General features: G+C 35.8%; 7 protein-coding genes, 1 long non-coding RNA gene and 1 pseudogene across 9 annotated transcripts; 4 read left to right on the plus strand and 5 right to left on the minus strand.

Annotated features, from left to right (window-relative positions):
- Window positions 1-1,050: 1,050 nt before the first annotated feature.
- LOC121248824 (MYB-like transcription factor 4) lies at window positions 1,051-2,923 on the plus strand. 2 transcript variants are annotated; one of them, XR_005937518.1, is made up of 4 exons: window positions 1,051-1,479; window positions 1,672-1,801; window positions 1,980-2,570; window positions 2,644-2,923. XR_005937518.1 is itself a non-coding variant. In XM_041147412.1 (3 exons), exons 1-3 carry the CDS (start codon window positions 1,350-1,352, stop codon window positions 2,407-2,409), a joined length of 690 nt encoding a protein of 229 aa, XP_041003346.1. In that variant the 5' UTR covers window positions 1,051-1,349; the 3' UTR covers window positions 2,410-2,923. The 2 variants fall into 2 exon arrangements, 1 of the variants encoding a protein (XP_041003346.1); XM_041147412.1 differs by having other exon boundaries at window positions 1,980-2,923.
- Window positions 2,924-12,070: 9,147 nt separating this feature from the next.
- On the plus strand, window positions 12,071-15,711 carry LOC121248825 (uncharacterized protein At1g66480-like). The gene is made up of 2 exons (XM_041147414.1): window positions 12,071-12,939; window positions 15,511-15,711. Exons 1-2 carry the CDS (start codon window positions 12,334-12,336, stop codon window positions 15,571-15,573), a joined length of 669 nt encoding a protein of 222 aa, XP_041003348.1. The 5' UTR covers window positions 12,071-12,333; the 3' UTR covers window positions 15,574-15,711.
- A 4,247-nt stretch (window positions 15,712-19,958) lies between these two features.
- LOC121248826 lies at window positions 19,959-22,283 on the plus strand (annotated as a pseudogene).
- A 793-nt stretch (window positions 22,284-23,076) lies between these two features.
- LOC121248827 lies at window positions 23,077-23,734 on the minus strand. The gene has a single exon (XM_041147415.1). The coding sequence runs from the start codon at window positions 23,547-23,549 to the stop codon at window positions 23,319-23,321; it is 231 nt and encodes a 76-aa protein (XP_041003349.1). The 5' UTR covers window positions 23,550-23,734; the 3' UTR covers window positions 23,077-23,318.
- A 2,944-nt stretch (window positions 23,735-26,678) lies between these two features.
- On the plus strand, window positions 26,679-27,056 carry LOC121248097 (probable pathogenesis-related protein ARB_02861). The gene has a single exon (XM_041146453.1). The coding sequence runs from the start codon at window positions 26,679-26,681 to the stop codon at window positions 27,054-27,056; it is 378 nt and encodes a 125-aa protein (XP_041002387.1).
- Window positions 27,057-28,447: 1,391 nt separating this feature from the next.
- On the minus strand, window positions 28,448-56,708 carry LOC121248828 (protease Do-like 7). Its single transcript, XM_041147416.1, has 24 exons — window positions 56,176-56,708; window positions 55,859-55,929; window positions 53,642-53,776; window positions 52,661-52,719; window positions 51,926-51,962; window positions 50,731-50,856; window positions 50,299-50,388; window positions 46,781-46,846; window positions 46,633-46,689; window positions 46,424-46,489; window positions 45,726-45,833; window positions 44,155-44,235; window positions 36,562-36,611; window positions 35,519-35,684; window positions 34,786-35,295; window positions 33,662-33,844; window positions 33,124-33,226; window positions 32,659-32,829; window positions 32,496-32,575; window positions 32,189-32,416; window positions 30,651-30,866; window positions 30,291-30,448; window positions 29,821-29,932; window positions 28,448-29,044 (listed from the first exon to the last, which is right to left on the minus strand). Exons 1-24 carry the CDS (start codon window positions 56,465-56,467, stop codon window positions 28,868-28,870), a joined length of 3,342 nt encoding a protein of 1,113 aa, XP_041003350.1. The 5' UTR covers window positions 56,468-56,708; the 3' UTR covers window positions 28,448-28,867.
- LOC121248831 lies at window positions 38,201-41,223 on the minus strand. Its single transcript, XR_005937519.1, has 2 exons — window positions 40,148-41,223; window positions 38,201-40,117 (listed from the first exon to the last, which is right to left on the minus strand). It is a non-coding gene; the product is annotated as an uncharacterized LOC121248831 (long non-coding RNA).
- A 1,341-nt stretch (window positions 56,709-58,049) lies between the features above and the next one.
- On the minus strand, window positions 58,050-60,105 carry LOC121248830 (probable aquaporin NIP-type). Its single transcript, XM_041147418.1, has 5 exons — window positions 59,885-60,105; window positions 59,504-59,725; window positions 59,073-59,270; window positions 58,623-58,684; window positions 58,050-58,494 (listed from the first exon to the last, which is right to left on the minus strand). The coding sequence occupies exons 1-5, from the start codon at window positions 60,035-60,037 to the stop codon at window positions 58,287-58,289; spliced, it is 843 nt and encodes a 280-aa protein (XP_041003352.1). The 5' UTR covers window positions 60,038-60,105; the 3' UTR covers window positions 58,050-58,286.
- A 3,087-nt stretch (window positions 60,106-63,192) lies between these two features.
- LOC121248829 (U-box domain-containing protein 4) lies at window positions 63,193-66,515 on the minus strand. The gene is made up of 2 exons (XM_041147417.1): window positions 65,998-66,515; window positions 63,193-64,297 (listed from the first exon to the last, which is right to left on the minus strand). Exons 1-2 carry the CDS (start codon window positions 66,303-66,305, stop codon window positions 63,445-63,447), a joined length of 1,161 nt encoding a protein of 386 aa, XP_041003351.1. The 5' UTR covers window positions 66,306-66,515; the 3' UTR covers window positions 63,193-63,444.
- Window positions 66,516-71,612: the final 5,097 nt, after the last annotated feature.

The raw sequence follows: 71,612 nt of genomic DNA on the forward strand, positions 1-71,612 counted from the left end.
TCGTTTCATCTAATCATTATAATTTTTTTAAATTCTTTAATAAAATAGAATAAGCAATTCAATTTTTTCAAATTTCAAAATAAAAATAATATTATAATATTATTGTATTCAACTTTCAACTTTCATTTCATTTCATCTTAACTAGCTATCCAGACCTTCCATAAGATTAGGAAATTAGTACGATTTGCTATTCATGTCTTAAATCAAAGCATCTTCAAATTAATAATTAATTCTGATCATCTGAAATTATATATATATATACCGGAGAAAAAAGAGTTCTGCTACATACAGTCACTTTTACATATATCTTGTATACTTTACTGATGTGATTGGTTAAAACAATTATTTTATATTAAAAAAAATGATGTAACCAATCACATTAGTGAAGTGCGTAAAAAATACATAAAAATGATTGAATATAGAGTTTTGAAGAAGAAATGAGTGCAAATTTGTTGATATTCATGTGTATGACAGTACCTAGGTGCGTACGCACGCAGCATGAGGAGATGTCGAGGATATATACATGGGAATGGGAAATAATAAGAGTAATTTCGCCGGTGCTAGCTAGGAATTGGATTGCATGTTTGGGGAAAACTTTTCTGCACGGATATTACTGTATTGATAGTTTTATATATGGTCTTTCGAAATTACGTACGTACGTACGGGACTCGAATAGAAACTTGATCATCTAAAGATAAATGATAGATGGCATGAGCTTTTTTTTTTTTTTTTTTTCTGATGGAAATCGATGCATGGCATGACTTGATTTCAAAGAAAAGGGCAAATTATATATATTAATATTATTGTGATGAGTTTGATAGTAGTACTTAGAGGACAACATTCTCTTTGTTTCTTGGATTATGATCGTTACAGGATCGACCACCCGCATATGCAAATGTTGGCCTGGGCGGTCGATATTTTCTTAACGTCCTCATAATATATAAATATATATATATATTTTTTTTTCTAAGGCTTATCCTCAATTATTTTCTCCTATGAAAGATGGAAGATGATATAGATATAAAGAGGACTCGAACGAATATGCAAGCTGCAATATCTTGTAACAACGAAAATGACATATACTTAACGGTAAGCGCAGCAAGAGACCCAGAACAGAGCCTTATCCACTTAACCGCAGCTAGGACTGCATGACCCACCTAATTACAGCCAAAACCACCGGTCCAAGTCAACAACCTTCTCTCATCCTCACTTCCTCACGAGTATATCTACGCCCCATCCGCTGCTTTTGGATGGGGTCTCTATCTATTTCTCTCGATCTCTTTCTTTCTGCATTTTCTTTGAGTTTCTGAATAGAAGGAGATTGGAGACCAAATCATAGATCAGAACTAATGAGAAAACCTTGCTGTGATAAAGAAGGCACCAACAAGGGTGCTTGGTCCAAGCAAGAAGACCAAAAGCTCATCGACTACATCCGAATCCACGGCGAAGGCTGTTGGCGTTCCCTCCCCAAGGCTGCAGGTTTGTCGTCGGTGAAAAATATTATAACCTGTGTCTGTGTGCGCCGATGTTCATGATTTTTTTTTTTTTTTTTCTCTTTTTGTTCTTTTGGGTGGAAAGGAGGTTTACTATATTCCTAAATACTTTTTTGTTTTTGTTTTTCTTCCTTTTATTATTTAACATTACCTAATTTATTTTCTTCTCTTGGACTAGGATTGGATCGTTGCGGCAAAAGTTGCAGGCTTAGATGGATAAACTATCTCAGGCCAGACATCAAACGCGGTAACTTTGGTCAAGATGAAGAGGACCTCATCATCAAGCTCCATGCCCTCCTTGGCAATCGGTATATATCTTCTCTCAGCCTTTCTTTGACATGCATGTACGCATATATATATATATATATATATATATACGTACATATCTACGTCCTTTCAGTGTATATATAAATGTGCGTCCCTATGCATGTGCGGACACGTACGTGTAAGCGGTCATTTCCTAACAAATGGTTATGCGACTGTTAGGTGGTCACTCATAGCCGGAAGGCTACCAGGACGGACGGACAATGAGGTAAAGAACTATTGGAACTCTCACATCCGGAGAAAACTAATAAGCATGGGTATTGATCCAAATAACCATAGGCTAAACCAGATTCCTTCTCGGCCTCAACCTAAGTGCGACGTTTCTGCAGCTGCAACATCTTCTGAGTCAATGAATAATGAGCGTAAGCCGCTGAAATCCTTTGGCAAGATCGATAGGCCGGTTTCTGACGGTGCCAGTAGTAGTCTTGAAGATGAAATGCCTGGTTCTTTCGACTTGAATCTTGATCTCACAATTGCCTTTCCTAGTTCTCCTCCTGTTACCCTCGTCGAAGAGAAGCGGCAAAGTTCCAAGTCCATTGGGACAAGGGAATTATTGGAAAGTGAACCAGCTCCTACCCTCATCCTTTTTTAGATTTAAGATTATATGCTATTTTATATTTTATAGACAAATTGAATCATGTTCTAAATATTCCTGTCCTGGAATCGGAGATAGAAAGATTCACGAGGAGAAACTGTTTGGATGGAGAATTTTATTTTGGTGCCGGCAAACAGCAGCGGATTATATATAACGCGGTACGTCCAAATCCTGGATGGAATTACATGAATTATATATACGCGCGTGGCTAAATTGGTGATAATGTTTCAGTTGTAAAGTTCAGAACATGAAAGCTCAGAAGAATAGCATGTAAATTAAATGAGAGATGGATCGAGTAGTAGTTTAATAGTACTCCAATGATCAGAAATTGATGCATGGAAATTGGAAGGCACCATCTGTTCATGTATTCCAGAGCCCAAGATCACTAATGTAGGATGATGATGATCATGGGACTATGCTGTATATGTTATTGATCTGTAGAACTACTCATTAATTTTATATTTATTTAACTTCGTGATCATGATCAGAATTTGAATAATTAATTAGTGTCGACCTCATGTGTCTTATTTTTTCCCCTAGCATATATATATATATATATATATGTATGTATGTATGGTTTACTTAAGCAATTAAGCTAGATCTAGCACACAGTTCTGTTAATTAGTCATCTAAATGGAAAGAGCAAATTGAGTCTTTTTCACTAAATTAGATTGGGGGCCGGATACGTGATCAATGATCGATGCACGTGATTTCCTTCAGATGCACATGATTTCCTTCGTGTAAATCACGTAAAGTACACAAGTTGATCATCACCTTGTGGCTTGATCCCTCTTTTGTGCCAATGGCAATAGAAGCGTGGGGCTATAGCTGGGAGACTATGGCCTCTGGCCGGCATGGTAGCCGTACTAACACAAATGGCTGCAACAAAAACGTTATCCTACTTATGGCAAGATATTGTATATGTTCCCTTCTGGCTTTCCATGTCTCAGAAGAATTTTGAAAATAACTTCCATCTGTAATTATTAGTAAATAATACAGATTTTCTCAATAACGTCGAGAGTGGATTTTCTCAATAACTGGCTTTCATATAGCAAGTAGTACCATGCGAATTAGCTTGCTTGAGTACTGTGGCATAGTAAAAAGCTGGGGATTTTATCCGATAGTTTGCCATGAGGTCTTTCCTAGCTATGAACCTATGAACCTGAAGAGCTATGTTTAGATCTGTACTATTGAAAAACTGTACAGAATTATTTGAAAAAATAAAACACTTTCAGCGAGACGAGAGTTTTCATTGTTCCAAATTGAGCCAAGCTAGCTAAGACCTTGCAATATTGCATCAACTTAATTCAATAGATCACCGGTAAGCTGGAAGTAATTAAGCTGAAAAGCACAAATTTTCAGTTTTGTCAAAAAAATCGATGAGATTTTAATACTGTCTTTGTTCCAATAAATTAGAAAATCTATCTAAAGATTAATGTACTTAATTCGACCTTACTGTATCCTACTCGCACAAACCAGAAAATACCACATCATCAATATATATAATGAAGTTCATTTCTCTGTACACGTACCCATTGTCTTAAAACTAATATTATCATACAAAATTAAACTCACAAACTGATGTGATTTAATGCGGTACGTCAGATTATAAATTTACTTTTATTATAAAATAAATCTAAAAAATTTCATAAAATAAAATCATTTTGTAAGTTAATTTACATTATATAATCTCTTTATATATACGTAACAATTATCATTATCGTAACATTATATACATTGATGAATTCGTAGAGCAGTAATATTTACGTACTACAGATGATCAGGGCGGTAATTACTATTTATATGTTGATTGGAAAACCAAACATAGTAGCTCCTGCGGCAAAGGCCATGCTGCTATTTCTCATGCGTAAATTAATGCCAGCTAGCTTCATTAATGAAAGGAAAAATTAGGCTTCGTTTGCATCATCAATCTATCTCAATTCATTCCAATTCATCATTACAACTTTTTCAAATCTCAACATAAAATATAATAAACAAATCAATTTTTTAAATTTTAAAATAATAATAATATTAAAAAATAATATTCTAACAATATTTTATCATTTTAACTTAATTCAACTCAACTCACTTCAACATCCAAACACAACCCTAAGACTGTACCGAGCTGGCCTTCCTTGTGGAGAAAGAAAGTGCTTAATTGTCACATTAAATTAATGATATACACACAACGTTTTGTATAACACATTATACAATAATGTGTTAAATGAGAGATATTTTTATAAAAATATCTTATAAAAGTAGTATAATTTTATAAAAATACTCCTCATTTAATATATTATTATACAATATATTATACAACATATCGTGAATAAATCATTTTTCTTAAATTAGTTGGTCGGAGTGGGGTACTGTTGATCTTGTACTATAGCTAGCATCCTAATTAATAACAGATACGTGGAAAATGAAATACATTTTAATCACTAAGATATAGATTAAAAAATGAAATTACTGCATGCAAAATCTTCAACATAAATCCAGATTTTCATCTCCTGTACAGATCTAGCACTCGTAAACTTATTGATCATCTGTCAGCGTGTTGCATTGCATGCTCTCTTGAATGACACCTTGATCACCATGTCATAAAAGCCTTGAACACGTGTAACTACACAGACACGTGTAAACACGTGTAGGCTATAACACATTGCCACAAACATGATGCACTAATGTCTAGATAAGAAATTAAAAAGATCAAACGACAAGCTTGTTGGACTATCTACCATTCAACAGTGCTAGCTAGTATATGTATCTAGAGATGTAGTCGATCTAGTTTTGGATAAAATCTAGGACCAAACCGATATATATCGATTTTACATTTTTTAAAATTGATTACAGTTTGGTTACCCTCATAAACTGGTACCTCTGGTTTTACCGGTTTCCGGTCAGGTCCGATCCGATTTTCTGATTTTTTTAAAATATGAAAAATATATAATAAAGTGTTACTTCTTATGATAAAATGTTATTAATAATTTAATATATATATATTATGTTTAAAGCATATGATCAATTAAATTTTCATCTTTAAGATTAAACTTTTATTTTATAAATTATAATAACATTATCTTATATATAATTATATTAATAATATATGATCAAACAAATTACAAATGTTCATATTTAAAATTAACATTTTATGTTATAATTTATAAATTATAATATGAAATTATTTCATATGTGATATATAATTATATATATTATATATAAAAAATTAATATATAATTTAATATTATATATAAAACTTATATATATAAATATTTTGTATAATATATAAAATTAATTTATATATATATTTTCCAACCGGTCCGGTTCGGTCCGGTCTTGTCTCGGAAACTAAGGAACTGAAACCGGACTGGATCCGACCGGTTTTCATAATAAAGAAACCAGTTCCGGACCAACCGATCCGGTCCGGAACTGATTTTCTGGTTTAAATTTACACTTCTATCCGTATTGATCTTATCCCCGCGGTATATATATATATATATATATATATATATATATATATATGAAAGATATATTATGTATTTTAAAAAAATTATAAAAAATATATTTCTCCACATGTCAGTTATTGATATGTAAAAATTATGAAATTAAAAATTAAAAAAAATGACAAAATAAATGTTATGAATAAAAATATAAGTACATATAATACCACTATATATATATATATATATAACCAAAAAAATAAAAATATTACAGTGCCAGTAGATTTTATGCATAAAAGAAATCGGAGTGATTTTGAATGTATAAATTTAGAATGTGTTTATGATGGTATCTCAAAAAATGAATTTTCTGCGTGGCAGATATGGGCCATTAATGTTGTCAAAGCAACAAACGCATTGAGATTTGTGAGGACTTTATGACCGACACAAATTAAGGTTAAATGTCATACCACTTTCAGTCCAAGAGTCAGTCATCTTTATTTGTGAGGAAGATGAATTTAATATCTTAGAACCAACCCTATATATTGATCTTGCTGGGAACAAGGACAATATAGTACTTCTAATCGATCTATATTAGTTAGTTTCGAATCTTTCGATCGTCGGCAATATTGGAGAGGTTTTTGCAGTATTGAAGATCAAGAGCTCGATCGTTTGGAATTCGTACGAAGAAGGGGAAAAAAAAATATATATATATATATATATATAGAAAAGTTACGACGTTCAACTAATACGTACTGGTATGTATCAGGAGTACTGGCTATTTCATGGATTTAGCCCAACTCTCCGAGCGAGGCGGGTGTTTTGGGCAATGTACGTGATGTGGTTGGGGTTGAAAATTAAGCTCAAGATCAATCCTGGCGATCATATTCTCGATTCTACTCATGGGCCATTTTACCAGATAAGAAAGCTAAATAGAAAAAGCAAAAGAAATAAGGAAAAGAAAACCTAGTACCTAGCAAGCTAGCTAGCTACCTATATATACAGCACTTAAATATTTTTTCTTATAAAAAACAAAATTAATATTTATACCTTTTTGGATCTTTGAATAAGTTCAATTCATCTCAATTGAGTCTATTGTAGATTTATTCTAACATCTAAATACAACTCTCAGATCACTAAACATCACTCAACTTAAAATTTCTTTATACATAGAATTCACAACTTTTTTAACTCAACACTACTCTTTATATTTGGTACCCATAATCTTTTTTAACTTTTCATATATAAATATATTTAAATTTATTTTAAGTGAATTTCATAAAACTCACTCTACTATCTTAATTCACTACTATTTATAAAACTCAATTTAAATCAATTCAGCTCAACGTACCAACCGGAAGTATTTGGCTTTTTAGAGTCTTGGCTAATCTTTCAGCTAGCCCCACAATTATATATCTATAGTTGTAACTAACGCGTAGAAGATGGACGAACCGACGGATCAGGTACTGAAAGTCAATATATTTGAGATCCCAATTGGCATTCATGCCTAACAAAACAGTAGCTAGCTAGTTAGGGTCAATCTAAGCTGGTTCGGGCCAGTTTGATAGAAAATTATCAACTGTTCAAGTTCTGGTCAGTACGAGAAGTTTGCAATGGTTTCAAGAAAGATACTCATGTTAATTTATCTTTCAAAAGCTGGTTTAAACAGTAGGAAACCATTTCATTAAACATAGAATACATAGAATAAAAGTCCTACGTACGTTACCTCAAAAAAGAAGAAGAAATAATGCAGGTAGCTTTCGCTTTCTAACAGCTAGCTAGCTGAAGCTGTCCCTAGCTACAAGAAGCCTCGGACAAAAAAAATCTCTCTACCAAACGGTCCTTATATGGGGGCTATCATGCACCAACAAACTTATTAATCAAATTAGTTATGCACATTCATGCATGCAATGTCGTGGAAAGTTCGTTAGGTTTAGGAAAGTCAACACCCAGCTTCGATTCGTACCCGTTCCAACCGAAAAAAGAAAAAAGAAAAAAAAACCCCAAAAGAATAGGGATTAGTAAAACAAGTAAAATGAAGAGAAAGATAAATGTTTTGGGTTTTGAATTTGGATTTTGAATTTGTGTCTGGTTTTTTTTTTTTTATTTAGTGATTAAGAAAATATTTTTTAATAATATTGTAAATTTTTTTATTTTTTTTTAAAAATGTTTATGACGATTAGAAAAATACGTGAAGAAAAGAATTAGGTAAGATTTGGATTCAAAACTCATCTCAACTCATTTTATCTCATCATTACAACTTTTTCAAATTCTCATACAAAATATAATAAATAATTCAACTTTTTTAAATCTCAAAATAACTTTATTAAATTTTTACACAATATATAATAAATAATTTAATTTTTATTTTACTATTCACAAACTATCTCAATTTAACTTTAAATCTAAATTTCTACTAAAAAGTAAAAAACATATAATGAATAGATTTGATTTCCTTGATCTCTGTGGGCGGCGGGGCATATACCTCATGACAGTACTGATCTAGCGGCCTGCAGTAAGCTGGATGGTATATATAGTAGTACGGCCACATAACAACTCAAGATTACGTACGTGAACACTTTTGGAATGATCTATCTGATCGGGCCTAAATATTTGCTCCGACTTCATCATGATATCCCATATTTTTCTTTACAACGTCATTCTGATTAACTTATAATTACGTACCCACTGTATATATAATTAATAGACCATATGGAAATATATTATAACAAATTAAGAAGAGAAATTATTAGGTCTCGCCCGGTGGCTTCCGCCGCAAAGTAACAACTTCGAACCCAAACATATTAAGAACCAGGTCCAAGGCACGAGTCAAAGAACATGCGGTATCTATCTAATGCAAGACCCGTACGTTGATAACCTAATTAGGTTACTAGTACTAAGTACTTCTCTACAGGGGCGGAACTGTGTTGTAGATTAGGGGCGCCCAAAAGTTTTAAAAATTAGTCTTATATATTGTATAATTATAATTTTAAGTGTAAATATTCTTAAAATAGTTAAGATTACCTCCCAATATTCAAATATATATCACTCAAATATCCTTAAGTCCATTAATGTAATAGTCTTGATTTGACATCTCTATCTCTATTTATTTGTCTTTGGTGTGTACTATGCTGTTTGTTTAGTTTCATCTCAATAATATCATATAAGTTTTTATTATTTTTCTGAACTTACATAGTTACGTGATTTTTTATTTTTATTTTTTCATCTGGGTCATTCTCGACTTCATTGAGTTTCTTGCCTAGCTATCACCTGTACATTATTTTTCTTTACAACCTTTGAGATTGTTCTAACTACATATTAATCAGTTAACTAGTTAGAAATTTTAAGAGAGTTTATCTAATAGTTAAAACAAATCTGAAAGATTCTTGCATATAGGAGGCAACAAATTTATCTAGCTAGATGATTGATGAGACGTTTCTAGAGAGATAGAAAGAGTATGTGAAGAATTTATTTTCTTTTGTGAAGAGTTTATTAGTTATTCACATGTTTTTTTTTTTTTCATTTATTAACAGTAATACAATTATACAATAAAAATCTAACATCTTTTATATTATTAAATACTTTTTCAGGTTTATTCTTGATCTATAAATTTTTTTTTAAAATTTAGAAAAATATGAGTAAGTCGAGAATAATTATATAATTTTATAATGTATAATTATTTTTTTATATAATCACATACAAAAAATACATATTATTTATACTGACATATACCACCCACTTTAGCCCAAGACCAAATCCTAATTTCACCCCTATTTCTCCAATCCTTTGAGGGTTTTCAAAGAGGTATAAACTATAAAGCCCCAGTACTATTTGAACTCACTGGTGTATGCGCGTCATGTGTACGTGTAATTTATAGCACTGAGACATTAATGAAAGTAGCTAGCTAGATAGATTGGGACGGCCTTGATTAATGAATTTAGATTGAGCGGCCAGGTTTGAAGGGCCAGAGAGAATTAATTAATTAGTTAATTAATTAATTATAAGCACCTAATCAGAGACTAGCTAGCTAGGATATCTTACGAGTTATAATTAGTTTGGAATATGATATTTCATCGTAAAAATTGGAGTACTGGCCTGTAATCAAGGAAATTAATATTCCGGTCTTAGCGTGACAACTAGGGCCGCCACGGCCGGCCGGCCTTCACATTGTCTTGGTCTAAATTTGCAAACTATATATATATATATATATATGTATATTAGTTATAATATGTATGTATACTCATGATGTGGACGTACCATAGACTATACTAGAGTTGTATAAAGAGAGGAGCTCCAGGCCGGTCGGGTGCAAAGATTAATTTCACACCAACCAATTAGTAAGTATCACGTAGACATTTAAAAAAAAATTGAAATGAATACATCCGAAACCTCTCCTTCTCTTTCTTTTTCTTCCTCTCCCTCCCTCATCTGCACTCAAGACGCCGACTGTCCCTCTTCTTCTTCCTTTGAATCCTCTCCCTCTCCTTAATTTTCGTTATTTCGTGTGTTCATAGATAAACCTTAGGCGTAAGTATAATAATTTTTTTTAAGTTAAATCAGTTCATTACGATCATTTTTATAGAATATCGTTTACTTTTTTGAGTTCATTGATCTGGGTTCTTGCTCAAGAACCCTCTGACGATCTGGATTTTGCTTTTGGAAGTAATAGGCCATCTGGGTTTGCTTTTAGAAGTGATTGGTAATCGGACTTATGCTCAAAACCTAGCCAAACATGTTGGGTTTTGCAGTAGACGAGGTTTATGAGCTGAGAGTGGAGAGTGTGTGGCCTTTGGGGTCTGGTTGGTAAAAGTGAGCAGAGTAAAATCATGCACATTGGGAAAAAAATGAATCAACAAGAAAATGTTAAAGAAGAATATGGCAATGGAGGTAGAAATGTTTGATAGCCATATCTTGAGTGCAGATGGGGAGGGGGAGATCTAGAGAGAAAGGACGAGAGTGAGAGGATTTGTGTATGCGGGTCCGTTTTCATTTTTTTTTTTTTTTTGAAATGCCTACATGACATTTGCTGATTGGCCGATGTGAAATTAATCTTCACACCCGACCAGCCTCAACGTTTTTTCTTGTATAAAATGCATGATATCGAGGAAATAAAATATATATAAATGTACCCTTTTATCTAATTTGACAAGGAAATATCGAATATATGGCTAAAAAATTGTAAGAAAATTAATTGTGTCCCATGCATCTAATTAATTAATATTATATTAATATTTTCGTTGATCTTAACAGTCATGTGATCTTTATTGATTGTACATATATATACATTGTAAGAGTTTGATAGGTTAGAGTCGCAATTACCAATTTTGATAGTTTATATGCAAATTATAAAACCAATCGTATTTTGAAAATACAAAATATAAATTTTCCCAAAAGAAATTGAATATTATTTTGTTTTAATAGAGTCACAGAAATCACGAATTGGATTTCCATTTGTTATATTAATGGTCTGAGTTATTCCCTCGTTCATAAGTAGTTGGCCATTACAAGCATCTTTGGGGGCGTGATTTGTAAGCGAAATGCCAGGCCGTCCAATTGCATTGCATTCATTATGTTGCTTAGAGTTCAACCTAACCAGGCCTATTAATTGTATGTCTCAGCCCAGAATCAGGTTACTTAGAGCCCAACCTACGTCGGAAATATGAGACCGAAGGTTGCTTATATAGGGAAAGAGTAGGGTTTAAGGAAAGGGAGAGGCCCGTTTTCCATTGGAAAAGATGTAGATTAGCCCACATGATATAGCTTGCTAGTGCTGTCATGCTGATAATGAACATGATCATTAGTTAATTAACGATATCGTAGCACAAAATTATTGACTTCCCAATTGACAACATCACTTTGCAATCACGTGTATGACATTAAGGTTGCGTACAGGTAATCTGCAGATGAAAGCTGCTCAGCCCCTGATCTTCAACATTCCTCATCCATTTGAAAGGTTGCACGTGATGCAATCAACTTTGTCCCTAAAGAGACCTTAACTTTTATTACAAAAAGGTATGAAAAGAATCTAGGTAGCCCACTGCTTTTCTTATTGGGTGTTAAATCACAGCTCACAAGTTCAGCTTTATGTTACCAAAATATTACGAATATAGTTTATTTCAATTCTAATAATATTTTATTTTATTTTTTAATTTTAATCTTAACTCATTTCATTTCATTCCATCGTAAAAATACAAATCACTCTGAGTGTATTCATGTCATCAATGTTCAAATGGGTTTAGTTCCCACTACTATTTTACAAAGACAAAAAAGGAATCTTGAAAGAATTCCCACATTTCAGACCATTCATTCAGTTCACATGCATCATCGCTGATCTTTTCAACTTTCGACTGCTAATTGTATTCCCAGACAAAGCCCTATTAAATTAAGCCGAGTATATAAATCGTGTTCAAAAGTCCTGGCATACTCAGGTACGCTGGGTGGAAGAGATCCTTTCTAAGGGCCAAGGAGCTTAATCTAAAGAGAGATGGGGAACAGTCTAGGAGGAAGGAAAAAGGCTAAGGTGATGAAGATCAACGGGGAAACCTTCAAGTTCAAGACCCCCATGCGAGCATGGGACGTTGTTAAGGACCATCCTGGTCATGTCTTGTTGGAATCTGAGGCTGCAAAGCGTTATGGCATCCGAGCCAAGCCATTGGAACCCCAGCAAGAGCTCAAGCCCAAGAAAATTTACTTCTTAGTAGAACTACCCAAGTTTCCTGAGGACAAGGTGCCCAGAAGGTCTCAGTCCGCTGGCATACACATGAGTGCCAAGGATAGGCTCGAGTGCTTGATGCTATCTCGAAGAACGGTTTCTGACCTTTCCAATAGCAGACCATCGTCTAGTGTTGTGTCTGATCGTTCTGGGCCATTGAAGGTGAAGATAAGGTTGCCGAGTGCTCAAGTAGCCAGATTGGTGGCTGAAAGCAAAGACGGGGTGGAGGTGGCCGAGAAGATCTTAGATCTTTATATGGAACAAGCCGGAGAGGTTAACGGCGATGTGCCGGACGTAAAAGATGGCCTGTTGGAGCACAGGGAAACGCCATGGAAACCGGTTCTTGGGAGTATTGGGGAGAACAATAAGGCACATAAGGTGCGTCGTTTGCTTTTTTTGTTTTTTGAATTTGTCCCAAGCTACTTTCATGATTAATTTCTTCATGGTAATGCTTGAAATATGACTTGTTAGGATTGTGGAAGATTAAGCTATTGATATTGAACATATAATACGAGTTTTATCAATAATTGCTGATCATGATTATGTGCATAAGAATGTTGAAGGGCCCCTGGGTTTATTAGACGCTGTCGGCCGTTTGGACGGACATAAGAGACCATATTGCTTAAGAATGTCAAAAGCCATTTTAGGATAACTTTCGGTACGCGCCTTTACAATAAAATTGTTTATTTATGACTAATTATTTTTAGTAAAATTAATTATTTTATGTCAAAATGAGTGATTTATTTTTATCGTAAATAATCGTTATCGTTATAAATAACCTGTCACGAATATTTATTTTTATTGTACATATGTAGTATTATGAAAAAATAAATAAACAAATGGATGATTGGTAACCAAAAGAATAGGAAAGAATTTGTATTCGATTCTAATTAATTTTTCACTAAATATTATAATTGAAGATAAATTGGTAATTATATTAGGCGGTCGCGGACTTGCCACCCCAAACACGAAAAAAAGAAAAAAAGAACAGAAGAAGACGAAGAAGCTAATTTTGGAGTCAAAACGTTTAATTATAATTTATAGGGAACAAATGAAAACAAAGTCAAATTGGTAAAGACCAGCTGAAATGGTCATGTGAATGCGCGCTTTTCAAGTTAAATTCTTCCGAAGAGTTTGCTACGTGACGGCTGGGGAAGAGATAACCATCAACATTTACATGAGATATTAGAACCTGACATGTATACTTGCATTAACCCAAAATTGGAACAAGAAGAAATTAAGAATATCATGACACACTTCCTAACCTCTTAATTAAAGCACGTCTATTGAAAGTCATAATCCTTCTAGTTTCATGATAGCCCTAGCTTGTATAATAGGAAGAAGAGGACGAGTCGACCAAATCTGACTTTTAAGATCCTCACATGCATGTTAATGTACTATTAGGGATAACGTCTAAGGATGCATGCATATATCTTTAAGTCACAACTACTTCAAATTAAGGAGGCTAGCTACCTTACATACATACATATATATATATATGTATATATATATATATATATATTGCATGCCGGCTGCATATCAGGATGATCATAACAAGTACTACTTGACCCTTACATGATCATAAAATTTAGAACAGTTGATCGACGAAACATTAATCTAGCTAGCTCTTGCATGCAATCATGAGGGATCAAAAGGGTTTCGATCGAGAGGATGAAAAAATGCATCTGCGTGTCTATTATATATCAGAAATTGATCATGGCCAAACAATAACGGAAGCTTTCCCAATACCAAAATTGGGTCTGGGAAAATGGATCATACATGCAATGATGGAAAGATGAAGAAAATATATATGGTAGGTGGCTAGCTAGGAACCCGGCCAAAATAATAAAATAAAACAAATCTTAGCTAGGTACTTGACTTCGTATACGACTAATTCAGGGACCCTTTCAATTCGTCATGATGCTTGTTTCAGACTACTGCGATTGAATTAGTCGCCGAGTAATTCCAGGGACCCCTTCAATTAGTACTGATTTGGAGCTTGGCTTGGGCCACTTGCCGTTGTGCTTATCCAGTCCCAACCACTAAAATTTTAGAGTAATGTTATATACAGCTGTAGAATGCGTAAATGTCGTACAGTCATTTTAAAAAAGAGTAGAATCTATTATTAAAAAATTAATTTCTTTTCATATGAGTCTTATATTTATTTATTTTTTTTTCAAAATGACTGTATGACACTTACACATTTACGATTGCAAGTATTATTTGTCCAAATTTTAATAGCATCGGTAGGACGGCTAATTAGCTGCAGTCTCCATTTTTTTTTTTTTATGTGAAGATTAGCGCGCGTACGTTTTCCTTTCGAAAGCAACCGTTAGAAAACCATCAGAATGAATAGACAGCGATTTTCAGCATGCATGACCTCATTATTTTAAATTATATATTTTGTTTCCTAATTTATACAAAAATTGGACCCAGTATTGTTCTAAATCATCAATAGCTAGACTTGAACACCTATTCAGTTACCCACAAATTTGACTAAACCTGCATAATTAGTTTATATATGGAACTATTTCAAGTTTAGTTATGTGTACTTACCTTTTTTTAACAATTGATTATGTGCTTAATTACCATAGACTTTTAAATTACAGAGGACAGATCATCAAGCAAGTGTTCTAAAACTCAGTTTATTTTGTCAAACTATATATATTTGCTTAATTATTCCTCGTTTGCTTTTTGAATTTCCGCCATGCATATTTATGGCTATCTACGTTATTTTTGTTGAAGCAAAGTAGCAAGATTCTACTGATCATCTAAGCACACGCATCAATATCTCAAGCACATGCATATCTGAGTCTTTTTTCATCCATTTCCAGGGAAAGATTGGTTTCGATACGAGCCCCTCTTATCAATTCCAAAGTCCATTTTTTACGCTTGGCATTAACTTTCTATGTATGCTAACTTTCTTTGTTGGACCATTTAAATCTGCAGAAGCGAGTGAGTTTTGTTCGGGTGGAAGAAGAGGAGATTTGTCCAGATGCTGCCTCAAAATAGAGCAGTAAATCGATTATGTCTAAATATCGGGTACTGAGGCAAAATTATGTGCAAGAACTGATACTCTTTCTTGCGATCCCCTTTGTATCTATCTACAGACTAGTATACATATATTAATGTTGCCACTTATTTTGTTCTTAGGCTGTAGGCAATATATATAGACTATAGCTAGCCAGGCAGCTGTTATATTCAAGTATGTGTAATTATTTACATCAGCCTGTAGCTGCAGCACACCATGTGCTGAGTTTAACAAAAAAAAAAAAAAAAAAAAAATATCATGTGAGGTGTGCGGAGTATATAGCCGCACTCTTCAAGTATATATATAGCCGAGTTAATTTAGGACGTGGATCGAGTTGCAACTGAAATGTATTGTCTCACTGCATGTTCTCTAGATGCGAAGAGAAGCCCTAGTCTTTAGTATCAATTTGTATAGAAAATTACAAAAAAGAACGTTACAAACTGATCTAGACTTGAAGAAGTGCATGCTTCGTGGATATGTCGGGGCATAAAATGCTCGATCGATCTGTAGCTTTGTTTTATGATATTGTTTGTTGAATGCATGCTAAAGAGACACTTTTTAGAGATCGAACCAACTGCACGTACGCTCAGATCATTCTCAGAAAGCAAGTTTAATGGCATCAAATTAATGCAGATAGTCCAGCTTTAAGATGTTGTTCGTTTTATTACCAGGCGAACGTGGCTTCATTTGCCCTTAATATTACAATTACATGATATCATGATTAATTTTACACGAAATAAAACGTATCATGTACTGTGTCGTGGCCGGAAATGATCAATTGAAATGTCTTTCAAAATTTTGCCAAAACTCGGAGAATTTATTCAGCCTTGTAAATTTCGGTAGGGTGTCAATAAGAAATATGAGAATTATAATACCTAAGATTAAATAGCAAAAACATTTTTTTGAAGATAAAACAGAGCAGAACTTTATTCTTAAACTTAGTAAAGTAAATAATAATTATTAACGAACTTGTAAATGTTGAAGTCTTATTTTTTGGCATGGACCATATATATATATATATATATATATTCATGGAGTCATGGACCATGGTGTTAACGACAGCTCTCATCGATTGGTCCAAGTGAAGTGGGGCTACGTCTAGTCTGTAGAAAATGGGGACAAAAGAGCTTTCGCATGGAGTGCTTGTAAAGAGACATTGGGCTAATAATATACTCTTATTACGTACAAAAATAGCCCATTAAGCACCGAATGAGCCGTGCACGAACTGACTTCCCCTGCTGCAAGTCGCAAGTCACTGCTGGGCGGCTGGGCCGGCAACAAGACATCACTCCTCAGGAGTTTACGTAATAGCCACGAGCGATATATATAGCGGAGGAAAATACAATATTTTTTCAAAAGAGAAATGACGGAGTGACCACATATTTTGTATTTAATTTCTGTTTACTTAATAGTTAAGAAATTATTTTTAAATAAGTTTGTAAATTTTATTTTTTTAAAAAATATTTAAAAAAAATTACATTTTTTTTTTTTTTTTTATACATCGGGGAGGGGGTCGAACCATGATCTCCATTTTGGAGATGTGGAAAAAATAAAATAAAATTACATTCTTCGGTATGCATTCAATACTCATTCAGTACCAAACCTTCGGTAGAGTGGCACCAACTTTAATAATTAAAGATTGATAAAAATATATTTTATTAATTTTAAATGTCAAGATGAATGGAAAATTAAAAATCAATGATCGAGATTCTCGCCTAAATCTAACTCGATCGATACCGACGTTTTCATATAATTTCAGTTGCAATCCTATGTAAATGTTTGGTGGAGAATTTCTATAATCTCGAAAAGTTTCCATGAACTATAATAGCATGTGATGAAGAAAATAGTAAATTGCTGCGGCTAGTTTTAAGTTCACAAGTCTAAAAGGAAAATTCCAGCTCAACTTTCCATGGATTTACATGACTTTGATCATTCTTGTATTTTTCGTTGTCTTCTTTCTGCATCGTCCTTAATTTTATGTGCAAAACTAACTCCTGATTTCCCACAGGAATACGAGGAAGGAAAAAAAAAAAAAAAACTCTGGAGTTTGGCTATAGCTAATAGCCATCTCCTACTCAAAGAAAGGGAAAAAATAAAAGAAAAACAGATTAGCCCTCCCATACACAGCACAGTAAAAGAACTCAAATCTTTTTCTTCTTCTTCTTCGTCTAATGAACGTGATAATGATTTCTCTGGTCATGATTTACTGAATCTGGCAGAAGGTTTCCTTGAGAATCGTATATAATTTTACCTGAAAAATCCAAAGGACGACAACGCTCACCCATCATGATTGTCTTCCTCCAAACTGCTTTATCACTGTCAAGTTCATCATCTTCATCTTCATCAGATTCTGCCTGCACCTTCCTCCAAGAAATCATCTTTACCATTGAGAGAGCTTTGCTGCTGATGTTACTGTTCAACTTTGAGAAAAGCTTTTTGTCGTTGGACTGGAAAGATGTATCTTTCCCCAGTCTCAGTGATTTCTTGTTTCTATTAGAACCACATGATATAAATGCTAGAAGCCTTGCCATCATGACAAAGGGGGTATTGAGCAAAGATATATAATTATAGACTCGGAGGAAGAGATCGAAGAGAGCGAGGTGGAGGGAGAGAGAGAGAGAGAGAGTAGAGTCTTTATAAATGGAGTTTTGCTGGACAGTTAAATGATAATGAATTCCTTGCATTTTATGGACATGGAATCAGAGGACTATTGGAGTTGGTATCAATTGTAAGAATTGGTCAATATTAGGACTGGACCACAGGATGACATGCATTCAATTCGAATACACTGTGGATGCAAACGTGGCATGCTATTATTGGGTCAATTGTATCGCCGTGTTTTACCAGTTACATAAAATTGACAAGTTGACTTGAGTCGTCTTTCAACTTTATCAAGTCATTATTTTCTTCTCCTTTAATTACTTATTTGCTAAGGAAATTAAGTATTAATTAACAGTTACCAATAGTATTTAGTCATTAGTACTATCGTCAGCTTGTTTGAATCCTTTCCTTTTTTTCAATAAATTATCATTAAGTGCTGTTAATAATATTAAAATCCCAATGAAAATATAAAGCATTGAATTCGACTAATTCAAACTTTATATGTATATATATATATATATATATATTATATATAATAAGTGTCAATAAGCAGGCAGCTGTTGATTGGGATTGGGGGGTTTTGCTTAGGGCGGTCCACTATATACTTTATTTTTCTTTGGTTGTGAATTAATTTGACGCCCTCAAGACGAGGGCAAAGCTTACGTTCTCTTATCGATCGTCCATATCTTGGAGCAGTACTCCGCGTGCTAGCTTTTGATCGAGACGACCCAAACGAACGCGTGTTTGTTTTGGGATCACATACAATTTAGAATTTAGAATTGAAAAAATTTCTGTAGAACGTATATTGTACGTGAGAATATATTTTCTAACAAATTGGTGACACAACGTACATCATTAAAGGTTGGATTAATAGAGATCGGTATATTATTTATAATAAGGAAAAAGCTGTCAGAATTAAGGCACAATATATCTTGGATGTTACATCTTATTTAAAAAAAAAATTGTACGTATAAAGTATAAAAATAAATAGTAACTAATGTATAATATTCTTTATATATATATATAGATATATATATGTATGTATGTAAGAAACAAAACACCAAGTTGTGTTGATTCAATAATTGGAAAATCAATATGATTGGTAGAATTTTTAAATGGAAAATGATATTTGTAATTTTAAAGTGCGTAAGTCTCGCATATTCCTGTTGAAAAAATTGATAAATCTAGAATTCATATACAAAAATTATTTTTTAATAATAGATCATTTTTTTTATTCAAAGGAGTCACACGAAATTTGCATACTCTAAGATTGTATTTAACAATACTCCTTATTCCTATCTTGCTATTTATTTATTTTTTCTTGTCTTCGTAAACTCACAAATTCTGTTTATTTTCTTGCTCACCAATTGATACGGTAGAACCCGAAACTTAAACGTGAACGATTATTTTTAATTGCACTAATAATTTGTCGAGGGATCTATATTAATTGGTGACACAAAACGGAAGTAAAATTATACTAAGTCCGATGAATTTGTTCCTTCAAAATTACCTTTTGAGTATTTTAATTTTTTTTTCTTAATAATTAAGAAAATAAATATTAGTGGAGTTGTGATTTTTTTTTCTTTAATAGTTAAGAATCTTTAAAAAATATTTGAAAGGAAATGAAAAAAGGGGCAATTTTGCAGTGGTGGTAAATTTGAGGGAGAAATCCATGAGGCTGCGGCACCCAAAACAGAATTATTTGGTTCTTTTTAAACTTTACGATTACTGTGCAGTACTATTCAAGCATCCATATAAGCATATATACACATGCGCCGCGTACTTCCATTTCATAGTTAGGATGCATGCAGCGCATGGCTGAAAAGTAACAGTACTATTTAAAAACAATTGAGAACCAAGTGTTTGTGTAAATGTCTCACACACCGTGAGAAAATGCACGAGTCTTCCATTATATATAGACCATGTACAGAAATGAGTAAGGAAAATACAAGCTGGATTGTAATGTTACAGAGGAAGGATTAACGGGATATGGGAAGATTTTAGGTCTCGGTTGCCATATATGGCTTTGTAGCCGTTGGGTGATCTTCAGTGGTCTGCTGAATGTCTTCAATACTCCCCTGCAAACTGTGCCGAGGTAGAAGGCCAAGTTTGGTACGTAGAGAAGAAAGAGCAGGTCGCCCAAGAGGTTTGGTGAAGATATCTGCAAGTGTAAGAGTTAAATTCATACATACACTGCTAACTGTCTCTGCTCTCTCTCTCTCTCTCTCACTTGCATATTAAGCAGTGCACGGACTTTTATTGAGGTTACTGTAGAGATAAAAGAAAAAGGGGGACGTTGGTGCTTCTTTTGTATCTCACACAAAAGGCTTGTTTTGTGTTGGTTTCCTTTCCTAGACAGAGATGGGTGAGAACATTGCAGCAAAAAACCAGCTTTCTCACCACCAAGTTTTCGATGTCTCGGTCGACGTCAATCCACAAGGCGGCTCCAAGTGCTTCGACGACGATGGTCGTCTCAAGCGAACGGGTAAATTTCCATTGCACAATCTTTAGTAATTTTAAAGATGTGGGCTCTTTCTTTGGAGCAGCAAAAGTACCTCCCATAAATGCTAACCAAAAATAGTTCTAGCTTTAATGTCTTTGTTACTAAGAACCCGTTTGATTAGACAAACTATCTCGATTCATTTTATTATTATAATTTTTTTAAATTTTTATATAAAATATAATAAATAATTTAATTTTTTTAATTTAATTTTTTCAAATCTCAAAACAATAATAATATTAAAAAATAATATTTTAATAATATTTTATTTAACTTTTAATTTTTATCTAAAATCTTCTCATTTCACTGTATTCTTTTCCACGTGATTTCTTCATCCAGGACGGTTTGGACTGCCAGTGCTCACATAATAACAGCTGTGATTGGGTCTGGGGTTTTGTCCTTGGCTTGGGCCATTGTTCAGCTGGGATGGGTTGCTGGCCATGCAGTCATGTTCTTGTTTTCTTTTGTCACTTAGTACTTACTACACTTCCACACTCCTCTCTGCATGTTATCTTTCTGGGGACCCTCACACTGGCAAGAGAAACTATACCTACATGGATGCTGTGCGATCAAACCTTGGTGAATTTTCCAGTGTTTTTAATCTTTTTCTTTTTGGCTCAAACTAAAAAAGGTGATTGCTTTTGAAGTTTTAAATCTTAATCTGTTTGTGGTTTTTTTAATATTCTAGGTGGAGCAAAGGTCACGATATGTGGGCTAGTTCAGTACTTGAACCCCTTTGGAGTAGCCATTGGCTACACCATAGCATCATCCATAAGCATGATGTAAGTTTGAAATCATGTGGAGATGGGATTTCCATTTGTTGTTAATAGGGTGTTTGGAACTCTAAAGGGCGCGCTTAATGGGTCATTTTGGTTTTGATCAAACAGGGCAGTCAAAAGGTCTAATTGCTTCCACAGCAGTCAAGGCAATGATCCATGCCAAATCAACAGCAGCCCGTACATGATTGCTTTTGGCGTTGTTGAAATACTTTCCTCTCAAATTCCAGACTTCGATCAGTTGTGGTGGCTCTCCATTGTGGCATCCGTGATGTCCTTCACATATTCAACAATTGGTCTTGGCCTTGGTGTGGCCAAAGTTGCGGGTACATATTAACTTCCTTTATCAGTTTTTTTTACTTTTTCATTTTCCAGAAACTTGACATATTTATTAACTTGGGTTTTGTTCTTTACTTGCTCAATCACCAGAAACTGGAAAGTTCAGGGGAAGTCACTGGAATAAGCATTGGCACTGTGACTCAAACACAAAAGATATGGAGGAGTTTCCAAGCACTGGGGGGACTTAGCTTTTGCGTACTCTTACTCCATGATCCTTATTGAAATTCAGATTGAAGTGATGCCGGAATATGCCGAGTTTGGAGAAGGCCTAGGGCAACTCGTTCACAAACCCGACTCTGATACCATAAAGACAATTGAGAACCAAGTGTTCGTGTAAATGTCTCACACAACGTGAGAACATGCATGAGTGTCTCCCATTATATATAGACTATGTACAGAAATGAGTAGGGAAAATACAAGTTGGATTGTAACGTTACAGAGGAAGGATTAACGGAATAGGGGAAGATTTTAGGTCCCGGTTGCCATTTTATGGGTTTTTAGCCGTTTGGTCTTTGTGTGGCTTGGTTGCCATATATGGCTTTGTGGCCGTTAGGTGATCTTCAGTGGTCTGCTGAATGTCTTCAATACTCTCCCGCAAACTGTGCCGAGGTAGAAGGCCAAGTTTGATACGTAGAGAAGTTGCCTAAGAGGTTTGGTGAAAGATATTTGCAAGTTGAAGTGATGCCGAAACATGCCGAGTTTGGAGAAGGCCTAGGGCAACTCGTTCACAAACTTGGCTCTGATACCATAAAGACAATTAAGATGCATGGAAGCCTTCCATTATATATAGACTGACAATTGAGAACCAAGTGTTTGTGTAAATGTCTCGCACACGGTTAGAAGATGCATGGAAGTCTTCCATTATATATAGACTGACAATTGAGAACCAAGTGTTTTTGTAAATGTCTCACACCGCGAGAACATGTACGAGTCATCCACAGCGTGAGAACATGAATGAGTCTTCCATTATATATAGACTATGTACATAAATGAGTAAGAAAAGTACAAGCTGGATTGTAACGTTACAGAGGAAGGATTAACTGGATATGGGAAGATTTTAGGTCTCGGTTGCCATATATGGATGGCTTTGTAGCCGTTGGTGATCTTCAGTGGTCTGCTGAATGTCTTCAATATTACTCATGAGAAATATTGAAAGAGTTCCACATGTCTCGATCGCCTTTCAGTTTCCATTAATCTGAAGCTTAATGGGCAAGATTAACACGATGTCTAGACAATAGAAGAAGTTTCTTAGTATTTTGAGTAATAGGTTGCACGTACAAGTGGATGTTTATTCATTAACATGATGTAATTAGTAAAACACGATACAAAACATTGTTATCAAAACGTGCAGTACTTAAATGGTAAAAACTATCATAATATATTTTTTTATAGGCTGATTAAGCAAAACAAAAACGCACAACTTTCAGATAAGTTTAAGACATTATAACAAGCTGCTAGTAAAAAGGAAAAAGAAAAGAGCAACATGACAAGCTTTGGCCTCAAGAAATGATCAAATAGGTATGGCATTGGAGACGCGAGGGTAAACAACGTGGGCAGGATGAGCCATGATGCGGCGGCCCTTCATGTGGCGAAAGCAATAGACCAAAGCCCCCACCGGCCATTCCACAACACCAGCCACGACAAACGCCAGGAACCCAAGAGTGGGGCCGACCACCTTGCACCGGCAAGGGTTGCTTCTCGTGCCACATTGAATGCACGCCGGAAATCCAATCCCAGTCATGATATAATAATTAATGGTCGCACCAAATTTGCAATCAGCTAGTACTGTTAAAAGTGAGGAACAGAATCAATACCTGCAGGCAGGAATATCTGTATATGATCTATGAAGAGAGATTTCTGTGATCAAATAATGGTGCTGGGACCTTGAGTTTTATAGGACGATGTGAAGCTGTGGGAGCTCGAGAGAGATGGTTTTTATTGGCTGTGATCATGAAGGATGCTACGTGTCACCATATGGAGGTAGTTAGTTGCACACGTGTTGCCAGAGGAGGAAGAGTTGGACAGATGTTCTTTGAAGAGGATATTTATGTACAGTTACTCTTTCAAGAGGATATTTATATACAGTTACTCTTTGGACAGATGTTCTTTCAAGAAGATATTTATATACGGTTACTCTTTGGAACTGTCGGTTCTGTTGTTGGGGCTGCCCCAATAATAGCTGGCAATTACAAACATAAAAGGCATTAATTAATTAATTAATTTTAACGCTGGCATGGGGGTGTAGTAGTACTGGTAGTAGTATAGAAAAGGATAGAAGATGATGATGATGATATTGTTAATTTAATATGTACGTGCCACATGGGGATCAAGACAGTGGAGGTTGTGGATATATAGTGAAGCTTATCAATCACTCATCAATACGCATGCACGGCTCCTTATTCTTAACTTTTTGTCCTCTTTTTTCTAATTCCTTCAACAGCCATGCTGCGGTTCAAAGTAGCCTACTCAACTTAATCGATAAGCAATATGTGTATTTTTATTTTTTTTATATTTTTAAAAAAGAAAAAAATAAATCAATACATTTAAAATCACTTTCTTAATCACTAAGTTAGAAAAAAAAAAAACCAAACGGTCAACTAGGGCAGTCAAACTAAGTGGACAAAGAAGCTTTTTCCTTCCTTCAATACCCACCAGCATCCCTTCCTCCCTACATGGCCTCCCTTCCTGATCTCTAAGCATTCGTGAGATATATAGTTTATGCTTTTTTTTATCTTTTTCCAGCAGGACAGGGTATATGATTCCTTCTAAGTTATTAATTAATTAAATGTAACCTGATGACGATCGAGAGTGGCCAAAACGGATGTCCCTTGGTTACTGATCAGGTAGTAGTACGTTGGATCACCAAAGTACTTCACTAATCAAATATCACCACAATCTTCTGATAATTAATTAATGAAATATATAGTAAGATAAACGTTTAATTCCTTACACACTACTGATGAATCCGATATATACATCGATGGCTCTTTCTTGGAAACGATATCATAATAATTATAAGTTATCTTTAATTTAAAACTTTATTATTTCTCCACCCTCACGAATAAACCCTCCACAAATATTTAATTATTTGTCGTCACGCACTTTAATTAACAGGCAATTCCTGCGACAGGAGAGGAATATATTGCATTGATTAGCAAAAAAAAAATTGATTAAAAGAAATTGATCAGAGAGCTGAGAGAGAGAGAGAGAGAGAGAGAGAGATCATCTAACACGATCGAGAACCACAAACAAAAAGTGGTCGATCGATCCTCTAGTATTCGTAATTGATCATGATGCAATTATAAGATGCTCGATCGAGATCGGTTATAAATCTATTCCAGTACTGTGATATTGGCAGGGCGCGCATTATATTATTGAAAGCCCAAGTGGAAGAATAATGCCAGAGTTACACTTTATGCAAAGTGCAGGCTAGCTTAGCTAGCTAGGATATATGCTGCATTGATCTGATCTAGTTGGTGATGAGACCCATGCAAAGTAAGCTTAACCAGTGTGCCCGAATCTCTTAGCTAGATCTCGGAATCAAGCAAATAAAAACAGTTTTATACATCCTCGATCAAAGTTTAATTGAAGCTGGTTCCAGCTCGGCGCTTTATATATAATATTATGGTGCAATTCGATCTGATATGTTTCTTCAATTTCTTTATTGATAATTAGCTGCTGGATGATTCAGTAGTCATGACCGATCTTTCTGCGACCTAGTCTTGTAACAAAGGAGTACCGGAGCTAATCATTGTAAAACAATAGATCATGCAGATATCCATCGTTCTTATAAGGTCATCATTTTTGGGGATGGTTTATTTCCCTACTTAATTAGCTCTTTCATCATGTTAATTTTGTCATAATAAATATCTCCACCATCTTATAAGTTCATAGCTAGACATTAAAACGCATATTATATATATATATATATATATATTCTTACTGAAAGGTATATATTCTTTCTGATACAGTAAATTAAACAGAAAGTTATTGGTACCGCATATGGCAAAGGGAATATATACCTATTGTCTCATCAGCTAAAGAGGCTCATTAAAGGCAGTCTGGCAGCCTCACGAAAGCTAGCTTGGAAGAAATCAAGATGGAAAAGATTCATTCTAGGTAACTTTTTTAATCGCCGCAAAAGCTATATATTATTACTAGCATATCAATATAAATGTTGATAAATTTATTTATTTACCGACATAAAAATTAAGCACCAACAATAATATATTTCTACCGGAGCATAAACAATTGCCGATAATATAAACGCCGGCAATTCTTAATTTTTTTATATCGATTGAGGGCTGTTGATAATCTTCTTGTGCAACTTGTAGTAACAGTACTGTCTACAATATATATTACCATTTTTCTAAGCCATATTAACCCTCGAAAATGCAGCGTATCCATGCCCTAATGCCCATATCAAAAGGCCATCGACACAAAGGTCCCCCAACATTTACAACAGCCACATGCAATTCGCTTTCAAAGCCATTGCATCCCCCTTCAAACAGGCTCATTATAACGAGTCCCTCTCAGCACTCACCTATGCATTTTTGAGCAAAACTAAAATTAATACCCTTCGGCGTTGAACATTCCCCATGCACCAAACGTGCTAAGCCATACAGTCATATACACCGATTAAGCTACGACTCAGTCCTCTCATCCAGTAGCTCTCCTTTTCTCTTCATGTAATCTCCCTCTCTGGCTCGGCTCTCTCTTTCTCTCTGAACCCGTCTGCATCCATAAACAAACGAAGAATCAGTCACACGCGCGTCCTTTTCCCCGGGAAATGATGTCACCAACACATTGCTCGAGCCCTCAGAAACTTCTCATGCTGCTGCCTTTTCTGTTCATGTCATTCTCGTTAGCAATGAGTATTGCCTTTACACAGAAGTTGGACCAAACATCGGTGCCTCAGGAAGCAAATGCTGAAATAAAGTGCGGAACATGCCCTTGCGCGAACCCCTGTGCCCAGCAGCAGATGCCTTTACCACCGCCACCGCCGCCGCCGGCACCTCCAAAGAATCCTTCCACACAGTATTGCACTCCTCTGACACCGCCACTACCACCACCGCCACCAAGATTCATTTATGTCACAGGTGTGCCGGGGAATTTGTACGAGACTGATCCATATAATACTTGGGTGTATTACTCGGGTGCTGGACAGAACGTGATTGGGATCATGAGGTTGCTGCTTTTGGTTGTTTGTGGAATTTTAGAACTGATAGTGATCGGGTGGCAGATGTAGAGCATAACTGCACTGTCAAATAATTCGTCGGGTTGGAGGAGACGGATCATGATCAATTAGTTACGTTCTTTGCTTTTATCTCATTAATGCTCTAACAGGAGCTATATATTCTGGTTTTAATTCCTATATAGCTATTCATGTACTTGTCTCTTCTCTAACATATAATTGGTAGTCCGTTATGGAGATTGAAATAAGTTTTAATCTTTTTTATTTTGAACTTCCAGTTTTATTAAAAATAAAAGCAATTAGTATCTTTCTATAGAATATATAGACCATATAGACTCGGCATTGGGGGGCACATTAAAAGATGAGAAGATAAAAGTATGCTTTTCTACTTGCACTTGGGTGACTAAAAATGATCAGAAAGTGAGTGCTTGAATTCCGAGTGAGACAGAAAATGCAGAGAGGAAGGATGCTTTTATTTCAAAGTGTAGCCTCATTTTCAGTTATTACAGTTGTACGTTGTTGCTTGGTCAGAAGTAGTGTAGGATTTTATTCAATTAGTGATGCTCGCCAGTTATGAGAAAGTCGTGATTATTTAGAAAAAAATTAAAAAAAAAAATACTCACTTTCTTAATCATTAAGTAAAAAAAAAATTAAAAAAAAAACAAATACAAAAAAAATAGTAGTAAATGGATAATAATAAGGTTGTAACTTATCATTATTCGATTATTTATGCCAACTTATGAAGCTTGAAAGTCAGTCTCTGGGACTCACTGAGCTATATATGCAGTAGTGTCATAGTTTGAGTGAGGGAGGATGCAACGTACGTACATTCATCGATATAAAACCGACCGGCCTGTTGCTTCCTCAGCCTTTACGAGTGTGTCGTGTGTACTTTCTCGTTGTTCATATTGATCTGACAGATATCTGCAAAAATTGATCCGTCCTTGTCAAATTAAAATCTCATTCACTTACAACACCATCGTGGCAGTTTCTAGCTGTCAGTGACTCAGTGCTAACTCCCACATGAAGGGTAGTAAATGAAGCTCTGTCCGTCCCAACATGGCTTGATTCAGGCTCAGAGTATCACAAAATGCCCAAGTAGCTCCACAAAATTCTCTAACATCAGTAATTTGTTGACACTTATCACATCTACCACTTATCTAAACCGATTTAAGGTTATGTAAGTAGTAACATTGGACACACTGTGGAGGTTGCGTTTACGGGTTTTAAAATGTTTTTTGGGGTTCTAGCAGAAATTCTTGCCACCTCTAAAGTCCAGTTTTCTCATTTCTGCCCGAGAGAGAGAGGTAGTTGAAGCCCATTAAATACAAAGCCGATGCCCATTCCGAAAGCAGCCCCTCAAAAATTAATATGCTAGAGAAAAACATTTGCTCGCTTGGGGATGGGAAAATTGAGAAGCAAAATGTATCGATAAATAAGATATGCAGCTAAAAAAAAAAGAAGCATTCATACATGCACAATAGCCAAAATACATGTTTCCAATACAGGGAAATAAAAAAAAAAAATACAGGGAGATAAAAAAGATTTATTTCCTTTTTCATCTAATAATTCACTTGTATGAATATTTTCAGTGTTACAATAGAAGAAACCTTACATATACTGCTTCGATATATTTTAAATTAGCTGTCTCTCAATCCCCACTTCTCAATCCTCTTAACAAAATGCCTGTCGAAACCCAAGAAATCCGGACATTTCCCATGATAACTTTGTCCGAACCGAAGCCTAAAGCTCCAATTCGTGTCCGAACTAACAATTCCAGGTAAGGATAATTCTTTTATGCTTTTAAGGTACTATTTCCCCAATGAGAAAGTGTCAGGAGTCTAGTCCGATTCTGCATGCTTCTTTCATACATTAGCGCAGCCCAAAGCCTTGATCGTCTTTCGGCTCCATATTGATGTGTCAGGATCAAATCTCACCTCCCATGTAGGCCAGTAGTGCAAATCCTGCTTCAACGTTAGCACTCGAGGCTTCCCATTCAGGTGGACTGTCCTCACGCGGACAAACTCCCCATGTTCTATTTCCTGAATTCATGTTTAGAGTTGCATCATAAAACTAGCCAAAAGTAAATTGAAATTGCATACCATGCCTGACTATGCATATACAGCTGGCCACTTAAGTTGGAAGCAAAAGCAAGCATATCGTGATTGATTCACATGCGCTGAAAATAGCATCTTATAAAAAGGAACATATTCTCTATGAAAATATAAAAGTAATAATGCAACCATATGGAGAAGTCATGGGTTTAATCAATTTACATGAATAATAACCGTGGCATCTCCCACTAATATTACGGAAGTTGATGCATCTTGGACCGACACAATTGTCCATTCGGTGTTCTTGTTGGTCTCGCAAACGATTAAGTTAGCTCATATAGCCACAAGATATGAAAGATCTTGGAGGCCCTGAAGTCAAAGTGAGGCTTAAGAAAGTGTTAAAAAATCCACATTATGTTAAAATTAGTTTATCATTTTAAAAAAGAAAAAAGCAAAAAAAGAGAAACCTCAAAAGAAATACTTTTATTTCCTTTTGTTCTTCATGTTTAGCATTTAATACTCAGCATGTAGCTTCCCCTTAAACCGGAAAACCATGTCATAATGTTTTCCAATTGGCCACCAAAATCTAATATCTAAATGAAATGGAAAGAAAAAAAAAACAAGAAACAAAAGAAATAGGCGAGTTAAAGGAATAGGAGATCCTTGTTGAATTTTCAAGTCACAAACACATGCCAGTTCATGTTAATGTGTGCACATGTACGCATGTACAAAGAGAGGAGGAAGAAGAGAGGTAGCAGATATACCTTTGTCACATTAACAAAAGCGTCTAAATCAGGAGTCGGTTTTCCATTAACTTCAAGTATCCACTGAAGTGCATATAGACCATACCTATGCACGGGACTGCCATGGCACCACCTGGTAAATTTGACAAATTGCCAAACATAATAAGTTGAAACTTTGCAAGGGCAAGCACTGAAGTTTTATTAGAAATGTAAAAAGAATAGGGAGGCAATAAGCAAGGATTGGCCTGGGCTGGTGTCAACAGTGTAAAAAGCACAATCTAAGTTGATGTTTGGTGACATATTATCATTCCCCACCCAAATTTTGTGGGTACAATTTCCCTCAACATCCAGAAACTAGCAGTTTAAAAACATTTGGCTGTGCAATTGTTAGCGAGAATGATGCTAATGGAGCAGGTATTGCACGTAGGTTTCTGTTACCTCCATGTAAAGAGAAAAAGCCCAAGATATATGGTAACGATTGAATTTCATACCTTGCCACATACACACCATGACCTTCTTCAGGAAGAAATCCAAGAGCACGTACTGCTGGATGAGGATCCTGAACAATGCACCCACACCAATTTATCACACGAGTTGTGCCATTCCCATCCCTAACATCTGTCCCCACAAGAATCTCAATTTCACGTCCCTGGCAAACCATGCAGATCAAAGTATTAGCAATGATTCATTCACTAGAGCTTTCTTATATATATATAAAAAAAAAATTAATGCACAAGAATATGGAAGCAGATGAATAAACTGAGGCAGGCCTTTCTTCAATCCCTTCTCCAAAAAGAAAATATTAAAAGGATAAAAAATGAAAATCTACATGGGAGACATTATTTGCTCACCTGCCGGAGAACGGTCATGTTAAGCTTCTGATCATTGTTATCATATTTGTCTAATGCTTGGCATGCATTTTCTATGTCACGAAAACATGTAACGGGCTCTTTGTTGATTGCCAAAATCATATCTCCCTGTTCCAATAAATTTTCAGCTTTTGATCCAGCTAAACAACCCTTCACACGTAAAACCTGCCGTCTGATTGGATCTTTCTTGACAAGAGCCTACAAGGAAAGCTCACCAATTACTGAGTTTAAAACCATGATATTCGTATTACAACAATATCATCGAAGAAGCACAGCAAAGAAAGGCACCAAAGCAACATTATATAGATCAACTTATCATAATGTTGATGTCTAGGCAAAACCTGGAAAAATATCTAAACCTGGAAAAATAGTTGATGTCTAGGCAAAACCACTGTTGGTGAAAATATTGGGGGCACTCAAGCACAAACAACAACTAGAGCCTAGGCACAAAGCACAAGCGCAAATTTTTAAAAATAATAATGTACAATAAAAAATAGTAAAAAATAAATAAATAAAATTTTAAAAGGTAAGATATTAGCATCTTTAGCCTAGTGACTCAGTTTGTTAGAGAATTATCCAGCAGGACATAAAATTCAACATAGCATTTTATATAATTCTTGTGTTTAAAAGAATATGCATAACCATGATATTTGATAGCCAAAATAAATAAAAAGGTTGAATTAAAATATATGCACAAGGTAATGAACAAAAAAGCATGGAATTGTAGGTATTGATTTCTATGATAAAACAGGAAGTAAAATGCCATCTTAAAGTATACAATCCTAGGTTCTTGTCCCCAAATAAATTGTTCAGACAAACATTAATGGTTAAATATGATATATAATATTTTTTTTTAAAAACTATAAAAGCGTGCTTTTTGTGCTTTAAGCTGACTAGAAAAAGTGCCAAGCGAAGTGCTTTGACCTTGATGCTTCGCGCTTAAGCATGCTTTTACCAAAACTAGGCATAACGTTACACTCACTGAAACATCAGTTAATAAGGTTCTTTAAAACAGATCATCTAAATGCACTTGTAAGGCATGGGCATTGATAGGACAGCAAGAGCTATTTATTTTTCATCCTCAGATCTGTTTACCTTCTTTATTCATGCTCTCATTCCAGTTCTGATAGGTTTCCACAGACACCACAAAGTTGAATTTTAAAATAGTCCGACTCTAAAAGTAAAGCAGGGAAAAAAACAACACACACGTAAAGAAAGTCCTTATTGAAATCTCCAAAACTTAAAGAGAGACTTCGTTTTCTATCACCAAGCTCCATCATACAGGCTATTTCCTCTGCATCTTTCAGGAACCACAATATTATATCAATATCAGAATTTTCTAGCCATTAAAGATAGCATAAGCAATATAAACTCAAAATAAAAACATATACAAAGAAACAAAGCCACTTTCTTCATCATGAAAATAATTAATGTCTCAAGGCTTATTCAAGAGATCAATGCATTTATAATGAAAGAGGGGCAAATGAAACAATAAGTATTTTCTTAGGAAGAATATGTACTTGCACCCAATCGTCGCTGAGTCCAAAACTCCGAGCCTTTGATAGCAATGTAGGATAAAGTTCAACCTCTAAAATTCTAACAAGCGGCATTGGCCTTTTGACACCATTTATGAGAAGTGGTGTCCCTTTTGCACCAGATATGATTTTGTCAAGGACTTGGCTGATTGCATATATTGGAATACCCCTGACAAATTGATGATCCTCAGACGTATTGCAACCAAATTTCAGCTGCAATCAAGAATATATGCATCAGAGCTATGCTATAATAAGGCATGAGGCATATCAAAAGCAATATAAAAATGGAAACCTGGGTTGAAAAGCTTCCCCAGATAGCTTGGACCCTTCCATGCTCATCAGTTAACACCCCCGAAAATGAACTACCAAAATCTGACAACAGAAGACATCATATATGCGTCAAAGTAAACATCTGGACAAGCAAGATCTACTTTAACAACAGCAAGTGCAGTTACCAGTATCAAGCTCAATGACTTCCATATTGGTTGCTCTGTATCGTGGACAATCAGCTGAGCCAATGTTCAATGCAGCGCAGGGATTGGTCACAATGGATTTTCTGGATGTTGCTTGTAGGCTTCTACTTAACCCCACGAGATAAACTGAGTCACCACGACGTAATGCAGGATCTGTCTCATAGAGTAAATAAATAAAAAACAAAATTAAAATATCATTTGCAGATATAAATCCTTCTTAAAATGCCTCTTTTAGGTAAAAGAACCGTCGATCTAGGAATAACAAAATTAAAATATCATTCGCAGATGTGAAAGAAGACCTGATATATGCAATATGCCTACTAAAATATGACTAGTCGTGCAAGGTGTGAAACAGCAAAATTAGACTTGTGGAATATGGAATCTGACAAAAGTAAAATTAAATCAACAAAAAGAAGTTGAAGAACTAATGTGAAAAGTCAAAGCTACCAGGAAGTAACTCAGCAGCACGAACTGAGGCACCATTAGCTCCCAAAGCAGAGGGGTCATATGCAACAAGAGCATAATTGTGAACGGGATGGAGAAAAACCACCTATAAAGAAAGTGGACAACTTAAGCTGAATAACAGACAATGTTTTATAACATCTATTGACATTAAGGGCTCGTTTGGACACTTGGAGTATCTCATAATTATGTAAATAGTAGTGAAATTATCTGTGAATAGTAGTGAAATGGCTTGAGTTAAGATGTTTTATTGTGTTTTGGAAAATGAGAGAGAAAAAGTTGAATAAAAATATTATAAAGTTAAAGAATTATTTGAATATATTTTTGTTTTGAAGTTTGAAAAAGTATTGATGTTTGTGTTTTGTTTTGAAGTTTGTAAAATTTGTAATGATTAGGTAATGATTAAATGAAAAAGTTGAAGATTTGAAATTGAAAAGTATTTTGTGTTTGAGTGATGTTTGGGAAGGAAGTTTTGAGAATTTCTCATCTCATCACATTATCCAAATGTATCCTAAAAACTCACCTCCCCAGGAATTTCAATTGGAAAAGCAGCAAAGGACAGCATCACGTCAGAAGCAGATATTGCAACTGTGTTCTTGTCAACCACCACAAGTCCCATGCTTTGAGAATGATATATGATGACACCAGTACCAAAAAAATGTTGTGAATGGACACCATCAAGCATACACGATGGTGGCACATGGACCTGCAAGTATAAAGACCATCTTGCTAACAAAATCTAAGCTCTGGAAACAAACAGTTCCATAAAAAGATAGCAATAAGCTCTCCATGACAACTTATTTGGCATCACCACCATAACATATATGATATATTTGTACACAACCAAAAAGTGAAACCATGGGGAAATGACTGAACCAAATATAGCAACAACATTGATATAAGATGGAAAAGAAGCTTCAAAACCAATAAATAAATAAGGAAAACATAAGCCTACTACTAAGATTTCTGAGATATGATCCAAATACTGACCAACCACATTCCCTGATGCAACCAACTAAACAAATCACAAAATAAAGATAACGAGGCTCCCTGAATTGGAGGGCCACAAGAGGTGGGCTTAAGCCAAAAAAGTGCGTAGTCAATAGCATGTTGGGCTGTATGCATAACATTATAAACATAATTTTTCACATGAATGGTGGTTCCCTTCCTAGAAAATTATGTATAGCTATCATAATGAACCACATTGATACACTCGTACAACTTAACAAGGAACATACTTCAAAACAAAGCTCAAAGGGTATGTGGTGGGAATTATGAGCAAGGTTGGAGGGTAAAGCATGAAAACCTTTGATATTTGACATGATAAAAATAAAACAAAATGTACAACAAACTAGTTGGGCAAAAGCCCGCCTGGACAGTCAACTATACACAGTTGATGGAAGACAATTAGATTTGGCCTTGTTTGTTTTCACAAATCATTTCATCTCACTTCATCTCATCTAATCAATACAACTTTCTCAAACTCCCACACAATATACAATAAACAATTCAACTTTTTCAAATCTCAAAACAAAAATAATATTAAAAAATTATATTCTAACAATATTTTATTCAACTTTCAACTTTCATCTCATCTCATCTCATATATGTAAACAAACGAGTCCTTAATATTTCAAAGAAAATTACCTCAAACATTACAAGAGTCGGCTCTATCACTCGTTCAGAAAATGAAGCATTGGCTGCTGTTGCTGTTGCACCTTGAAAATCTCTTAAAATAGCATTTTGCACGGTATTAGGATCCTCCAACTTAACTTCTCTTGTTTCATGCAAGGAATAATCGGAATCAACATTTCCATCAGCAGACAAATCCTCTTTAACTCGTCGTTTCTTAGTCCCAGCAGAGTCATCCTGAGGTCGTGCATCGTCAGAAGCATCTTCACAATTTGTTTCCATACTAGTAACACTATCAGTCAACTCCTGGTTGTTACTCTGATGTAAATGGTCCATGCAATTAGCCCCACCACTCACTGAAAAGGCCTGGACTCCCAGACCCCCGACATCATTGAGACCAGCGGATAGAAGATGAGAGTCAGGTTGAAAAGCAGGCTTTGCAGTCCACAGACCAGTACTATCATCACGGGTGTATATCTGTGGAGGGGCATACCATTCATGGCGATCGACTGTGACAAGTACAGACTGCAGCCACAAAAAGGGTTAGAAGAAACTAGAAATGAAGAAAAGGGGGAGGATACAGGCTGCAGACCCACACAAGCTTAATGAACTGATAGGCATCAACAGGTCCATAACATGACTAAACTAAACCAAAAAGTGATATCAATGGTAAGTACCAGTTCACCATGCTGATAAAATACGATGTGATCCACTAGTAACCCTTATCCAAGTTGTTCAAATCACATACCTTCCTGCGGTGACGATCCGTGTAACTTATATATTCCAATGGCACCCGAACACCCCTGGACAGCTTGAATAGAACTGCAATTAGTTCCTCAAGACATGATATTTCTTCACCAGCAAATTTCTTAATGATGGCATGACGAGGAACTCCTGCTCGAAAGAGCATATATCTGCAATATAAATCGATACTCCCTTATGTTAAGAAGGCATATAGTGTCAAAGTACAAATAGCAAACACAAATCAAACCGATGTCAATCAAATGATTGAATTTCATGCAAAAAAGGCATATAGCATTAAGTTAACGTTGGCCAATGTGGCAAGGACTTTGGGACGATGATACCAAATTTAAAAACCTGCTTGTACAGTGGGACAGGAGGTAAAAGGTATTATAACTGGGTTCTCATCACGTAGGCTTAGATGGTCTCCAAATGTGTGCCAGATGGCGCTGGAGTTGCAAATAAAAAATGTTACAACAAATGGAGAGAGTTTTATTTACGCCGTGAGCCTGCTTCAGAGAGGCCAAAAGTCATAGGCTCAGGAAAATTTTGAGAGTTGTGAGAACTCTGGGGAAAAAGTTACTTATCTACTTCTGCATTGTCCAGTTGCAGAAGATTTTGTCCCTAGTGTTCTCTTAATTTGGAGACTGTAAATGAGATGGTTTCAAGCTTTTTGGTTGTTGGAAACGAAAGCATGGACAACATAATAGTTTTAATATTTGGATGGTTTTTCCATTATGCCTTATGTGAACTACTAAAAGGAACCCAATAGTTGGGCTCTTGACTCTTGAGGGTTAGGGCACTCAGTTTTATCACTTCAATATTTGTTTTGAGAGGATTGTATGATGTGGTGTGTGCTCCTTATAGTGCTTTTTTCTTTTAACTTCTTTCCTTTTTTTTTTAAAACTTTTATTATTCACTTATTACATGAATTTCAGACTGTAAATTCCTAAAGAATTTTCTTGTACAATATTATCTCATTTTAGCAATAAAATTTTTGTTCCCATATAAAAAGTGTAAGAACTTCATATTAAATCTAAAAAAACTTACCCTGGTTCCGTAACATATACAAGACCACAATGGAAACGGAAATTTCTGGCCTGCATTAAGTCAACTAAAAGAGTTACAATGTCTGCTATGGTAATTAGATTTGCATAAGATAAATAACTAGCAAAAAGCGACATTTAGTACACTATAATTTAACACATCTAGATTCATAAAGTCACCAAGTCGGGATTCACATTAATTAGAGTTCAGATTAAAAAAAGAGAGACTAGAAAACTAGAAAAGAAAGTGTCTGGTAAAACAAGAAATTGATGTAAAATTTGAAGCCTCATTGGTTCATTCTTGAAAAGTTCAAGCTACTAGCTGATTTTTTTTTTTTTTAACTCGTAAACAGTTTTTTTTTTTAATTATTGGCACTGGGTGTCCAGGAACAACGTCCCGACAAATCCCAGGAGTGCACATGCTCTCGACAAGGAGTGCATGCTCTCGACAAGGAGTGCACATGATCTCGACAAGGAGTTTTTCATCCAAACTCAGAATAAATAAATAAAAACCAAAAGATTTTATATGGTCAATGGTGATAGGTTAGATGAAAATTACATAATTAACTTATACAACTACTATATAAAATAATATTTTAAAAAACTATATATACTATTCGGTCGGTCCAATCCGGAGTGCAAAAACCACACCTCGCGACCAAATCGAAAACCATAAAATTATTTGAACCAAAACCGACCAGTATAATTATCGATCCAGTCTAGGGTGAAAAAAACACACTCCGCGACCAGACCAAAAGCCGAAACCCTAAAATTATATGGACTGAAAATGACCAATATCATTATCTGTCCGGTCCAGAAAACCTGACCAGACCTTACCGGTCTGGACTGGTAAACTTACAGACCTACTCAAAATTCTTGAAACTTCTCAAAATTTGATTCCTAAACATCACTCAAACACAACAATTTTCAATTTCAAATTTTCAACTTTTTCATCTAATAATTACATAATTATTATTCAAACACAAAAATCAATACAACTTTTACAAACTTAAAAAAAATATATTAAAAAATAATATTCAAACAATTTTTTAACTTTATAATATTTTTATTCAACTTTTTTCTCTCCTTTCCCAAAACTCAATAAAACATCTTCACTCAAATCATTTCACTACTATTCTTAAAATTCTAATATACTCCAAGTATCCAAACATGCCCTAAGTTAATGTCATTCGTTGACAAAGACCCAAATTGAATATAATAATAATAATAGTAAAAGTTTTTTGTGACATGGAACCTCACCATGATAGCACCCTTCAAACCCACCCACATATGACGCCACCCATCCATAGAAAAATGCTACTTTGCCCACTCAATTTGCCCCCTCATTTTGACACCTCATGTATTTTAATTTTTTTTTCTTTACTTAATAGTTAAGAAATTGACTATTAGTGTATTGATATTTTTTTTTTATATTTTTTAAAAATGATAAAAAAATATGAATAAAAAATTGGAAAAAAATAAATAGATCAATTTGGCCTAGCGGTCAAATAGAGCGGTGCTACTCAGACGACAGAGTAGCACCGCTCCCAATCCATATACATCATCATCCACCATAACTGCATATTTGATAATACAGAGGAACTCCTAGAGTGACAGAACCCAAGTTTTTTTTTTTTTTTTACAAGTAAGAGGTAAATTTTATTGATATGAATGAAATAGACATACCTATGTACACGAGGTATACAAAAGAACGCTTAAATACATTCTAGAATCGCTAAATTAAGGATAAGAAGTCATAAACATTGTTTCCATTGGGCACAATGGCTGAAAACCAAAGCATTAAATTGTGTACAAAAGAAATTCTGAAGCTCCGTCATTGTGTGCTCCCTATCTTCAAATCATCGCGCATTCCTTTCCGACCAAGTACACCACATAATGCACAACTGAATTATCTTCCATACTGCCACCACTTGGGGATAGCCGTGAATTTCCTTCCAACAAGCAAGTAAATCAACCACCCTCAACGGCATTACCCAAGCAACATCGACTCTTCTAAAGATCTCATTCCACAACACTCGTCACCTCACAATGCAATAATAAGTGATCTATTGATTCTCCATTTTTTTGCACAAATAGCACCAATCCATCACAATGAGTCCCATCTTCCTCAAGCTGTCAGTGGTCAGAATATTCCCTAGAGCAGCGATCCATACCAAAAAAGCTACTTTGGAAGGCACGCCAGACCTCCAAATACTTCTCCACGGGAAGGGTACATTACCTTGTGATGTCAATATTTTGTAATACGCCTTGACTGTAAACTTCTTACTGCCAATGGACCTCCACTGTATCCTATCCCCGTGCTGTTATACTTCCTGTGGAGTATATCAATCTGAAAAATTCTGAAACGGTATGCAATTTCCAATCATGAATATCCCTATTAAATAGGACATTCCACAGGTGAGAATATGAGAAAATGCAAGCAGATCCGCCACAAAAACATCCCTATTAACTGCAATACTATAGAGAGCTGGGAAGGCCCTATCAAGAGCACGATCTCCACACCAATCAAGCCAAAACCTGATTCTAGTACCCACTCCAACCACAAAACGCATATGGTTTTCGAAACAATGCTAACCCCTCCTAATAAATTTCCACAAGCCCACGCCATACCCCTCCCCCTTCACTACATTGGAACATCAGCCCCCCAAACACTTCCGTGTCTAAAGTCAATAACTTCCTTCCACAACAAGTCCCCCTCTAAGTGGTACCTCCATAGCCTTTCCCCAATAGAGCTTTATTGAAAGTCCTCAAGTTGCGCACTCCCAATCAGCTCATCGAGATTGGGGAGCAAACTTTATTCCAATTAGCAAGATGGAATTTTGTTTCCTCACCCACTCCACCTAACAAAAAAACCTGAAAACAACTTCTCGATCCTATTCGACACCTCTGTAGGCAACAGGAATAGAGATAAAAAATAGGTCGGAATATTAGATAAAGTGTTCATAATCAGTGTGAGTCGACCCCCTTTCGATAAATACAACTGTTTCCAACCAGCCAACATTTTCTCAACTTTCTTTATAACCACATCCCAAATAGCTCTAGCTTTAAAGGTTGCCCCCCAACGGAAGACCCAAACATTTCATAGGCAAAGAAGACACTTTACAACCCAAGAGACTTGCCAGATTGTTGATTCTAGGCACCACACCCACCACCACCATCTCGAACTTACCAAGGTTCACCTTAAGCCCCAATGCGGCTTCAAAGCATAACAAGAGTGCACGTAAAGCTTGAATCTGGCCAAGATCCGTTTCACAAAAGAGGAGTGTCATCTGCAAATAAGAAATGTGAGATTATGATAGCCATTAGTACCATTACCTACCGAAAAACCGGCTAAAAGACCTCCTTCAATAGCAGCCTTCACCATCCAACCAAGTGCCCCAATAACAAAAAGAAAAAGAAAAGGAGACAATGGATCCCCTTACCGCAATCCACGGGAACTACTAAAAAATCCAGCAAGGGTACCATTAACTAGCATTGAGAAGCGAGTGGTAGTAACAAAATGTCGAATCCATGAAATCCACCTATCACCAAAGCCACACCTTTTTTTTTATAAGTAACATAAGCCACACCTCCCGAGCAAATAAAAGAGAACTTCTCAATTCACATGGTCATATGCTTTTTCCATGTCAAGCTTGCATAGAATGCCTGGTACTCTCTCCTTCAACCTATGATCCAAGCACTCATTGGCAATGAGAACTGAATCAAGTATGTCTCCCCCGAACAAAAGCATTTTGAGGCTTAGAAATAATTTGTTCCATTACCAAGCTTAGCTGATTAGCAAGATCTTTCGAAATAATCTTGTATACCCCACTCACCGGGCTTACAGGGAAGAAATCATCAACATCTGTAGCCCCATGTTTCTTCGGTATGAGAGCAATGAACATCGCATTGCGGTATTTCTCAAACTTTTTGAAAGCGTGGAATTCAAGAAAAACCCGCATAATATCACATTTCACAATCTCCCAACAAGCTTGAAAGAATCCCAACAAAAAGCCATCCAGACCCGGCGCTTTGTCTTTAGCCATACCACCAATGACCTTATAAATCTCATCTTCGTCAATAGGTCTTTCCAACCAGCTCGCACTCTGTGAATCAATAGACTCAAAAAACAAATCATCGAACTTCAGCCTCCAACAGGTCGGCTCCGTGAGAAGGTTCTCATAATAATGCACAATATGATTCTCTATTTCGGAGGGGGAAGAGAACACTTAATTACCTGAATGGAGTGTCTCAATAGCATTGTTGCGCCTATGTGAATTAGCCACTTTATGGAAGAACTTCATGCATTTATCACCTTCTTTTAACCAAAGGGTCCTGGATTTTTGTTACCACGAGATCTCCTCCATCAACAATACCCTTTCCAGTTCATTCACAAACGAACTCTTCCTCAACAATGCCTCCTCCGAGGTGTCTCCAGTCAATACCCGCCCCTCTAACTCCTGTAGCTCCTCCATAAGGGTAGTCTTCTAGTTGTCGACATTGCCAAAAATTTTCAAGTTCCACTTCTTTAAATCTTGCTTCAGAGCCTTAAGCTTACCAGCAAGAATAAAACTAGGAGTACCCGTGAACTGATAAGAAGAACACCAAGAACGAACCTTCTCTCCAAAATCATCAACTACTAACCATATATTTTCAAACTTGAAATACCGGCAACCCCATGAATACCTCCATAATCTAACAAAATAGGAAAATGATCTGAGCAAACACAGGGCAATCGATTGACACAGCTCCAGAAAGTGGGCCTCCCATGAATGAGAAACGAGAAACCTATCCAATCTCAACCAACACCCGACTATTGGACCATGTAAACTCGCCCACAACAAGAGGGAGATCCATGAGATCCAAATCAAATATGAACTCAAAGAACTCCTCCATGGCCAAGGAGTTGCAATAATTTCCCTATCGCTTGCTAGGAAAGCGAGTGATATTGAAGTCTCCACCCCCACACCACGGCACATCCCACAAACAATATAAACCTATCAATTCCTCCCATAGCCTTCTCCTATCTCTATCCATGTTAGGCCCATAGATGCCTACATAAGCCCACTCCCAGCCATCTACCGCATTTTTAAATAAACTAGCGATCGAGAAAATCCCAACACACTCCTCTAACGCCTCCACCACTCTTTTATCCCCCATTAAGAGAACGCCACCTAAAGCACCCAACGAGGCCAAGTAGGACCAACCCATATGCGAACACCCCCACAAGACTATGAATGATTCTTCTATCAATGAACTGCAATTTTGTTTCTTGAAGATACCACATCAACCTTCCACGTCCGCAATAAGGATTTTATGCGAAGACATTTATTGCGATCATTAAGCCCCTGCATGTTCCAAGAGAGGATCTTAGGTTTCATAAGCAATGGTTCCCCTCCCTTTCAATCTATCCCTTCTGTCACTCCCCTCCTTCGCTTCATAATTAATGGTACATTTGAACCTTTTGAATTCCTTGTCTTTGTGGTGGACTTCGATCAACCATCGTCAATGGCAACAAGAAGGGCTCTGAACTGCTCTTCAAAACCTATACAAGAAACCCCAATGCAAGCTTGTATCTCCTCTACTTTCTTGAACAGCCACTCGGAAATGAACCTTTCTGAATTGGGACTAGGAGGAAGCATGCATAATGGGGTTGATTCATCAAACCCCCCATCAAAGCATTCTCCGTCGCAGATAATCAACTGCAGATCTGATCCATCTGGCACCCCCACAAAGAGTGCCTCTTTCCTCAGGTCCTTGCCTAACTCCATGTGACTACCTTAAGGGCCCACTCCTCCAGTTTCCGACGAGATTTCCAGTGCTAGGACGCCATTGGTAGGGGCAGTGGCCTCCGACACTACTCTCTATGATTGCCCAACCAAGGAAATGGGACAGTCGAGTATACTCGTAGCCCCTTCTACTATAACTTCAACCCCCAGTGGTCTAGTCAATGGGGTTGTCATCGTAGGTGCACCAGCAACAACCGTCAGGCTAGTCTGTGCTGATTCCAACATGTCAAGGGCTAGGGGGATGTCAGTGTTGCTCGATCTCGCACCTCCGTGCTCTATGAATACTACCGCTGCCAGCGTAACATCTGTTGGTGGTTCTGCATTTGCAACCTTCGGCAAGGTCACCTGAGTCTTCGCCGGCGACAATGGCTCGTACCCACTCGCCAATGGGCAAGCTTCAACCAGCATTCTGCTCTTCCGAACAAGGTCTGCCTGTTGTTTGGAAGGCTGCATACCCATGGGCTGAAGCCCAACACCTGGGCCCAGTACCTTTTCCTTCCCTTTAGGCTGACCTTGACCTATTTGATCAAGAGAGCCCGAAACGACACTCCTGTTGTTTTCTACATTCAAACCACCGCCCAGGCCCAGGCCCAAGCCCAAGTCCACCCCATTTTTCTCCTTAATGCACCGTATTAGCCAATTAACTTTATCAGTCATTTCACCCAACTGGCTCTTCATTACAGTCAACACTTGATGCACCATTTCCTCATTTAGACCAACACCACCCTTGCCACCCCCCTCACGTCTCTAGGCACTTGCAGAAATGGTGGCACCACCTGACCTTTGCAGACCTACCGCTCCTAGTATGACATGTTCGTGAGGCAGCTCCGAAACCCGCAGTTGTTGGAGTACCTTCTTGTATGACCGAGTATCAAAAGTGGCTACCGTCGTCACTAGCGGTGACAAATGAGCAGGACCACCTTCTCTTCCAACTTCCTTCAATACCTCTGCTAGCTTTCTCCAGCCCATGCCATTCCTATCCCCTGGTATGAAGATGAAACTCCGGCGACCTCCCCCACCATAGCTTCCTCCAGCCCATGTCATCCCTATCCCCTAGTATGAAGATGAAACTCCTGTGACCTCTCCCACCATAGTCCACCAGTGCCATGTAAAAGCCTCGGGAGTTAGAGCAACGCTGTGCAATGAAGCCCCAGTCCCCTTCCCGATGAGCGATGTAAAACTCCTTTCTCCCAGCCTTCAAACACTCCTCCAAAGCTTTAGTAAACCATCATACCGTAGCTAGCCCCAAGCTCATATCTTTCACAACTTTCCATCCTTTTTTCAGTTAAAAGCACATAGCGTCCATCCCTTATCACCTCAAACACCTTGGATTCGATTGCAACGCATTTTGTAGGAGGCATTTTCCTTCCAATACAGTCAGAAACATGCCATCAAACGCCCACCACCACAATCGGAATGTTAAGTGTACCGAGGGGGAGGGGGGGGGGAGAAAAAAAAAATGGACAGTTGTTAAGCATGCACACATGATCAATGTTTAGAATTTCAATATCATCACAACTTTTTTTTTCTGCGAGTAATATCATCACTGCTTGATATTAGCCTTGTGATGCCTACCATTTTACACAGTTTAGAACCCAAGATGTTAACAACGCCCACAACTCATCCCAAACCCACCCTTTGATCGGTAGGTTGCAGCTTGTCTTTCCAACAACATGCAATGCATGAAATGCACATCCAATCATGGTCAAAGAGAAGCAACGATGGAGAGCACAATAGCAGTAAACAAAATGGAAATTAAAAAGTTGTCAATCTAAAGAATCAAGCAACACATGCTGAGTCCAGCCTACCTGTTGATAAGAAAGAGGATGAATCACAGCTCCACTTACTTCTAAGAAGTGATCAGGAGTTATTAAATGTAAATCCTGCACCTGAAATATAAATTGGTGATATTAAATCTTGCACCTGATATATACATTGAAGATATTAAATATTGCAATAATTAGATAAAGTAAAATCAAAATATTTTTTTTATAGGTAATAAGTTTTACTTTTTTAAAGTAAAATCAAAAGCTAATAGAAAGAATCCAAGTATAACCAAGTAGTCAATACATATAAAACAAATCTTAAGAAAAAATTCTAACATGCAGTTGAATCTGAGAGCTAGCACATTCCTAGCATTTAGGGGTGTCCATGGATTGGGTGGTCTAAAGCCAGCCCAGACCAACCAAAACCTCTTAAGGCTCATACCTGAGGTTTAGGCCCCTAAGGAACAGTTGGGCAATTTTTCTTCACCCAAGCTTGACCTCTAATGAATTGGATATAACACCCTAGTCCTACATTGGGAACAGATCAACCCACATAGAGTGGGTAAGTTACAAATGTAGTCATGGGTGCCAAGTCCCACATTAGTTACTTACAAGATGAAATTGGTCTTTATAAGTGGTCCTAGTGAAACTTCAGCTTGATTAGTCTTTTTGGGTTATCACGCAAATGTAGCTAGTGCGTTCTCTGGATTGTTACACAACATTTGTAATGAATTTAACCAAATCCAAGGAAATCCCAATTCATATCAGGGCTATACTTCAAAACGACTAGTCATAACATTGCTTCATCAACCATCTATATTATAAAACTTTTCATGCAACCAAGACAATCTTTTTTACGTAAGTGAACATAGGGTGGTCCAAGATAAAACTTAACAATATAATTTATGTAGGTTTTCTTAAAGTATTACCTCAAGGAGATTCTTACAACATCTAATTAGTTCAATATTGATGGAGCTCATTTGCAAATATTTTTCTAAGATCTAAAGCTGATATTGGATACACGTAGCAAAGAACATTCATATAACTGTGACTGGGAATTCAATTTAGAGTTTTGGAAGGACAAACTAAAAGTTTTCTCCCCTCCTTGTTTATTTCAAAGTGCCAAGGTTCACTTTTGAGCCCTTGCTCAAGGATCTAAACCCCACTTCTGAACATTGCCAAGTGACTGAATCTTGGGTTGTATTTGATAAAATTGGTCCTTGGGCAAAAGATATCGGTACATAGTTTCTACTGTCAACCTCCATTGGTATCTTCTCCACACCACTGTAGCCGCTCAACTATAAACAACTCTTCAATTGTCACTTACCACAGCTTTTCTGGGTGTTCACTCTAAGACCTCCAACCCCTATGATATGGGTTCAATACTTTCATAGCCATGCAGAAAATGGATCTCACGAAGATTTTAAACCATCCCAGCATTCAGAAAATGGTTTCGAAGCAACTCTCATGAGAATCTAGTTCATTATTTTCTTGCAGCAAGCTAAATTCCAGAAGACCTGGCATATACCTTTCTCTAGAGAAAGTAAAAGGCAGTAGCCTAGAATTACTTGGAACATTGGAAAGGCAAAACATCAAGCAACAGTAACTCTTACCACCAAGTTGACAGTCAATGATGTGCCACCCCTCTCAGTTTGCAATTCAATGTTCTGGTTGACACTGTCATCAAGTAAAGTCTCCAACTTCAGGAATTGAGTAATTACCTGCATTAGGATTTCCATTCATTAAAGAAACACATGCAAGTAGTAGCTCAACTAGTAGAAAACATAGGCTAGATTATTCTTGGTAAAAATTAAGACAAAGATTATTGGAAGTCATTTTTACAATTTGTTCTGTAGGAGATAATGCCCAAATGATATTGCACAACTCCACACTCAGATTGTTGCCCAGTACATGTGGCTTAATACCAAAGTGCAAATAAAGCAATCACAGGATGTCGAGAATGAAATGGAAACAGTTTTCAGCGACTATACTCCCAGGAAACACTAAACAGTAAGCTGTCCCCCTCCCCTTACCCCCCCCAACGAAAAAAAAAAAGGATGATATTTTCTATTCTACCTATACACCCAACACAGGAAAAAAATAAAATCCTTAAGAGACATCATGTTTCTGAAAATCATGTTCACCAGTGAGAAATGCTTCCAGAAGGGTTTTAGGGAATTACAATAATGGTACTTGTTTCAAAATTACGATGTAGCTGAAGCCCAACAGCTACAGTAAAGAATAGAAGTCATACAAGAATAGTATCTCAAATATATCAATGAAGTCGGGAGTAATTCAAAGCATAACTTACTTCCCCATTCACACGAACAAGCACGTCTCCTGGCTCCAAATGCTTATGAGCAGGGCCACCAGGCACCTAAAACAAGTTAAGGACCATACAAGTCGTAAAAATCAACATATTATTACTTTCGAAATAATAAGAAAATTAACATACAATATAACATTAAAAACACATACGTACTCTCTTTTGTAGATAAAACATTGCATGATTGTACTTACCACAGAGTCAACAACAAGCATTCCAGTTTCCCCTAGTGGAGATGCATGACGTACTATCTAAACAAGTCAGAAGCACAGTATTGAGGAACCCCAATTTTATAAAAACGATCATCACTATCAACGACACGTAAAGAAGGGAACTAAAGACCTGCTCTGTTTCACTCTGTAGACCAAGGCGGCGTGTCTCGTCAAATCCTTTATGGAGAAAAGTTGCCTATAACAAGGGTTACCAAAACAAAATCAAAGAACAATAAATTTTTTTTATATAAGTAAAAGGAAAAACAACAATAAATCCTCATTCCACACCATGTATATTCCATTTACTTGTTCCCAAATAAGAAAATTAAACCAGTGATCAAAGCAAGAGAGTGCACAAAAATTCACAGTCCCCGCCTCCATTCGCTGCTCCCCAAAAAAATTAAAGAAAAGTGAAAAATAAGAAAACAAAGAACAATCTTTTTTTTTTTTTTTAGAAATTCTATTTGCAGTCCAATGGGGACTGCATGTGCAAGCCCTTCATTAAATGGAAAAAAGTACTATTTTAATAAGGATTTTATTGTAATTTAAAAAAAAAATTAAATAAAATTAACTAGACTTGGAATGCAGTTTCCAAATGAGGACTGTACGTAGCATTGCTCTTTTTTTTTACAAGTAAGAAGAGATTTTATTAATTCATGTAATTAGGCAAGACCCAGGTACACAGGAAGTATACAAGATAAGCCTAATTACAAGTTAAGCGTGCGAGAAGTAGCATAAAAGCCATTAAAACTCGTTCCATTCAATACAATAGATGATGCCCAAAGCAACAATGTATGAAAGAAAAAATCCCTAAACCCTTCCAGCGAGCGCTCTCTATCCTCAAAACGACGACCATTCCTCTTGTTCCATGTGCACCACATTAGGGTTGGTTTGGATTCAGAGATGAGATAAGATGGTTTTAGTTGAAAGATGAAAGTTGAAAAAAATATTATTAGTATATTATTTTTTAATATTATTGTTGTTTTGGGATTTGAAAAAGTTTAATTAGGATTTGAAAAAGTTGAATTGTTTATTATGTTTTGTGTAAAAGTTGTAATGATAAAATGAGATGAGATGAAATACTTTCTGAATCCAAACGGGGCCTAAGCATAAAGGCACTTCCAAACAGCCGCGATCTGACGATTGCTCCGGATTCCTCTCCAACATGACAATAAATCTATCACCCCATGCAATATCGAGCCTGGTGAATATTTCATCCCATAAAGTTTTAACTACTTCACAGTGAAGGAGGTGATCCGCTAATTCACTATTGTGCTTGCACATGAAGCACCAATCTATTATGTAGAGGCCATGCTTTCTCAACTTATCAATAATCAATATTTTCCCATGAGATGCCAGCCAACCGAAGAAAGCAACCTTGAGGGGAGCATTACTCCTCCAAATGCAGAAAGGCATTGGAAGAGTGGGTCAACAATACCTTGTAGTAGGATCTGACTGAGAAGTTCTTGTTCGTAGGTGTCCAAAGCAATTTGTCCTCCCCTCCTGCTTGTAAATTCAGTGTGTATAACGCGCTGTAAAATTCAATGATGTCTCCCACCTCCCAATCCTGTACAGCTCTAATAAATCTCACGGACCATTGAAAGGAATCAGTAGAAATGTCCATGTTATCAGCCACTGAGGCACCCTTATCTAACACAATCCTATAAAAAGAGGGGAAAGCATTCTTCAAAGCAACATCACCACACCAACTATCGTGCCAAAATCTGATTTGCAAGCCCTACCCACCACAAATCTGCAATTAACAAGTAAATCTTCCCAGCCATTACGAATAAACTTCCAAACACCCACGTTGTAAGCAACTCTTACTTCATTATAGCACCATCCTCCCCCATATTTAACATCGATAACGTTCCTCCAAAGAGCATCACATTCCCAATGATACCGCCATAACCATTTTCCTTGAAGGGCCTTATTGACGGTTCTCAATTTTCTAACCCCCAATCCACCACAAGACAAAGGTGCGCAAACTTGATCCCACTTAATCAAATGGAATTTTTTTACATCCTCTAAACCTCCCCATAAGAAACCCCGAAAAATCTTCTCTAGTCTATTCGCCACCCTTGCAGGCAAAGGAAATAAAGATAGAAAGTATGTTGGGAGATTGGATGACGTGCTCTTGATTAATGTGATTCTACCGCCTTTAGACAAGTAAATTCTCTTACAACCCGCCAATTTACATTCGATCTTCTCAACAATCTCATCCCACACCTTGGATTTATAAGGGGCCCCTAAAGGAAGTCCAAGATACTTCATGACAAGGATGACACCTTGCAGCCCAAGATGGCAGTCAAGTCACTTAAGTTATTAACCAAGCCAACTAGAAACATTTCAGATTTTGATAGATTCACCTTAAGACCGGAGACAGCTCAAAGCAAAGCAGGAGGGCTCTCAAAGAACAAATCTGATCGGGATCCTGCTAACCAAAAATCAGCCTGTCATCGGCGAATAGTAGGTGAGAGATTGATAGACTACCATGAGAGGAACTACCCACCGAGAAACCCAAGATGAAGCCCCTTGTCTCAAGCCCAGAGCTGTTAAAGAAGCCTTCAGGAGTGCCATTGACCAGAATCGAGAATTTGACGATTGTAATGCAACGTTTCATCCACTGACACCATCTTTCCCCAAAGTCATACCTACCAAGTATATACACCAAGAAATCCCAATTTACATGATCAAAAGCTTTCTTCATATCCAGTTTACAAAAGAAACCTTGGATGCCGGCTCTAACTCTACTCTCAAAGCATTTGCTAGCAATAAGGACCGAGTCTAGCATTTTCCTTCCTTTTAAAAAGGCGTTTTGTGAATTCAAGATGGTCTTTCCCATGACTTCGCTCAACCGCTTGGCTAGAACTTTTGAGATGATCTTGTAAACCCCACTCACCAAACTTATGGGACAGAAGTCTTGCACCTCCACCGACCTCGCCCTTTTTGGAATAAGGGCGATAAATGAGGTATTAAGGCTTTTCTCAAATTTCATTAATGAGTGAAATTTGAGAAAAACCTTCATAATGTCCTCCTCAACAATGTCCCCAACTAGCCTACAAGAAAGCCATTGTGAAACCATCTGGGCCCAGGGCTTCGTCTTTGTCCATCCCTTTTAGCACGCTAAGCACCTTATCCTCTTCAAATAGTCTCTCCAACCAAGCCGCACTTGGTTGATCAATCGAATAAAAAACCAGCCCACAAATAACAATCTAAAGGAACACAGTAAAACAAAGATAGGAAAAGAAAACATTGACACTGAAGTGAGGTAAGTACCTGATGTAATTGCATATGTTGCAATTAGTGTATTAGTTAATGTATCATTAGTACTAATCAATATTCTTGGCGCTGGTTACTTTAAGTTCCAGACCTCAACAATAAATGTCCTCAAGTTTTATCTGATGTGTTATAGCCTCCCTAACCTTAAGACCCTATCTAGTTATGTGCTGAAATAAAAAGTGACATTTGCAGCATACTTTAGAAGACCAGCATAAAACCATAATTTAACATGAAAATGACATAATAAGGGTATTCTGCCCAACTCAATAAAACATGTTGAATCTTCTGTCTAATGCAGTTCCAATAAAAGAGTAAAATTAAGAAAATCAAAGGTGAGGAAGTTCTGCAAGGATAATATCAACAAACCTGAAGCGTACCGCGAGGTATAGAAACTGCCTCCCATTTATTTACATAAGAATCATTGCTCCTCTGAAGAAACTCCAATGCCCTAACAACCTGCCATTAAGTCATGCCATGTTTTTAAGCCAACATTTTTTTATTGGCACCGGGTATCCGAAACAAAGTCCCGACTAATCTCAAGGGTCCACAAGCCCTCGGCAAGGAGTTTTCTGCAAGTGTACCTCGGGTAATTCAAGGGGAAGTTCCCCCAGTCCGATGGCCCCTAGAAATTGTTTGCACCCAAGAGGATTTGAACCTTAGACCTGGAGGGGGCATACCACCAAGACCAAGGCCTTTACCACTTGAGCCAACCCCTAGGGGTTGCCAACATTTTAACGAGATGATCCTAATTAATACTGGAAGCAAGGAATAAGCAGCGAAGTTATAAGAATCACTAACTCGTTCTAAAGGCAAAAAAAATGCTGATGCACTAGATGACTTGCTCCCAGCATTCAAAGCCACTGCCCTGCCCTGCCAATCAATAACAGGGGAACCACTAGAACCACCTTTAGTCCCAGATGCAGCCTGTAAGCAAACAAATCAATAACTAAGGAGATCAGCAAAGGAACATTCAATAAAGAAGAAATGAGAACATTCGGTACAAGCTGCAACAAAGCAGATTGGTTATTTGGCAAGACAATCAAATGACCAAATGCATAAAAAATTTGACAGGCCCCAAGGCACACATATCAAGCGTAATTTTTTATAGGTACATACCAAGCCACATATAGGCTTATACCCTCAAAGAACTAATCAATAGTACAATTGGAGCCCATAGGAAATCATTATAAAGAGCAAAAGCTTCCTCTCCCAAGCAATATGGGATCCAAATCACCACCTCTACTTCCCCAGTGCGAGGTATCATAAAGAACATTGGCTCAAGTACCACACTTTTGGTTAGGATTGGCTTTGATACTATTTGTAACACCTCAATGGAGGCCCAAGCCGCATCAAGTCCCATACTCCAAAAGACTTGTCAATGGTATAATTAGAGCTCATTGAAATCATTATACAGAGCAAGAATTTCTCCCTCCCAAGTTGTGTGGGATCTCATTCACCACCTATGCTCACTTATTATGAGGTATCATGAATGTTTTCCTTATTTTTAAAAAAAAAAAAAAAAAAAAAATCTTTACAGGTACATCTTCTTAAGAGAACTGAGGCAGGAATATTAGTGGACATTGTTTTTTCTTTGATGAGTTCGTTAAACTTTATTGATAAGTAAGAAATATTGGTGAACAATAGAATGTGTATGGAGACACTCTTTAATATTTCATAAGTAGAACGCTGTCTATTGTTCATTCACTTGGTCTAACCAAACCAATCAAAATATCAGCCATTCCCATGCAATCAATGCCTACAAGTGTTTATAATAGCTTCACAACAACTTTAAACATGTTTGACTTATGTTTCTATTAGATTTCACTATTATTAAAAATTATATTCCGCTTTCTCATTTAAACCAAGTTACTCCATACCCTACTAAAGATCATCAAGGGATATGCCACATTAGACAACTATCACATTATAATAGGCTAGTTTTACTTTGAAACAAAACTATCATGTTGCAAGTACAAACGATTAAGATACTTACTTGCATGTAGAATGTATTGAAGTCATTGTAGCCATCCCTGCTCCAAAAACAAATCATTATATAGCAATATTGAACAGATCTCTTCTTTTTTTCTAGTAACTAGTGAGACTGTGGAATGATCAACACGGAAAGCTGTTCAACATATCAAAGGTACACAAACATGTGACTCCTAGCTTGGTTTGATTTACAGTTCCTGGATAAGGTTGACAAGAAGCCATGACCAACACCTAGCAATCATCACGTTTTTAAAAGTTTTATGACAAAAGGAAAATCAACATCATTAACTCAGTTTCACAGACCTATGTATCATCCCATAAGCAATAGATGTATAGAAGTTGCACACACGCATACAATTATATAAGAGAAACAAAACCAGAATTTATTTCTATGGACCATAGCTGTAGATTTTAATGGCCTCGGTTTCCTAGATAAGTGTTTCCTCTTGTATACCATATTGTGTACCCGGGCTATGCCTATTCCTCATTAATACTGTTTACTTATAAAAAAAATAAAACCAGAATTTCCCAAGGGAAAAGAATTTCTAATATGATCAAGTTGTTACAAGTTAACATCATTTAATTTTTTATGGGTAATAGATCTAGAGCACATGTGCGAGGATACTAAGAGTACAGAAGATTAATAGGGAGTTAATATCATTTAATTCTATGTAGAAATATGCATTTCTTCGAAAAGAGTAAAGGAAATCAAATAGAAATTTAGTAAAGCCACACATACTTTTTATAATGAGGAGCATCTCTATCTAATCGAGCAAGAGTGCCAGCCAAAATGGAAACCTGTAACAAAGCCAAATTAATGAAGGAAGATTCACCAAAATAAAAGGCAATATTGTAGTAGGTTCCCTTTCTCTAGACGTTAACACAAGATTCCTTTGCTTTGAGAGGAATGAAAGATAATTGTGTCATCTTAGTGAAAGGAAAGGACTTAGGACAAGTTTGGGGAGTGAGATGAAATGAGAATTTTGTGAATAGTAGTAAGATAGTTTGTGAATAGTAGTGAGAGTTTGATTTGAGTATTTTTGGGTTTTGGGAAAGGAGTAAAAAAAGTTGAATAAAAAATATTATAAAGTTAAAATATTGTAAGAATATAATTTTATAATATTATTTTTGTTTGAGATTTGAAAAAGTTGGAATTGTTTTTTATTTTTTATTTGAAAAATTGAAAAGGTTGTAATGATTAGTTTGAAAATTTTGTATTTGAATTATGTTTAGGAATAAGATGGGATGAGATAAAATGAGATTAGATGAGAATTTTATGTCTCATCCCATGCCCCAAACCTTTGCAATAAGGCAGTAAGGCAGCAGTTAAGTTGTACATGACATCAACTTGCCATGGAGGCTTGGATTAGTGGGTGACTAATTCTACCACTCACACACGCGCATTGGCAGCAGGTGTGTTTGTATGGTCAGGCATAACTATGATGTCATAGATCAAGGGCTGAAGTCTTTCAAACCATGTTGTTGCATTAAACTCTCCCAATGTTAAAAAGCTAATTGGGTTCTACGAGTGATGTCCAGTCCAAATCTGATGTGAATACCTTTCTTCTTTTGATCAGTAAATAAGAATTTTATTAAAATAGGTGAAGCCAGGTACACGGGAATATACAAAAGCAAACCTATGTCTGAGTGTCTAAAGATACAGAGAAATCATGTACGTTCATGCCATTAAAGTCTATTACAATCAACCAATGAGCAATACCTTTTCACCACTGTCATTACCAACAACTCTGATCTCCAGTCCAACACAGGCAGCCTCAGGGGAAAGAGGAATCTCCTCATAATTCAGAAACTGAATTGCACCAGGATCATAACGAAAGAAGCCAAAATCATGCACCTAGAAGATCATTCACACAAAGTTAGCACCACTGACAAGTACAGAGGAAAGAATAAATTGTTGAAACTTGAATAATCTCTCTCTAATCCATGTCATCATGAGGAAGAGAAGACATGCACATTCACACAAACCAGGCAAAATACAGCATCTATACACTTCAAACCAGAACTAGAGTGTGTATCATGTTAAAACCAAAGAAGCTTAAATCTCCAAGTGTAATAGCACTTAAACCCTCACACCATTTTAAAAGTAATGCGAAATGATAATAAAGGTATGGAAAGAAAAAACACAGAAATATATTAACAACCAAAAGTGCTCTGCACCTGTTTGTGGTATAACTTTTTTTTTTTATATAAGTGTTTGTGGTATCACTGTTAATAAACATGGGAGGCTTGGAAAAAACAAAATATCAAAGTATAGGCAAAATAACAGGGAACTAGAAACCAAGCTAGAAGTGCCAGAGAGGGAGCATAAAAAAATAATACTACAAATACGAAAATGAAAAAAGCATATTTTTAATTATTATAACAAAAATATGGGCGACATCACATAAAAAACATGGATCCTGGCCAAGTAACGAAGGAACTTCTTCCCTCCATTTGGTGATTAAATGAAACTAGAAGATTAAAGGTTCAAACTAGCAAGATATAGCATAAAGGCTAGAGTTTTGCTAGGCGAGATAAGATTCTCAGGTTCTTATTATGTTAGAAGAAGTGGGCCATATAGCTTCTAAGACATCAGTAAAATAAACAAAATGAAAAACAGGAAAATAGAAAAAGAAGCTAAGGAGCTTCTTTAGCACAAACAACTTGCAGACCAACCTGTTACCTCCTCAAGTTTCACACCTAAAGATCAAATTAGTTTCCACTAAAAATTCTCTAAGGCCCCGTTTGGATGTTGAGATGAGATGAGATAAAATGAGATGAGAAATCTATGAATATTAGTGAAATGGTTTGAGTTTTATTGGATTTTGAAAAATGAGAAAAAAAGTTGAATAGAAATATTATAAAGTTATAATATTGTTATAATATTTTTTTTGTTTTGGGATTTAAAATTTTGGATTTTTTTTTATGTTTTGTTTAGAAGTTTGGAAAAGTTGTAATGATTAGGTAATGATTAGATGAAAAATTTGAAAATTTGAAATTGAAAAGTGTTCGAGTTTGAGTGATGTTTGGGAAAGAAATGAGATTAGATGAGATGAAATGGGATAGGACGAGATGGGTTGAGATAGCTATCCAAACGAGGCCTGAGTCATTGATATAATTTACGGAAGGGATTCACTAGTCTTTTTTTTTTTTTTCTTCCATGACTTGGGTGGCAATCTTCCTTGTTAATGTCGACCAAGTATCTTTGACTTAACCAATGTGTGAGTATGTTCCCCAAGTAAGCACTTAGTATTATTGGTACCAGATGAATAAAGCAGGGTTACAGATCACCTCATAACTCCTATTTGAGACACTATAAAGCCCTTGAGAGAGCAATGAGACAAATGTTTCAATCTTTAGCAAAGTTGCAGTGAGAAATCCAAATCCTCTTGGGGGTTTCAAGTACTGTCAAAGGGACAATTCCATGGGTAGTGATAACGGCCATACGAATTTCCATAAGTTCCATCGAGAGGAGAGTTCCTTTTCTCCCTAGTATGGTGCTTGATCTTCCAACCTTGATCTCTTCATTTCCATGAGAAAAATACTTAGTCCCATAGTGGTTTTTTATTAATATTCTAACGATTTTCTTCAAGAAATTAGAAACAAGAGTCATCTCCTTCTAATGGTTACAAGACTAATGAGCGTATTGGTAGACATAATATTGCGCTTATTGCTTCATTTGCTGTAAAATAGACCATATCCCATTCGTGGCTTCAAGACAATAGACCTCATGGGTCATCTCTGGAAATTTAAGGATGAACAACGAACTCACAAATATAACCAGCCACCAGAAAACTGTTGCAATCATTTAGATATATCCCAACCAGATAAGATATCGCAAAGGCAATATATTCAACCATAAATTCTAATTAAGCTACTATCAGACCAAAATTTGTGCAATTGACATTAGAAGCAATCCAAGAACGAGTCTTCTTACGGGATCTCTGTATATAGGATGCACCGGGATTTCTTCACGGTTCACAAACATGGCCTCTGCAACTACAGGTCCTACAAAAAAGAATAGATAAGAAGTGAAAAAACATAGAAAAATAAAACCAGCCATGGGAACAATTGAGTAAACAAAACACAAAAGTCTGCTTCGTCTCCGGGCATATAAATTGCAACGGGTATCTGGTCTAAAGTGCTTCAATTTCTTACTTTTTCCACATTTTTCCCAACGAAGAAACGAAGAGCTACCATATTCAAAAATCGTTTCTTTAATCTTCTAAGCAAAGAAATGGAATATATGAGTACCGGGCTTGACAACATGCCGGTTGGTAAGGATGATCCCACGGCGCTTGTCGACGACGAAACCGGTGGCGTAGCTGGCACCGGCGGACTCAGTGTCAAAGGCGCGGCAGGCAGTGGTGCGGAGAACAACCACGGCAGGGACCACCTTGTTAAGTGCCTTCCTCCAGTCCTCGGCGGTGGCCACGTTCTCACGAAAAGGAGGGTCGATCTCCATGCACAGTTCATCCTTCACGGTGCTGGCCCCATCCATGAGCCCCATCGCCTCCGATCCCAGCCTCTCCAACGGATCCCCCATTACCACAGTCAAGATTACGCTCGCCGATTCTTCTTTTTGTGGAGCTTTCTCTGAAAAGTGAGAAAGAGTTTAGGGTTTTAGGGCTTTAGGGCGTGGAGAGGAGTCTACCTGAGTCGCCTTTTCTTGCGTGGGGAAGTTGAGATGAAGGGAGAGAAAAAGAGACAGGATTTAATATGCGCGCGCGCGTGTTGTTTGTCCGTTGGGGATTCGTGCGGGTGAAGTCTGACTACGAGGCTGGTTTTGAGTGAGCAATGATGTTTTTCGCGGTGGGGATTAGGGGCCGCCAAAAGATAAATGATAAATGAGTTAGACATGATTTATGAATAATAAAATTATTAATTAAAATTAAATCAGATAAGATAAGGGATTTTATTTTATGTTGATATCTAAATAGATAAGTTTTGTTTGTATAAAAAATGAGAGATGAAATAAAAATTAAAAGTTAAATAAAATATTATTAGAATATTATTTTTATTTTAATATTTAAAAAAATTAAATTATTTATTATATTTTATATAAAAATTTAAAAAAATTATAATAATTATATGAGATAAAATAATTTTTAAAAACAAATAAATCTTATATTTTGTCCTGTACTCGAGAAACTTGGCCGACTAGGGAATCTACTGTAATAAAGTTACAGTAATTTGCTCATAATGATGAACATTTTAAGGAAAAAAAAATAGATTTTATATCACTATTTTACACTATTTGCCATCGAAATTTTGAATGTCTCAAATTTAAAATTAAAATAAAATCAACTGACTGTTATATAACAGGGAAAAAAAATAGGTGGCGGATGGTTGGTAGCAAAAAAATAAAAATAAAAACAAGAGGCAGCGCTACCAATCGATCTATAAATTATAATTTAAATAATTTTATATATAATTATAAAATGTGTAAATATTACATAATCACTTTAAAAATGAATGGGTAAAAAATTAATTTTTTTTAGATAAATTTTATATTTTATTATTTTTTTCAGAATAATTATATGATAATAATATAATTAATGATTAAAAATATTATTTCTATTATAATTTTCCAGGAGACTCATGTGCAGTAGACCCTTTACGAGATTCAAGGTCTGATCGCGACTTTGACCATTGCATTTTACCTAAAATCCAAAACAAGCTTTGAATAAAGTATCATATCATGTGAATGAATCAATCATCGAAATATCTTCCCCACTAGGGCCACTACAGATCAGTTGCTTACACCCTTTGCTTCGCCTAATTATGGCAACCTATATAATGAGAAACGACAGCAAAATATATGTATGTTGATTAATGCACGAAACTGCAAGGCGAGGTGAGGTCCTCGACTCCCTCGTCCCTAAATATATGCTTTTTTGTTTTTTTTCTTCTTCTTCTTCGAATTTCAGTGCCAGCCAAATTAATATGTGCTTCATGCATGCATACATTTCGACAAAAGTGATGAGTTTACGTAAACTCTTTACAAAACCTAAAAATGAAATCCTAGAGGACAATCCCAAAGAGACTTTATTGAATCTTGTATCTTGCAACCGCTTGATTTATCTATGATATGCTTGTTTAGTAAAAAAAATAAAAAAGCATAACTGTAGTACACTAATCTGTAGTGCACCTAACGCCAATCTTAGCAAAATATCTCATAAGCAAAGCAAGATCTCCGATGAATGTTTCCTTTGATAAGATTGAAATTTAAACTCAGCGCAATCTCAAAACAAAAAAACTATGAAGAAATTGAAAACATGAGTAGATAGCCCAATATTGCAAGCTTGTTGCGAAAAATTGAAGGCTCCTGATCGAAACTGGCCAGTAACTGCAAGTACTCTATATTAGGCTGCAGAAGCTCTCAGAAATAATCCACCTCGGGCTAAGTCCTTGAGAGGTTTGTCTGTGAATCTTATTAGATTATAGGTAAAAGCTCCGGCAATGGCTCCAATAATTGGCCCTACTATATACACCCATAATCCTTTATAGACATGCTTTACAATTGCAGGCCCTATGCTCCTTGCCGGATTCATCGAAGCTCCTGAAATCGGCCTGCAATTGAACATGTAAGAATTTAAGTATTATATTTGAACTGTGTTTAGCAGAGAAGAATAACGAGCGCTTCGACTTGGGATGCCATGTATATATAATATTAGTATAGACACATAACAGAGAACTACCCAGCAACGAAGACATTTAATAGTATAGTCATTCCAACGGCAAGTCCCGATAGTTCTCCAATCTGTCAAAATAGAAAAATTGGTAACTAAATCAGATTTATTATCCTACATATATATATACCAAATAAATTAATAAAGATCATATATGATTTTTTTATACAACTAGTCACTAATTTTAATTGACAGAAACCAAAAGATCCATCAAGCCCTTTTTTAACTAGTGCTATTGTGTTGTCCTCAACTACTTTTCGTGCTGATCATTAGTTGTGCATATCCCACAATTTAATTGTTTTCTTGATGCAGTCGAACAAAACATATATACGATGTATCAACACAAAGAGTTATAATGAGAAAGTGACAAACAATATATGGTTTTTTTTTCGATGCTCTTAATTAAATAGGTAAGTGTGTTAGTGACAAATTTTAAGGTTTATGATCTGGATTACATACCGCTCTATTATCTGTGCCAGTACCGGAGATGACAAACATCAAAAGGAAGGTGATGACAATCTCCAGAACTAAGGATTGGGTGTTGGATCCAACCGGTACAGTTCCGAAGTAAGCATTTGGGGTAACATCAAGCACTAGAGCTAATGTGCAACTGGCAAGAATTGATCCCATTAGTTGAGCTGCTACGTACAAAGGAACCTGTGCAACATTGGAAAAATGGATACTTATAAAGCGTCAAGTTATAGACATTAACCAGCAAATATCATGACCACTCGTGGTATAACATTTATGATCATTCCTATATATATATATATATAGATATATGCGTGTCATGTGTGTGTATGTATCATATTTATGGGAGAAAGTAATGGTCAAGATTGCTAAGAGATGAACAAATAAAATGAGTCTTATTGTTGGCTCATGAATCCGACCTGTTTGTAAGGAAACCGGCGAAAGATTGCTGAAGTAATGGTCACAGCGGGATTGAAGTGGGCTCCAGAAATATGACCAACAGTGTAAATCATGACCGTGACAATCAATCCCCATGTCACACATATGCCCGGAAACGTGATCGACCCATAAATCTTATTGACGGCAACTGAGCCACAGCCAGCAAATATCACGAAATACGTACCAATGACTTCTGCTATCAACTGCAAATAACGTACCCAACAATACTCATTTCGAAAATCGCATTCAAAGAAATTCCAGTGGATATATATGCACAGCCATATTCATTTGGTCCCCCATCAATATCGAGATATATATGGATGATATATATAATTGAATACAATTAGTAAACACGCACAAACCTTTTGCGTGATTGTTACCACTGAAGCCGATGAGCAAAAGGAGATGTCTGCATTGGTTTTGGCTGTGGCGGAAGGCTCGACATGAACACCTTCTTCGATCTTTATGATCTCGTGTGTACGTTCTTCTTCTATTCCATGTGATTTCGTGGCCATTGTTGTGGAAAGCAATTTAGGATCTCAGCCTGAGGTGAGTGGTGAAATTTTGAAGGGTTTACAGTGAAAGCCTGCTCTGTATAGTGTATAGGTTGGCGTGATTAATGGGGTTTTACAAGATAAGGTAGTTTTGATTTGGATATACTTGAGTAAAAACGTTTTTTTTTTTTTTCTTAGTTGGACTTGACACTTGGCACGGGACTTGAGTGGATTTAGGGTACTCTCAAAAGTATTTTTTGTACTTAAAAAATTAATAAAAGATTTATTTTTCTACGTATCAATTATTAATATATTAAAATTTATAAAATTTAAAATTTAAAATTTGAATTTAAAAATAAAACTGATAAAATGAGTCTTATAAATAAAAATTATAAATATATATAGCACTACTCTTTTCAAAAAAGAAAAAATCATGGATTTAAGATAAATTGGTAACTAAAATAAATAGAATTAATCTAAAAAAAAACTCAAATTCATTCCAAAATATTTTATTTTTGGTCATACATCCAAAAGAAACTGGCCTGGTATATTTTTACAAACCACATTATCTCATCTCATTTAATAATTATAATTTTTTTAAATTTTAACATAAAATATAATAAATAATTTAATTTTTTTAAGATAAAAATAATATTTTATTTAATTTTTAACTTTCATCTCATTTGATTATAATAAATTTAATTGACTTTAAATCCTACGTGACTCCGTGCTTGTTTCCTTGATTGGGCCAAGCATGGATGTTTGGTATGATAAATTTGATAAATTCCATGCATGTGCAACATTTTTCTCAATGATTAAAGGCCATTGTTGACTTACGTGGTAGAAGTACTATGGACATGAAAGGGTCGCAAAACCCTCACATATAGTACCCCACGTGGACACCTTCCACATTAATCAATTGTCGCTTTCACCTTAGGATATTGAAAAAGTAGTTTAGAGACTGAAAAGTTTAAGAAGATAAGACTGGAGGAAAAAGACGGGGTTAATAATTTGCTGATTAAGCGAGCTTTTACGAGCACAGCCATACATGTCAATTGCACCGGTTGAATTTCTTTTTGCATTGCTATCTATCATTTTACTTACTTTATCCTTAATTTTTGTCTTTTCCATTTTTTCTGTGTTCTCCATACGGTAATATTAATAATGTGTTCTCCATGCCATACGGTAATATTAATGTTTTCTTACCATAATAATAATAATATTATTATTATTATTATTAATATCCTTTTTGGTCACGTATTGTGTGGCTTGACTAGCCCTAGCTAGCTGTCCTTTAAAACTCAACGTCATTTTGCTTAGTAATAGGAGATATTAAAATATTTGGCATGCTGAAATTACGAGGAATCTGAATTTGGTAAGAGTCTCAATTAAAATGGATTTAAGCTGTCCATCGGGATAGACTGGAATTCTCGGAATTTCCGATAGTTAAGAGTCCGTTTCGAATTTGTTTAGATTTTTACTTCTTTTTTTTTTTTTTTTTTTTTTTTTTTAAATAATGGATCAGATTTCCTCAACTCTACATTTATCACGATTAAAAGTGGTATTGTCAGCTGTGCATTAATGAATACAAGCTTTAAAAATAATCCCCTACTAAAAACATGTCAAAAAGATATTAGTTTATCCTATTTCAATTAGGACAATTAAAGAAAAAACTAGCACCTAATACCCCCTCTCGTTAAAAATCAAAGTTCCAAATCTGATTTTGGTTGAAGGGGAGGGACGAGGAGGAGGAGGAGAACTTTCCCTCCTTCCTCCATTCACCCTATTTTGTCTATTAAGATTTCTTTTATTTAGTTTTATTTTAATTTCTTTAAGGTTTGAAAAAAAAAACAGATCTATAATTTTCTGACAATTTTCTAGAGATACACACAGCACAAGCAAATTCATAGGTTAATCGGAAGAAAATGGCAGTTTTGCAAAAATCACCACGCATGGTTCTCACACGCTACCTCTTCCAGCAACTATTCTCGACACACGCACCAGATCACCGAACTCACTACCACCAGACATTTCAGAAATGACTTTTGTGGCTAAAAAGAAAAGTGTATTGCCTTCGCGAGCCATCGTAGATTCTAAAATTTACCGGAGTTAGTCCAAACACTAATACGTTCTTTTTTAACATCTATTTTACTGCTTTCATTTTTTTTATTTCCTTATTGTTACTTTAAAAAAAAAAAAATTCGTCTCTCGGATGTGTATCTGTAAAGGTTGAGTCATCTATTTCTATAAAATGGGAGGTTGAGTTTATATTTAGGCGGATAGTGTTGTCTCTTAGATGTTTTTAGTAAAGAGTATCGACAATAATAAAGACCAAACCAGTCACAAAAAGAAATAGTGTATTGGTGGTAGAGCTCTAGATGCATTATTTTAATTTATAATGTCATGTTTGATATGGGGACATTTCATAATGATCCGATCATGGATGTAAGTTTTTCTAATCAATGAATGATGATAATTTCCCTTAAAAAAAAAAAACTAGGACAATTAAAAAAACTTTAAAAAGCCATGAACTTTCTATGACTCCAAATCTTCGATCCCAGTTTTCCAACACGCAACATGATGAATTCAATCAATACTGCAGAACAGACTTCCAATATGCAACTCCAAATCGAGATATAAGCTTCACAGCCATCCCCATGCATGGCAACGCAACTTAACACCACATTCTTCAGTAATCCTGTCTCGTTGAAAAATCTCAAGAAAGAAGAGCTAAAGAAAAAACCGTTAAACAACCTTTAAGAATTTCTTTCCACTCACGACAACTCTAGTTTGGTCATCCTGCCTAATTCTCTTTTCCTTTTTCAATTTAGGAAATCGTGAGATAGAGATCCAGAAAATTCTGAAACAGAAAACAGGCGGATAATTCAAGCCAGCAAACCAGAAATCTTTTACACTCACGAAAGCAAAGGTCAATTCTACAAACAACAGAGATGCTGACTCCACGCCCATCAATCTTGAACCAGAAGTGAACATCAGTCAAAGGAATATTCTACATGTTCACCATCGCAATATCATGCCTCAGAACCTAGTGTCGATTTGGTAGTTTTCCGAAGAAAGATTCCAGAAAAGCATGATAGTAACTGCTAGTGGAAGAACTACCATCAGGGGAGCTCCTGGGAAAGCAAAAGAGAGACTGAAAAAGTATGAAAACCAAGTAGAGGTGAAAGAAGTACTTTACTATCTCTGTATAACAAGTAATACAGAAGTTCCTTTACAAATCTACAACAAAATTATGCTTAGACCTCATACAGCTTTAAGTTTATTGACAGTTACCAGTCACCCGGTACCACCATATACGACCTGGACTGGCATCACTCACTATACCTTATTTTATTTTTTCTTCTTACGGGAAGTTACATTTTACAAACCCCATGTGCACAAAGGCAAAGCCTTAAAAACCAAAACAATCATTTTGAAGGAACTTCGGAAGTACAATTAGCAATAGGCAGATCAGTTGGTGTGCATACTAGAGCCCTTCGTTGTAAGTGCCTCAAACTCTGCTCCATACTAACTTGCACCATCTCAGCTAGCATCTTCTTTGCTTTACCGGATTGATCGTCTCCATCAATTTGAGAGATTATGTTGCATACTATATTCTCCAGCGTGTCAGCTTGAAGCTCAGATCTTGCATATGGAGAGTCTCTCAGTAACTGCAAGAGCATTTGAGCTTTGGACTGAGATTTGGGTGTTCCTTGAACAGTGAGCTCAAGAAGTCCAGGTATTACGCCCTCTCTAAGAATTGGTTCCCTATATTTGCATCGGTCACTCTGACACATTGTCAGCAATGCTCCAACTGCATGCTCCCGACTTTGGAGAGAGCCATTTTCAAGCACCTCAACAACTGCAAGCACTCCACCTTCTTCAGATGTCAAGGCAGTCCTGCCCTCATCGAACCCCACTAAAGATTCTATAAGAGCACTGCATTTTTCAGCAGTTTTTGAAGATTTTTTACAGGTTTTAAGCAAACTAACTATTGAAGGAATGGGTTTTGTTTCAAGAATGATATGAGGATTATCGGGGTGCGTTGAGAGATTGGAAAGGGCCATTACAGCATCAGCCTTGGCTTGTGGCCTTCCATGTCCAAGGATTTCCACAAGTGGAGGAATGGCACCAGAGGAACTTATAATCGGCTTATTGGCGCCCGAAGCAGACAAAGTAAGCAAAGATGCAGTTGCATACTCCTGTAGATTTATATCCTGTGACTTGAGGAAATTAATTACGGGTTCTAAAGCGCCAGCTTCCACTATGCTGATCTTATTCCTGCAAGATAAAACAAGGGCAAGTTTATGCTTTCATTAGACAATTAGTTTTGTCTACAATATCTGCTAGCAAAGTGGAAGGTATATGTTCCTGTCATCCAGGCTCATTAATCAAGCCGCGATTAAGCCGCCCCCCTTAACGAAACTAGAGACTGTTGTGTGGTTGGCACTAAGGAATTCCCTCTGACCAACATGAGATCTATAACAGTTGGGTGTACATCCTTAATGCAGCACAAGAGCAGTTTGAAACATAAGGGTAAAACAATTAACAAAGGAACTAGAGTTCAGCGGAACCTGTACTAAAGAAACCTTTATAAACTAAGTGAATTATCCCACCAAGTATAATTCCTTTGACAGAGATATAATGTTTAACAACAAAACAAACAGTTGGACATAGCTTCTCCAGGCCAAATAAAGGTTACAAAGTATTTGATTATACCCCCAAATTGTCAACTAACTAAAAAGAAAGTATATACACTAATTTCAAATATATAGACATCATAATATATACACATATATATAAGTTTTTTTTTTTATAAGTATATACATATATATATATATATATAAGTGAAGGTAACAAAATAAAATAAAGAAGATAAAAAGTAATACCACCACCTTGATAGCAAAAAGTAACAGACATACAAAAGGGTAAAAAAGAAACGGAAGGATCCTTCACTCTCACATAAGGTATAAGTTTTCTTCCTCACCAGCAGAAACCTATATTATAATATATTAATAAGAAAACTTCACAGACAAGAAAAAGGCAAAGGCAAGAAAAGCAAAAAAAAGCAAGAGAAACATGTGAACGAAAGAACCACCACCACTCGCGCACCCACCATCCAAAATCCGATTGGTTTTCAACCATAAAAGCATCCAATTCCTTCTAAAGGGCAAAGGACGCCATGGGAATTGCATTGAAACTTTTAAGAACCACCAAAAAGTAGATAAAATCATATTAAATCCTAAGGTCAATACTACCCAAACTCATTCCTATCACCAGACTAAAATTTCATTCATTTCATCAGTTCCTTCTCCAATTCCTTCGATTTTTATAAAGTACTTTGTTTTACAACAAATAAAAAATAAAACACAAATAAGAAAAAGCAAAATTCTTGAATGACAAGCATGAGTTATTTGTTCGTTTTTCCTCTGAGAAAGCCAAACCATACCATGAGCCCATCACATTTTACGTCCTAGATCTCTCATCGATCATACGTATCGGAATCCAACCAATTGAAGGAACAAATATTTTCCAAAACTCATTCACGTCTAGGACAAGATAGTCAAGTATAAAACCATATGAAACCATTTGCGTGTTTGGTGTGCTAGAAAATTGAGTAAAAGAAAATCACATCTCGGCTTCCAACGCAGGAAAGGTTTAATAATTTTTCTCACCAACCAATCAGATAAAAAATACTTACCTCCCAAAAAGAGATAGAAAAAGGGAAATATAAGAAGGAAAATATAGAATAAAGAGCAGAATTTGCGAGTACTATTCAATATTCATGCCACAGAAATTGAGGAGGGCATTAATCTACATGATTGTTAAAAAAGCGTAACTTTTATAATACCCGAAAAACGAAACCAATTCTGCACGAACTTTAGTGAGGCCCTTGAAAACTCGTTTAATTGCAAAAGGAGTTTTATTTTGAATAACTAACAGCAATAAAAGAATATGGAAGAAGGGGGGGCGTGACTTACTTCTCATCTTTGACGGCAAGGTTGAGAAGGGCGAGGAGAGCGGGCTCGTGGAAGCCGGGGTAGTCTGCTCGGAGCATGGACACGAGCGGCTTTACAGCCTGGGAGAGCTGGCGGCGGCAGCGGTGGGAGGTCTTGGTGAGCCGCCGGATCTCGCGGGCTGCCTGGAGTTTGCCGTCGGCGTCGTCCGATTGGATGAGCTGGAGTGCGCGGTCGACGGCAGGGGACGGGGACGAGAAAGACCCTTGCTGGGGAGTGTTGCCGCCGTCGGGATTCGTGTCGGTTCCGTGGCTATCTCCAGCGCACTCCATGGTAGAAAAGAAAAGCCGGTACACTAGAGACAGTAAAAGATCAAAGTGGATTCAGAGAGAGAGAGAGGAAGAGGCGAGATGGGAGAGAATGAGATGTCGAGCAGCACTTATGGGACAAAGGAAGGAGGTGAGGGTTGGGATGGGGGTAGAGGGCAGAGGGTTGGTTTCCGGTGTTTGTTTTCTTTGTATTGTCTTTCCCTTTCAACGGCTTTTCTTTTTCTTTTAATTATTTAAACTTGTATGGCAGTTGTTGGTTCTGGTCGTTCGGTAAAAAGTCTACAAAAAAGAATAAAATGTAATAAAATAAAACACAATAACCAAAAAAAGCAGCTTGTGATTACAGGGACTTTACTGTTTTTTTTTTTGGCTTTTACTTCGGACAAATCCATATCCCCAAAAATAAAAAATAAATAAAAAAAAGGGAAAAAGGCTAACATCAGTATTTTTTTTCTTTTTCTTTTAGAGCATACAATTGGTATGTTCCATACCCAATGCAAGTATTTGATTCACCTTTTACCACCGACAACGTGGTACACAGTCACATATATTGTCAACCTATATTTTCTTAATGTTCCTTTTTATCGTTATCCTTGATGGTTTTTACATCGCTGTGTTCTTTATTTGATTAGAGAATACCGACAGCTTATCGAAAACAATTACTGAGATATTCTTGCTTGTTTAAAGAAAATACAAAAGTATCAGTCATCAGATCTAGGCATCTTCTCCTAGAAAATAAACTTATATGGGTGCGGCTATTATGCCGCTCAATATTGATCACTGAGTGTATCGTTCAGTGTAAATTTTTTTTATACATTTTTTTAATACATTTAAATATTTTTAAAAAATAAAAAAAATTATCAATATACTTAAAATCAGTTCCTTAATCACTAAATAAAAATATATATATTTTTTACCAAACGATCAAATGGAGCAGTAACAATGGATGGATAAAGTAATATTTCTCAACTTCCATAGTTTATTCTCTCTCTATATATATATTTATTTAACATGAACCTAATTAGTCAAGTTTGTCTGCTCTATTAATTGTTAAGAGTAGTTACTGTTCATGTTATCTAGTGAAAGGGTTTTAATTTCAATTTTCCAACACCTACTCTTGTTTTGAATTGACTTACAACTAACTATATGTCTTCCAAAAATATGCGAAACCAAATTCTTTTGTGATAATTAACTAGTTTTAGAAACTATATACTCTAACTACAGAGCAAACAAAGCCAAACTTTCTTTTTGGGCAGTGGGAGTTCGGACCCTGCTACCCCGCCCTCCTATATATATATAAAATTTAAATATATTGTATATAAATATATAATATTTTTTAAAAATTTGAAATTGTATTTAAGTTATTAGATTGCTTTGACCTCCTAAGTCAATCTTTATATAAGAAATTAAGACAATCTAAAATACAACTTTAATGAGTTTAAAAACTATATTATTAGTTTTTAAATTTTTTTGTATTTATAAATTTTAGTTTACAATTTAAATTATGTTATAATTTGGATCTAATGGGCTATGGATAGTATTTGCTTAGGCATGGGGCGGGACAGGGTGGATAAGGTGTTCAATCCCGACCCCTAGCTCGAGATGGGGGTTGAAAAGCCTTTCCCGCACCATGCGGGTATCACCCCTAATGAGTTGATATGAGATGAGATGAAAGTTAAATAAAATATTATTAGAATATTATTTTTTAATATTAATATTATTTTAAAATTTATAAAAATTGAATTATTTATTATATTTTGTGTGAGAATTTAAAAAAATTATAATAATTAAATAAAATTAAATATTTTTTGTATCCAAACGTGCAATTTTGCCACATGACTTTGGTTCAACCATCGTTATATGTAAAAAGCTATCATAAATTATAAGGTAGCTCGAATACACTATCGCACCTTCTGCCTTTTCTATGCATTTGTATTTTATTGAGGTGCCTTCTCTTCTAAAAAAAAATTGTTGTTTTATTGTAAAAAAAATATTTATCTAGAGTTTTATTTGCTTGCGTAAGGAGTTTGGCAGTTTTTTTGTTTCATCTGTCAAATTAATTATTTTTTTAGTATTTATATTAATATATACGCATTAGATATGCAATATTCATTATGGTATCTACCAATGAAATATATCAACGTAAAGTTGTACAATTATTAAATATCTACGTGGCTGAATTGCCACGTTAACCAAGACAGGGTTGTGTTCTGGTTGTTATTGTACGTAGAATCATAGATCATGATTATCAGCTGTACAATGTGTTACAAAATTTGTAAAAGCCACGTGATTGGTGGGAACTCAGAATTGTCAGTTGGCGGGTCCTTCTCAATTCGATTTTTGCCACGTGTGAGAGAGTTCTTAGAGTACAAGTTTTATACTAAAAGAAATTTCTATGGGCTCCTTTCCTGACCTTCAAGTGATTTCCAAGCAAAGCTTCGAGTTTGTTCCTCTAGGAAGTTCTCCCACGGCCACGTGTTATCTTTTCTCTCCTTTTCATTTAAATGGATGGGTTGAGACTTTGGAAAAAGGGATTGAAATGAGAGCTTCTTTCTATTATTTTCTACCAGCATTTTGTGCGTTAGCTGGATCAAATTCATTTCATGATGAAATTAAAGGTCGGTTTAGATTGAGAATTAATTTTAATTGATCTCATCATAGCTTAGTAATAATTGACAGTTGTGGCGTTCTAATTGATTCATGGCGGAAATACTAACATTAAATGCACAAAATGCGAGCATAAAGGTGCCATTACTAATTTTTTTGTTTAAATTCATAACTGCTACTTTAATATTATGTTATATAAGTAAGTATTTGATGGAAAAAATTAATTATTTAATTTCACCATAAAATCAGTATTAATAAATTGCATGGACCCATTTTTTAGCACAAAAAAATATGTGTTAAAATCATTTTTTTCTTATAATTTGAGGAAAAATTTAAAGAATATTCTCAAAACCTCCCTCCATCCGGATCCTTATTTTAAGGAAAAGAAATATGGAGAATCACTATTCATTCTCTAATTCACTTTTATCAATATTTTATTTATTTCAATAAAATTAATTATTCTTTCAATCATCTATACTTTCTCTCATACTCATATTTGTTGTAGTTTTAAATAATAGTTTTAAAAATAATTTAAATAACTACGAAAATATTAAAAAAATATTAAAAATAATTTAAATTTTTATTTAAAAGATTTACTAGAGTAATAGTTCAAAACATAAGAAAAAATATTGAGTAGTTAAATTTGTAAATGAAAGTGAGAGAAACAAGTAATAAAAAAATAATAAAAAAATATTATTTTAATAGAATATGGAATGAATAGGAAATGAGATGCAGAAGGTTTTTGAAAGATAAGTAAAATTTAGAGAAAAATTTTAGAAAATATACTTTTTAACTAAATTATATGAAATTTTATAGGAACCAATGTGAATGCTCTTAGGCCCATTAATTAATGGGAGCTTAAACAATGTCACATGAAGTCAAACCTCTAAACTATTTAACTATTTGCTGCATTTCAGTGTTTCTATTCTACTTACATGCACCACCGTCACAAAGTGAAGAAGATATATATATACATATATATATATATATGTATGTATATATATATAGAAAAAAGCTGGATGCAGGCGAGTTTGCGCAGCACGAAGAAGACCTGGCATGGCCAGCTGGAAATTGATACGGTGCGTATACATGAGGGATGCGTTTGGGTGGGAGAAATGGAGAGGTGGGAGAAATGGAGAGGCGGGAGAGGAGAAATTTCGTGCGAGAACGTATAAAGGGACCACTTTACATGCACGTCTGCAACTATATTGCAGGCAAAAACCAAGAAAGCATCATTCAAGATGCAGGTGATCTTTTATTGAGCCAGCCTACCAGCTGTGGGCTTGGCAACAAGAGGACTCATATATCCCGTTCAAATCCCTTTAAATGAAACTGGAGATGTGAATTATGCACACCATAATGCGAAGGAAATAGAGGGTAGAATCAAAATTGAATTTTGACTTGGGAGTTAAATCTACATATTACACAACAGAAACCAAAGTATCAACAATATATATCTAAAAATTTGAAGTGAATGTTTCTTCTAACACATGGGCTTTCATGAAAATGGGGAAAATGTAACCACGTACCACAGACGACTCCGACAACTAGGGGTGCTTCTCTTCGAAAAATTTGACGAGGGAGTTCACGTGGGTGGCGGAGAAGTGCAACACAGTCGATAAGCACTATCTGAGAGAGAGACGTGAGTTGCAGAGGAACGTGGAAATGACATGCAAAAATGGGGTGCAAAATGCCAAAAAAGCTTGAGGGAGACAACATTCAACCAAATCTTGGAATGGGAAGGGAGACACAGAATCCCTCCTCTTCGTTGCAATTTTTTCAAAGAAAAATTTTATTGCAAGTAATTTTATGTATCAAATCGCGCAATAATATTAAATGTAAGACATTCGTTTAATGAAATAGTACGAATTAAAGATAAAAATAATTTTTATAAAATAGAAGACCTTCTTTTTCTCTCAAAATTTTTTTTTCAATAAAAAAATTATACAAGTGTTGGTATACAGTTTGGTAGGTCAAATCGTTTGTACTAACAAATTATTTTTTTAATAATATAAAATAAACTGCCACATTAGCGACATGCGCAAGGGTGTGGGCAAAAACACCTGTACATAGCGGTATGGCGCACGTGACATTATACCCTTTAATTTACTTTTTGGCATAAATGCTCCCTTGTGTTGCGGGATCTGTAATGGGTTCATGCAACTTAACTACGTGTGGGATCCAAAAAACAGCTCATGGCATTTAATTGATTCCATGTTCATCATCATCCGCTTGGAAAATGTGCAATTGTCTTAAATTAGCCACTATCAATTTCTCTCCATGATAATAGTTTTTAAGGATATATTATTTTTATGATGTTCTGTGGGATTAATTTTTTCATAATTTCTATTGGAATTTTAAGACTCAATTTGACTAGTGGAGTGATCTCCACTATTATTTAATATTTTATTATTATTTTTACTTAATTTTTACTATTTTTTATTATTATTTAATATTTTATCATTACTTTTTCACTACTATTCACAGATCATCTGATATCACTTCACTATCCAAACGTAACAGACTTAAAACAAAATGTCATGATGCTACTCTACCGACTAGTATACGCCGGTTTCCTCCATTCATATAACTCATAATTGATTGAGAATTGTTATAACTAATAGGTCGTACAAAAGTAAACTTACAAATTAATGTGATTTCATATGATATGTAAGATATATTTTTAATAAAAATAATTTTACA

Source organism: Juglans microcarpa x Juglans regia, chromosome 2D (genome assembly GCF_004785595.1).
Source record: "Juglans microcarpa x Juglans regia isolate MS1-56 chromosome 2D, Jm3101_v1.0, whole genome shotgun sequence".
NCBI lineage: Eukaryota > Viridiplantae > Streptophyta > Magnoliopsida > Fagales > Juglandaceae > Juglans > Juglans microcarpa x Juglans regia.

Excerpts from the sequence above, each read along its gene's own strand:
- LOC121248824 (XM_041147412.1), top strand. The coding sequence starts at position 1,350 with ATGAGAAAACCTTGCTGTGATAAAGAAGGCACCAACAAGGGTGCTTGG. Across the intron at positions 1,480-1,671 it reads TTCCCTCCCCAAGGCTGCAG|GATTGGATCGTTGCGGCAAA; the intron begins GTTTGTCGTCGG and ends CTCTTGGACTAG. Across the intron at positions 1,802-1,979 it reads CATGCCCTCCTTGGCAATCG|GTGGTCACTCATAGCCGGAA; the intron begins GTATATATCTTC and ends TGCGACTGTTAG.
- LOC121248825 (XM_041147414.1), top strand. The coding sequence starts at position 12,334 with ATGGGGAACAGTCTAGGAGGAAGGAAAAAGGCTAAGGTGATGAAGATC. Across the intron at positions 12,940-15,510 it reads AGAACAATAAGGCACATAAG|AAGCGAGTGAGTTTTGTTCG; the intron begins GTGCGTCGTTTG and ends TTAAATCTGCAG.
- LOC121248827 (XM_041147415.1), bottom strand. The coding sequence starts at position 23,549 with ATGACTGGGATTGGATTTCCGGCGTGCATTCAATGTGGCACGAGAAGC.
- LOC121248097 (XM_041146453.1), top strand. The coding sequence starts at position 26,679 with ATGAGTATTGCCTTTACACAGAAGTTGGACCAAACATCGGTGCCTCAG.
- LOC121248828 (XM_041147416.1), bottom strand. The coding sequence starts at position 56,467 with ATGGGGGATCCGTTGGAGAGGCTGGGATCGGAGGCGATGGGGCTCATG. Across the intron at positions 51,963-52,660 it reads GATGCTCCTCATTATAAAAA|GGATGGCTACAATGACTTCA; the intron begins GTATGTGTGGCT and ends TTTTTGGAGCAG. Across the intron at positions 35,685-36,561 it reads GTATATGTTACGGAACCAGG|ATATATGCTCTTTCGAGCAG; the intron begins GTAAGTTTTTTT and ends TTTATATTGCAG.
- LOC121248830 (XM_041147418.1), bottom strand. The coding sequence starts at position 60,037 with ATGGCCACGAAATCACATGGAATAGAAGAAGAACGTACACACGAGATC. Across the intron at positions 58,685-59,072 it reads CTGGCACAGATAATAGAGCG|ATTGGAGAACTATCGGGACT; the intron begins GTATGTAATCCA and ends CTATTTTGACAG. Across the intron at positions 58,495-58,622 it reads TTAAATGTCTTCGTTGCTGG|GCCGATTTCAGGAGCTTCGA; the intron begins GTAGTTCTCTGT and ends GTTCAATTGCAG.
- LOC121248829 (XM_041147417.1), bottom strand. The coding sequence starts at position 66,305 with ATGGAGTGCGCTGGAGATAGCCACGGAACCGACACGAATCCCGACGGC. Across the intron at positions 64,298-65,997 it reads CTTGCCGTCAAAGATGAGAA|GAATAAGATCAGCATAGTGG; the intron begins GTAAGTCACGCC and ends TTTATCTTGCAG.